The following is a 64,688-nucleotide window of genomic DNA, read 5'->3' on the forward strand; positions in this document are numbered from 1 at the left end:
CTCAGGTGGAAGAGGTACAAAATTCCCCTGGTTGCCCTGTTTTATTTTGGGTTGTGGGGGAATTAGGGGTGTGGGCTCATTTATGGAAATTCCTTGAGCTATACACATATGATTCATCAACTTTTCTGTACACATATTAAGCTTTTAAAGTTTTTAAAATAAAAAAACAAGTCAACGAATGACTGAAAGAACCAGTAAGTTTTCCAGCAGAGACAATCGATAAAGTGGAATTTAATGTCTTGTTCGCAGACAAGGAGCCTGGGATCCAGGGTGGGTAAGGGCAGGGGGCCAGCAGGATCCAGGAGGGAACCCATTCCCTGACTTCTCCTCCCACTTCCTTCCCCCACACTCTCACGCGTTCTTGCTCCCAAACACTAGACAAGTCCCTGTAGAGGCTGATCCCACGCAGGAGCTCAGTTGGACCTTTAGCCTCGAACCCCATGGAGGAAACAGTTAGGATTGGTGGACGCTGCACCCAGCATCCTGCAAACAGAATTCTGAAAACCGGTATTTCATGCAAACAGGATATCAACTTTTGTCAGAAAGATCAAAAAGGGCTTGAGGTTTTTCTTCACAGCCTCAGCCTTGCCTCTCCCCCTCTTGCTTTATCTCCTCATTTCTCTGTGCAGGCAAGCTTCTTGGCCTACAGGCAGGAAGAGATGGCAGCCGGGGAGACGCAGCTCTACGCCAAGGTCTCCAACAAGCTCAAGGGCCGCAGCACCCCCTTACTCCTGGAGCCCCTCCTGGCCATGGGCTTCCCGGTGCATACCACGTGAGTACTGCCCAGAGACCCCGGGGCCCAGCCAGCAGGGCTGGAACCAGACCCTGCTGCGGCCCCTGGCATGGAGCTGCAGGGGTGGAGGGCATGGCTTCCTGCCAAAGCAGTGCACCTTGCAGGGTGAGACACTGCGTCTTCACAGGGCCCTCTTCTGCTTTTCGTAAATGAGATGATCTTGACCAAGCTTGTCCAAGCTTGGAATGCTGTCCAACACAAATTGGTAAACTTTCTTAAAACATTATGAGTTTTTTTTTTTTTTTTTTTCAGCTCATCAGCTATTATTAGTGTTAGTGTGTGTGCATTATCAGTGTTAGTTTATGTGTGGCTGAGGGAGGCAAAAGAATACCTCTGATGTTCTTGACCTTTTAAAGACCTGCTCTGCTGGCTGAATGGGAGACCCTGAAATTTGTGAAAATCAGAAGCCATGTATTACTCCGGGTGCTCCATTTTGGGGGTTTGGAGGAGCTTGGGGCCTGGTTGTAACCTCTTTGTGTGCAGCTCAGTGACTCTGAAGGTGGCATTTCAAGACGTTCAAACTCTAACGTGAAAGGCCCCAAAGCCCGCTGCGTCTCTACCACCAGGACCACCTGTCAGCAGGGCTGTGCTTCCACGCTGCCCAGGGAAAGTCACTTGTCCTCAGGGAGAATCCCCTGAGTGTCTGATAACGAAATAAATGGGTAGGAAATTAGACACAGTGTGAGCGTGACCCTGCTGACCCAAGGGAAAGGTCTGCATGTGGAAGAGCTTAGCCCTCGGAGTTACCACTCTCGGAGAGGGAGGACATGATACCAACATTGGCTTAACAGCTTTCACGGCAAACCAGTGCCCTAGATCTGACCCATTCATTTTTTCACATGGAAAAATGTATCAGAATCACACTGTAGGTAACTTTGGGTTGGGGAAGGAGCTAAACTTTCCTTCTACACTATAACAAAAGCTTGGCCAAATTGGGTGAAGTAAATTTGAAGCTAGAAAACCCCTTTCTTCTCCCCAAGTCAGTGCTTTGTCGTCACTGTTATGTTCGAGCTAAGCCGGGGGCTTTGAATGGGGAGTGGGGTCAGGCACGTGCAGGGCGACCACCAGGCACCGTCCAGGCAGCGCAGACAAGGCAGCGTTCGTCCACTGCTTGCCACCCAGTGCAGGCAGGACACTGGGCCCAGAGAGTGCATTAGGGGCTGGGACTCGAACCAGGTCTCCATGCCTTTGAAGGAGTTCACGCTGGATTTTACTACTAAACCTGTAGCATGGACTCCTACTCAAAATTCCTTCCAGTTTAAACATTAAACACATGTTGGAGGAAGAGAAATGTGTATTAATTTTCCCACACCAGAGCACCTCAAAGTAAGGGCCCTGCACCAAGGCTGCCCTGTTCAAGCCTCTCCAGGTGGCCACAGCCCCATCGGTACCCACCCAAATAGCAGCACTGGGCATCAAGTAGTGGGCTCCTCATGGATGCCTGCCATTTCCAGTACACATTCCTGATAAATTACCTTAGCTTTATTCCATTCTGTTTCATTTGGTCCAGTTCTGCCCAATTCAACGGAATGTACCTACGTCCCAGGTTACCATGATGAATAAGACTCAGCCCTGCGTTCAGGGAGCTTTGGTCTAGCAGGGGAGAGCCGTGGATGCAAGGGGACTGTGCGAGCCGTGACAAGTGCCTGCCTGGGTGCTTTGGGAAGGACTGTTTCCCAGCGGGGGAGAGGTGTGGGAGGCGAGCCTAGGGATCGGGCTGTTTCACTAAGTGATGCTGGAGTGAAGGAAGCATTTGTCAGGGAAGCATGTGTCCCAGCTGGGGGCACTTTCCACAAGGTGGGTCCATTTGCTCTAGGCAGTGGGGAGGGGCAGGCCAGGGAGAGGGATTGCAGGAGCAGGTGGAGGTCAGGTCCTCAGCACTGAGACCCCGTTCTGAAGCAGGTAGCCAGGGAAGGAAAGTGATGGGCAGGTGTGAGCTGGTCAGCATTGTCCAAAACCACAATGGCAGCACTCAGGGGACAGGCGCCTGGGCACGTGCCAGCTGGAAGTTTAGCATCAGGCCCTCTTCAGAGCACATCCCAAAGATCCTGGGTGTGCAGGGCTACACCCTGCCTCTCTGACCCTTTTCCCAAGAATGGGCGACGTGACTCTGTGCCTGTGTCTGCTCTTCTGCAGGCTGAAAGCATTGGCAGCCACGGGGAGGAAGACGGCGGAGGAAGCCTTGGTCTGGTGAGTGCAGCTGCTCCTGTAGACCTGGGGGTGTTTGGACTGAATGCCCTGTGCTCGAGGACTCCCTCCCACCAGGGTGGACACCAGGAAAAGCCAGGAGCCTCTGGGTGGGATGGGACCACTGAGGAAGAAAAACAAAATAATCTCCCTGCCTATCCACAGTACACTGAGGGAGGGGCACAGGGCTCTGGTTAACCTTGGAAAGAAACAGACAGAACTTTTAACAACGCTTTTTTCACTTACAAATCTGATGCAATCCAATTTGATTGCCAAGAAGTACAGGTTCATGTGCTTTGTTGAGTAAATGGGGAAGACATAATTGTTGTGTTGTGATAAGCACATAAATTAGGGTAATTGTTAGAATAAAGTAAATAATTAGGGTAAAAATGGTAACATCTGGGTTATATATTAGTACTCCTAATATTCAACCTCTATGAGTAATTGAAGAGTAGGCTAGGATTTTGCATACTTGTGTTTGACTAAGTCCTCCTCAACCGCCTACTACGATGGACAAGATTGAGATAGATAGGAGGATGTTTGTGTTTATTGATAGAAAGATTTGAGACATAATTGACATCTTTGCTGATAGAAATAGCGGCAACCACACTCTTGGGCTGCCTCTGAGGAGAAGGGAGTTTACTGGTGGTCATGAAGCCCTCTAAGGGCACCAGGTGTGTGGGTCAGGTGAGGGCTCTGATTCGAGGTGGCCTCACTAGGTACCAGCTGCATGAGTGATTCTGCAAGCCACCTGCTGCCATGGGCCTGTTCTCCGCTCTGGGGATGGAGAGGAGGGCCCCCAGTTCTCTAAAACCCTCTCCCACTTGGATGTGCTGTGGGGAGTCCTTCATCCTCTGCCCTGAGATAGCCACGGGGAAAATCAAATAACAAAAGCCAGGTCCCTGGAGGCTGGAGCCCTCCCCAAAGCAGGAGGGCAGTTACTGATCCTGGGCCTCTGAGCGTGCAGCGTTCCCAACGGGATGCTCCTCCTCCTCCAGAAAGTGTAGGCCACCGGCAAAATGGGCAATGCCTTCACACACCCCACTAAAGCCAGTTGCCAATTTTGAATCAGAAACAAGCCCACTGCTGTGAGGGGGCATGGCCAGCACCCGTCCATTGCAACCCAGTCAATAAGACTGGGAAACCCACCAAAAAACAGGGAGGCACTGGGGTCCCCTAGACTCGTCAAGAGCACCCCAACCTCTCACTAGTAACCAGGGAGGTGGGGCAAATTAAGATATCCTTAGAGCAAGCAAGGTAACTCCAAGCATTGATGAGGATGAGGGAAGAGGGGGGCCTCACACGTCACTGGTGTCACTGAGGGAGGCAGTGCTGGGTGTCTGCCAACCCTGGCAATGTGCACAGCCCACCAGCCTCCGTTGAGGATCTAAGCAGATTCCCTGGAGAAACGCAAGGAGCCTAAAGAGACATGTACAAAGATCTTGATTACAGCGTTATTAAATGGTTTTAAAATAAAATAATTTAGATGTTCATCAATGCAGGAATGAACAAGTGCAACATTATATATGTACACGATGAACTATTACACAGCCTTTAACAAATTCACACTGACAAACTTCACTAGACATGTGTGTAGCAACGGGGATTAATTGCAAAGACATGGTGGAGGAAAAATGCCAGTTGCAGAATAATTTGAACAACAGCTTATGCTTTATGTAAAACAAGTGCTATCTATAAGTCCATTACTTAGATTTCTGAGAGAAGACAAAGCAGCTTCACCCCCGGGCTGAGCCCTGGAAAGGGGGAGGGTAGGAATCGCGATGGAGAGGAGAGGTAACTTCCTTTGTGATTTTTACTGAAGAGAATATGGTCTTGCATACGTTCTGTTTCCTTCAGTGATTGAATACTGCTTTCTAAATTGAAAATTATATCATAAGCACTTTGCTGAGTAATTAGAAATTCTTCAAAACCATGGTTTCTCATGAATGCATGATAAATAGATTTGCTATCAGTTATGGAGTTTTTCTTCTTTCCTATTCTAAATAACCCTAAATAAATGTTTCACGTGTAAAGTTTTGCCTATACAGTACTTCGTGCTCTTTCCTCAGGAGAAATTTCTGGAAGTAGAATTATTCGTTCAAAGGGTGTGGGCATTTTAAGACTCTCGATACCTATGGGCAAATTGCTTCACATAAAAGTTGAAAAGTCCGTCCTTAAGTCCTGCTTCACCTTTGGCACATTGAGCAGAACTTTTATACTTTTTATTTTAAAAAATCTTTGTTAACTTGACAGATGAGAAAAATGCTGTCTCAGAGCTACTTTATTTTCATTTTTATTGTTAGTGACGAAAAACTCCTATGTTGGGTCATCCGTCATTTTTCCTTTAATTTAAAATAACTGTCTGCCTGAAATCCCAGCTACTCAGGAGGCTGAGGCAGGAAAATCGCTTGAAGCCAGGAGGCGGAGGTTGCAGTGAGCTGAGATCGTGCCACTGCACTCCGGCCTGGGTGACAGATCAAGGCTCCATCTCAAAAATAAAATAAAGCAAAATAACAGTCTGAATCTAAAGAAACGTAGTAGCTACCTAAATTTTGTCTAGGTTTTTGGTTTTGGTTTTTATACGTAATTTGAAGTTTGAGGTAAAATACAAATATAAGGTTTTTCCACAAAATTTTCCCACACCATCAAAGAGATGCTGGGCCCACAGATCATTTGAAGACCAGGTTTTGGGTCTTGATGTCAACTTCCTTTCATTTTTTTCCACCTTTGACTTTGGAATCAGACTAAGGTGGGTCTGAGAGCAGCATGGGCACTGACCAGGTCTGTGCCACACACAGCCCTGCTGCAGGTGCCTCCCACCGGTAGGATGGCTGTGAGATTAATTTATGTCATGAGCATATATGATGTGTTCAATGTGCTCTATAATTCTGCATTGCTGTCATTGTCATTCTGTTGTGTGTCCTCGAAGGGGAAAAATCTTTTCGTTGTGACAGTGGGTGAAGCCGGCTTGCTCTCTGTTGCAGGCTGCATGATCATTGCAATGACCCTTCCCTAGATGACCCCATCCCCCAGGAGTATGCCCTTTTCCTCTGTCCAACGGGGCCCCTGCTGGAAAAACTTCAAGAGTTCTGGAGAGAGAGCAAGCGCCAGTGTGCAAAGAACAGAGCTCATGAGGTCTTCCCACATGTGACACTCTGTGACTTCTTCACGGTGAGTCAACCCAGTGTGCCTTCGATGCTCATCATCACCGCAGCTGGAGGCATTTTTCTATGCTAACTAGGCCATGATGGGACAAGGTTGACTTATTTAAACGGGATGGTCCAGAACTGCATCATTAGCTGGCACCTTCATCTGAGCAGCCCTTTATTTTCCTCTTTGCCTTCACCTGGTCAACTCCTATTCATCCTTCAGAACCCAACTCATTTATCCTCTCCCCTTTTTGAGTCTTCTCCAGCTCCCCAGGCAAAAGAAGTTGCCACCCATGTTCTTGTTCAGGTGTCTAATGGCAATTTTGTATCATATGGGCCATGTGTCTGGGGCAGCACTGCATCCCTCACCAGACTGAGTCCCTCAAGGGAAGGCAGATGCGTCACTCCTCTTTGCACCCCCAGAAACTAGCACAGCCCCTAAAACAGAGTTGGCCCTTCCAAAATGTGTGATAAGTCAACTCAAGGACGGGTGATTATTGGCTACCCCCAAATGCAAAACTTTTCCCTGTCTCAGGGACCAGCCTTCTGATTCAGAAAGAAATGGCCCAGTGGGCAGCTCCACGGTGGCACAAAATGGCCCAGCGGGCAGCTCCACAGGGGCACTGGAAAGCAAGAAGGATGTGGGGGCTGCTCAGGAGAAAATAAGGAGAAGGAAGGGACAGACAGCCACTGCCCTCCTCAGCTCCGCCGGAGGGGCCTGAGGAAGGGCACACCCACTTCCGCTACCACGGCCTGGCCCCAATTCTGCTGTTGGCAAACTGATTTGTTCCACCCATTTCAAGGGATTCCATCAGGGCCCAAGGAACCCTCCATTCCAACACCAGGCCCCTCGGTGCTAGATGGAAAGAAGGAATGCAAACCTCTGCAGGGAAAAGATTTCTGGAAGATGTCCCAGGAGAAGCAGCGCCTTCCAAAGCCTCCAACCACCACCCCAGATTGCCCGAGACTTGCAGGGATTCCCAGAACACAGGACTAAGCCTGGGAAATCCCCAGGCAAACCGAGAGAGTCTTCACCCTACATCGACATCAATGGCACTTGTGACAAGCAGACTCCCTTCTGGCTCACCTTCTGGAGCTAACGGGGAAAGGCAAGGCAGCCCAAGTTGTGTGACACAGCTCAGAAATTAGAGTAGGCCTTGGCCCCCAGCTCCTTCCCCAGTCAACTGTGGCGCAAGCACACACACACACACAGACACAGACACACACATAGCTCACACACATAGACACACACAGATTGACACAGAGACTTACACATGCACACAGATACACACAGATACATGCATACAGACAGATATAGGCACACAGACACACACAGATAGACACAGAGACATACACATGGCACACACAGATATACACACATACATGCATACAGACATACACAGATACACACAGACATACACATATATACATAGATACATAGATACAGACATACACAGACACACACAGACACACATACATGTACATAGGTACACATGCACACAGATACACACAGATATACACACACAGGAATACACAGATACATGCACACAGACACACACAGAGAGACACAGACACACACAGAGACACACATTAGATACACACACATACACATGCACAGACACACACATAAGCACCACACACACACGTATGCACACAGATACACACATGCATACACACAGACACACACATAGACATACGCAGACACACAGACACACATAGACATACGCATATGCAGACACACACAGACGCACACACATATAGACATAGGCAGACACACACACACTCACACACCTCCCTCTGTTGTTAGCTCCTCCCAGTCCCTCACCCCGGGTCCGGCCTGGCCGTGGTTAGTGGAGCTCCCCTCACAGCCAGAAGAGTGTAACGGAGACTCACTGTGTACCTTTGATGCTGTAAAATGAAAACACTAATCTTCTGAAGTGTGATATTGATCACAGCTACATTTATAACCTGACTATTCTTGAAAATTACATATCTGAGGCGAAGAAACACAATGTGAGACGGATTCAGGAATGGACATGCGTTCACTGGGTGGTTTTGTGTTGAGTGCCGTTGAGGGCTGCAGACAAAATAGACAGGGAGGAATGTCAGCCTGGCCTGTCCACAGGGAGATGGAAGCTGCATTAAACACTGTGCTCTGGCCTCATACTTGGGCTTGTGTAAGAAGCACTATGGAAAATTCCGAGGGCAGCCCGGTGCTGGGAAGAGAAGGGATCAGGCCATCTCCCGCCAGGAGGATGTGGTGTCTGGGTTTCCCCTGTGGTCTGATGTGGCCAATGGCACTGGGAAGGTCTTCAAGCCCAGGAAGCAGCGTGCCAGGGCAGTGGGCAACACCAAGCCCAGATGCCAGGAGAGGCTGTGTCTGGCTGGAGGATGGGGGTTGGAGCCCCATGGGCAAGGCTGTCGGGCCAGCACCTGTCGGGCTCTGTGGGCAGGCTGAACCCTCGAGAGGGATTCTCCAGGTGACAGAGAGCCTGCGGCCTCAGGGGTGGGAGTTGCATCAGAAAGAGGGTCCTACAGCCACACAGAGGGCATCAGGGAGGCCGGGCCAGGGGCTGTGCAGGCTCAGGTCCTCCAGGGAGCAGACCCCAAGGCAGAATTCCAAGTGCAGGAGATGCACAGGGGAGAGACTGCTGGTGAAGGCAAAAGAGGAGGAGAGGGTTGGAGGCAGGGCAGAGCCTCAGTCCTTAGAGGCCGCCCCTGTGGAACCTGACTCAGTGCTCGGCCGTGGACAAGACGGCGGCCCCGCAGCTGGAAGTGCAGCTGAGTCCCCCTCACTACAGGCTCTGAGCAGTGCTTGGGCAGACTTGGAGTCTTCTAGAAACCTCCAGAAGCCAAATCATGCAGACCTGAGCAAAGCAGTGGGTCATGGGACCGCAGAAACGGTCTGGCAGGTGACAAGCACATGCGGTGGAGGGAGGGGATGCAGTTCAAGGAGCAGGGGATTTCCAACCTGGGCACCTGAAGGAGACTCCATTCCGCAAAGAAACTTACCTGAAATATTTGAAAAACCGAGGTCCAGGTATAGAACAAATCCATTACCCCAGACACACAGGACGTGATAAACTATGTTGCAGTGCTTTGAACAGTAAAGAATCTCACTTGAATTGCTGCCTGATTGTTATTAATTAAATCAATAGATGACTTCTGATGAGAGGTGTGGAAACACAGGCTCTGTCTCTGTCCCCTTAGTGTGAAGACCAGAAGGTGGAGTGCCTGTACGAGGCGCTGAAGAGGGCTGGAGACAGGCTCCTGGGCTCCTTCCCCGTGGCCGTGCCCCTGGCTCTCCATTCCTCCATCAGCTACCTCGGCTTCTTCATCAACGGCAGCCCCGCAGACGTCATCCGGGAATTCGCGATGACCTTCGCCACGGAAGCATCTCTCTTAGCAGGTGGGCAGCCCTGACCAGTGGCAAACACAGGGCCGGGTTCACAGCGAGTGAGCTCTGTGCGGCAGGGACAAGCTCCTGGCACATGGATTTCTGTGGGTGGGTTCCAGGGGAGCAGAGCCCAGCAGCAACGATGGGATGGCTGGATGGGCTTTCTTCCAGGCTCAGTGGCTGCACCTGTCCTCACCCAGGCACTTCCATTTCCCACTTCTGGATTTTCAGCCAGGCGCCTGGACATGGCCTTAACCTGAGGCTGAACAATTTAATTAGCGCCTCCCTTCTTGAGCCACTACATCCTTCAAAAATGTAAGCCGTTAGAAAGCTTCCAGACCAGCTTTGGTCTTCTCTTTAGGCGGGAATAACCTTTGTTCCCATTATGTGGTTTTTCAAATGCTTAGCTATATGCCAACAGCCTGGGAAAGTGCCCCAGAAGGGTGTGCCAAGCATCAAGGCTGAGTGGGTGACCGTGATGGGGTTGGAGGCTAGGGCACATAGGGAGTCAGGGCCTCCCCCGCTCGGCCTCGAGTGGGAGACACACAAGTCCTACATGACTTATTTCTGTATTTTCAGTATGAGCTTAGTGCTCTCTCCTTGGCCTCTCCGGGGAAAGATTATGTAGACTCATATTGAGAATCATCAAAATTCCCTTCTCTCCGAACACCAGCCCTGGGCTGGAGACCAAGGCTACCACTCGGGTTTAGTGGAAAGGACTGTGGACTTGATGTCAGAAGATGTGATTTTTTTTCTGTGTCCCTGACGAGTGGCGTGACCTTAATGAAGTCATGTCCACTGTCTCTGTCTCTTTTTCTTTCTCTACAAAACAATGAGGGCTCTCACTCTTCAAGAACAACGTTGCCTGAGTCTGTGGCCCATCCCACCATAGTTCCCGGTACACAGAAGGCACTCAGTATTGCCGTGATTTGCCGACTCTAAAATCTGATGAGGCTGCAGTGCGTTGGTGGGAGGGCTCCCCACTTTCTCTCCCCGGGAGTGTGTCTGTCTCCGTTCTCAGACATGTATGAAACACAGATCCTGGCCTGTAAATCCATCCATGAATCCTGGGCTTCCACTTAGATGGCAGCTTGTGAGTCTGGAGATCGAATCTGCTGGATAATTAGAAAGTCGCCCCCGGTCTTTGTGGATTAGTCTCCTTTATCAAATGATGGCTCTTTCACACCCAGGCCCTCCCCCAGTGAACCTCACTGGCAGCATCTTAAAAACAGAAAGACTGAGGCTGAAAAGGGTAAAGTGCCTGCCCAAGGTCACTGTGTGTGGTGTGTGGAGTGGTGTCCCCTAAAAATGTATGTCCACCAGGAACTTCAGAATGTGACCTCAGTTGGGAATAGGGTCTATGCAGATGCAACTGGTTGGGAGGAGGTCACACAGGATTAGGGTGGGTCCCAGTAAGTGTAGAGGCCGCACAGAGACACGGATGAGTGGCGTGACCTTAATCAAGTCATGTCCACTGTCTGTCTCACCCATGTGCTGACCGAGGCAGAGACTGGAGTGATGTAGCCACAAGCCGAGGGATGCCTGGGGCCACCGGAAACTGGAAGAAGCCAGGAAGGACCCTTCCCGGGAGCTTTCAGGGAGAGCGCAGCCCTGCCAACACCTTGATTTTGAACCTCTAGTCTCCAGACACAGGAGAAAATAAATGTCTGTTGTTTGAAACCAATCTAGTCCCCTAACCAGGCTGGTGGAGCTGGGACCCAGCTCTGTCCTGCTCCACGCTGCCTGGGTTCATGCTAGGCAGCTCCACTTCCTGTGGGAGCCAGCATTGACCTCACATCCACGGCCTGACCCTGAGCAGGCTCTGTCCTGCCCTTCCATGGCCCATGCCCTCAGCCTGACACTGAGGGGGTAGAAGGCCTCTCTCAGTGATGAGTAACCAGTCACTGCTCTGAAGTGGCCAAGGTCCCTCTTGGGGCAAGTGCATGAGGCACCCTGCCTGCCTTGGCCCTCCCTAGTGAAACCCATAGGCACAGGTCCGCAGAGAGAAGGAAACACAGGGGCCCGTTCAGAAGTCGGTGTGACTCACTGTGACGTCAGCAACCGGCAGTGGGTCTTTACCAGGCTACACTCACTCACATGGCAAGGCCGTCTTCCCCGACTGCTAAAAACAAAAGTCAGAAAAGGAATTTCCCCACCACCTACACACTTACGCCGCTCTGGGCTGCGTAGCTTCAGTGCTCGGGCTTTCCTAGAGACCAGTGGGAACTTCCCATTTGCCTCTAAAGGCTCACCTCTCACGTGGGAGACAGCAGTGGGCCCCAACTTCGGGGCTCCAGGGAAAGACTTGCATCACCCTTGACCTATTTTAGCGGATGAGCAGATCCTGTTTGTCAGTGCCTTGCCGTGGAGTGGGGGCAGGGGACCTCTGTACACTGACACAGCGTCTCTAGCAGGAAACTTTAAGTTAGGAGGCTGATTTCCCACCGCAGCCTTGGCAAGCAGGCGCTGCCGTCCTCCAGCGAATGCTGCTGAAGCAGAAACTGGGCCAGGCCCAGAGGCTTGGTCAAGGTCGCCCTGCAAAAGGGGGCACAGCACGGCCTAAAACTAGGTCTATACGACACCAAAGTCTGTGCTGTTCCCGTCAAGACACCGACCGCCTCCCTAGGACATAAAATACTTTGTGGCTCAACTGAAATCAGATCCTGGCTGCTTGAGTGACGCCAGCTGCTCTGCTTACTGACCTGAGAGCCCCTTGCAGACCAGGGAGGCCTAGGGCCGTAGGGGCAGAAGACACCCAGAAAGACCTGAGGCTCAGCCACTCCCAGGACTTCCTGCTTCACCGCAACAAGGTGAACCTTAAAGATACTGTGTGGTTTGTAGTTTTGTTGCCTAAAGAGTTTTTTCTTGAAATTAAACAAAAAGCCATTGAACTGGAGCTCGGGCCTGCAAGTCCAGGCCACTGGGTAATGTGCACAGCCCAGGAATGGAGCAGTCGTTTACTCTGTGCATCTGAACCGTGCATTCGGGCAGCTAGCCTGAAAACTGATAGGCCCCCAAGACCTTGAACCCACATCTCCATATCCTCCTCTTTCCTACTTCCTGGAAAAATCTGCAGGGATCCAGCCATCTCCTTTATGATGTGAATTCTGAGCAGGCCGAATGAGCTCTGAGTTCTGAGAGCCCTTGCCTTGTTGAGGAAGCACGGAGGTCAGAGGAAGGAGGCATTTAGGTAACGGTGCACTGGCACCCTCTGTGTTCCCCTGATTTCACAGACTGCTCCGTGAAGCCTTGTACGAAGCAGCTGCATCTGACCTTGGCCCACAAGTTCTACCCCCACCACCAGAGGACGCTGGAGCAGCTGGCCAGAGCCATCCCCCTGGGCCACAGTTGCCAGTGGACTGCTGCGCTCTACTCCCGAGACATGCGCTTTGTGCACTACCAGGTAAGAGAGCTGAGCAGGGGCTCAAAAGAAGCAAATGAATGGGCCGGGCACCGTGGCTCACGCATGTAATCCCAGCACTTTGGGAGGCCAAGGCGGGTGGATCACGAGGTCAGGAGATCGAGACCATCCTGGCTAACATGGTGAAACTCCGTCTCTACTAAAAATACAAAAAATTGGCTGGGCGCAGTGGCTCACGCCTGTAATCCCAGCACTTTGGGAGGCTGAGGCGGGTGGATCACAAGGTCAGGAGATCGAGACCATCCCGGTTAACACAGTGAAGCCCAGTCTCTACTAAAAATACAAAAACAATTAGCCGGGTGTGGTAGTGGGTGCTGTAGTCCCAGCTACTTGGGAGGCTGAGGCAGGAGAATGGCGTGAACCCGGGAGGCGGAGCTTGCAATGAGCCGAGATCGCACCACTGCACCCCAGCCTGGACAACAGAGCGAGACTCCGTCTCAAAAAAAAAAAAAAAAAAAAATTAGCTGGGCGTGGTGACGGGCACCTGTAGTCCCAGCTACTCAGGAGTCTGAGGCAGGAGAATGGCATGAACCCAGGAGGCGGAGCTTGCAGTGAGCCGAGATGGCACCACTGCACTCCAGCCTGGGCTACAGAGCGAGACGTCTCAAAAAAAAAGAAACAGATGAATGAACGGCCACTCACCTGAAAGCATGTACTCCCTGGAGCCCTCCAAGGGAGATATGGCAGTAGCAAAGAAAATTTCTATTGCTTCTCTAAAGACATTCTCTTTCTTGTGCAATTTACAACCAGCATTCTTTTATATATGAGTTAGAGATGCACAGACATTTTTCAACAAAATAGAAGCATTTGCAATATTAGAAAAGGAAGCCGGATGTGGTGGCTCATGCCTATAATCCCAGCACTTTGGGAGGCCGAGGCCAGTGGATCACTTGAGGTCAGGTGTTCAAGACCAGCCTGGGCAACAGGGCAAAACCCTGTCTCTACTAAAAATACAAAAAATTAGCCGGGCATTGTGGCATGAACCTGTAATCCCAGCTATTGGGGAGGCTGAGGCAGGAGAATCACTCGAACCTGGGAGGTGGAGCTTGCAGTGAGCCGAGATCATGCCATTGTACTCCAGCCTGGGCAACAGAGCAAGACTGGCAAAAAAAAAAAAAAAAAAAAAAAAAAAAAGGCAGAAAGAAAAGGACTATTGTAAAGATCTATGAATACATGTTTTGCTTATTAGTTCTTTTTTATTTATTTATTTTTTACATTTAGAGGCCATGCTCATCTTCTCTGTATGGTTCCAAGTTTAGTTATACGTGCTGCCAAAGTGAGCACAATTCACTTTCAAGAATGATTTGAGCAAAACCTCACTCTGGGACTTCCTGCCCATGAATTGATGGGTTTAGAAATGAAGTGTGCGGCGCTCCTTTCAGACCCAGAGAGCGCATGTGGATGAATCCACCATGTTCTATATTGTACGAGAAGGTGTCAATAACCTCACACTGAGGAAGGCGGATGTGAAAGTCTGCTTATGCCTTCAGATCTTTTGTAGACAAAAAAGTACCTAGATGGATAGATCCCCCCCCAAAAAATATGTATATATATATATATATATATATTTTTTTTTTTTTTTTTTTGAGAGGAAGTCTAACCCTGTCGCCCAGGGTGAAGTGCAGTGGTGCTCACTGCCACCTCTGCCTCCTGGGTTCAAGTTGTTTTCCTGCCTCAGCTTCCCAAGTAGCTGGGACTACAGGTGCCTGCCACCATGCCTGGCTAATTTTTGTATTTTTAGTAGAGACAGGGTTTCACCATATTGGCCAGGCTGGTCTCAAACTCCTGACCTTGTGATCCACCCACCTCGGCCTTCCAACGTGTTGGGATTACAGGCGTGAGCCACCGCGCCTGGCCCCAAAACGTATTTCTAAATCTATCCAAAGAATTCTATGCTGCATTTCATTATATTCTATGCTATGTATTGCCAGACAAAGCTTTGGACAGCGTCTTGAAGACACAGAACACATTGGAGGGGAAGAAAGCAGGAGGTAGCTGGTGATAGGCCCCTACTGCTGCCGTTTTCCAATGTAAATCTTTGCTAGAGATGTGAAACCCCTTGCTTCTTTTCTAGACCCTGAGAGCCCTATTCCAGTACAAACCCCAGAACGTGGATGAGTTGACGCTAAGTCCTGGTGACTACATCTTTGTGGACCCCACGCAGCAGGACGAAGCCAGCGAGGGCTGGGTGATTGGGATCTCACAGCGGACAGGCTGCCGGGGCTTCCTGCCTGAAAACTACACAGATCGAGCCAGCGAGTCTGACACGTGGGTTAAGCACAGGTGAGTGCTGCCTCTGGCTGCAGCGCCATCATCTCTGTCTGAGTTACTGTGTGAGAGTGCCCACCTGCAAACAGTGTGCTTCTAGGCCATTCCATTACTGGTAAAATTGCATTCTCTATGCTGGCAAAATAATTCCTGCAGGTATATAGTAAGCATCTTGGTTCATCCGTGGTTTTCTGATGATAACATTCAAAAAAGAATTAATTACTCTGCATTAGAGTAGTTTGAGATGGTAATCCCCAAATTATTGCAAAACACTACTTCCTTATCACAAATATAATAAATTATACTCAGAGGTCCTGAGCTTGGGTTTATGTATTCTTCTGCTCCGTGTATGAACTGTAAAGTCCTAGGGCGTGTTATTAGTTTTCTACGACTGTGTAATAAATTACCACTAAAACAAAGTGCAATTATTATCTTATTGTATTTACGGGTTGAGAGTCAGAGTCCAGCTTCACTGGGTCCTCAGCTCGGGGTCTCAAGGCTGTAATCAAGGTGCCTGCCAGGGCTGGGCTCCCAGCTGAGGTTTCACGCCCTCACCTGAGCATACACAGTTGGTGGAAGTGATTTCCTTGAAGCTGTAGGGCTCCTGGTGAGTCGCTTCTTCATCAGTTGGAGAATCCCTTAATTGTAGCGCTTTAGCATCATCTGGTGAGGCTAAGGATTTTCAGAACGGTTCTTCTTTGTTCAGTGTTCTTCCCTCAATTTATCTCTTTCCTCTCCCGCTTCACTATAAATAACATGAAGAAACCAGGTGATACGCTTAACACTTTGCATGGAAATAGCCTTAGCTAGGTGACCAACATCATCGCTTACAAGTCCTGCTTTCCATGGACAATTTTGTTAGACTCTCTGGCGCCCATGGTAAGGATCCTCCTTGTTCCGATTTCCTGGAACATGTTTCATATTCCTTTCTGAGTTCTCCCCTGAGGATTCACCTTTAGCGTCCCTATTTGCACTAGCAATCTGTTAATGGTTATCTGGGCTTTCTCTGCCGTGCTCCTCACAAGTCTCTCCGCCTCTACTCACTGCCAAGTCCCAAAGTTGTTTCCACATTTTAAGTTCAGAAAGTCTCCAACTTACAGTGGTTCAACTTGGGATTTCATAATGGTGTGAAAGTGATATGGGTTCCATAGAAACTCTACTTCAGGTGCCCATACGGTCATTCCATGCTACACTTTCAGTCCAACATTTAACGAATTACATGAGATACTCAACACTTGATTGTACAATAGGCTTTGTGTTAGATGATTCTGCCCTGTCGTAGGCTACTGTAAGTGTGCTGAGCGTGTTCAAGGTAAGCCAGGCCACGCTGTGATGTTCAGTAGGTTAGGTGCATTAAACGCATTTTCAATTTATGATGGGTTTGTTGGAACATAACCCCATCTGAAGTTGAAGAGCATCCTCTGTTTGTTAGAACAGCACCCCATTCCTGACACCAAATTTAGTAAAAGTTTAACCAGAGATGCAGAACCAATCACTTTCATACAATATATAATACATACAAATATATGTACAGTTGTCCCTTGCAGGTAGCAAGGGATTGGCTCCAGGACCCCCACAGATACCCAAATCCTCATGTTCTCAAGTCCCTGATAGAAAACGCTGTAGTATTTACATGCAACTTATACACATCACCCTGGATCCTTTAAATCATCTCTAGATTACTTATGATACATAATACAGTGTAAATGCTATGCAAATAGATGTTATACAGTATTGTTTTTATTTGTATTTTTAAATTGTTGTATTGCTATTTTTTATTGATTAGTTTTTTGAATATTTTTGGCCTGCAGTTGGTTGAATCCACAAATGCAGAACCTCCAGATACAAAGGGCTGACTGTACATACAGAATATTTTATATTATATACACATGTATCACACACACATATATATATGGAAAGGCATATATATACACACACATCTATATGGATTTACTACAATGAATTGTCTTGTGGAATTACTACGGCTAGCTAAGCAAGGACAGACAGGCAGGAAGGGGGAATCCTACTCAGGCTGAAAACCCATGGGCAAGTTGAAGCTTGTTGTCCACATGTGGGCAGTTGGAAGGACCACCTGGGGGATGGGAGAGCAGTTGCAGATACAGCTGCTAGCGAAGTCTCTGAGTGTGGGGAAAGCCTAAGTTATTAAAAAATGCCCTCCAACTGCATAAGTCAGGCCTGCTCAGAATAACCTTGCTTTTGATTAATTTAAGTTCAAATGATTAGGGGTTCTAGTCACATTTGTAAAATCTCCTTGCAGCAGCACCTAGACTAGCATTTGATGGGATAGCTGGGAAGGCTGTGTGTGATGCTTAGGATGACTACTCCCTCCCTTCCATCCTCCAGCTCTCATGAAAATGCCTCTGGTGGCCCACCCTGATCAGACATGTGCTAAAAAGGAAGTCTAGGGACTGTCGTTCAGTCTGGCCAAGTTGCCACACACACCATAAAGCCATTGCAAAGTGCTAAGGTGGCTCTTGTGAGCTTTTTCACTCTCTTCTCCCAGGTTCCAGTTAGGAGAACGGAGAGAGCAGGCAGAGGTCAGAGAACACAGGGTGAAAAGAGAGAAAAACTGCTCAGCCTCATGGGCGTGCATGTTGGGGTAGAGCTCTTGCAGGTGTCAAGACTGATGGTTGGAACAACTGAATGATAAGAGTGGGAGGAGCAGGGCAGAAATACACAGAAAAACCCTATGTTGTGGTTCAGGGCTTCCTGGCACCTTCAGAGCTGTGTGGCTGGGGAAGAGAGCCTGGAAAAGCACCATCATGGCCATCCCTCTGTCTCCAAGCAGGAGGTCTTAAAACCATTTTATATTTCACTCATTGGTTTAATTCTCTCCTAAAATGTTCCACAGTTTCTCTAGGGTTCCCCCCACCACCCAGACAAATAAATAAATCATTAAGTTGAACACAGATGTATCAGTGTCTACTCAATCTACAGATTTTCAGATCTGTGCTGGACATTTGCTGTGGACATCTATTTCCAGAATCTATCCATCTAGGGAATTCTTTTCTGTACCCTTCCTATTGAGGTTCATACATAAGGCAAAACTATGAAAATTGTGACATTTTATTTGAATAGTCATTAAAAACTACTTAAAAATTGTCAGAGGTTATACGGATATCTAATAAGACTAACATTTTGAGTAAATTAAGAAAGAATATATTTTGAAGAGCTGAAATAGATGATTATTTATTGGTCATTTTTATCCAAACCCCCCAAAAAAGAAAAGATGGTTTCATAGCACCTGATAGAAGCTCTTGGTGAAATGATCAGAATGTACAAGAAATAGTAGTAAAAATAATGAAAGTATTGTCTGAAATATTTACAGAAGGAGATTTGGTGACTATGGCTGATTTCTTTAGGTATTATATTTCTTTTTGCTAATTATTCATACACTGAGATTTGTATAACGAGCCAGGGACAGCATCTATGTCCCTGGGCACCCCCCCCACTAAACATAGTAGCCACTTGACACTGAAGGAGAGCAGATTCCAGCCAAAGCCCCACAGCTGTTCATACATGACATTCCATATCATCTTCTCTTGAGGCCATTTAACTTCTTACCCTAATGAATAAGAACTTAGGACCACAAAATGCAAATATGGGATGAAAAATGCAGCCGTAGTTACATGTCTTTATTTATTGATGTGTTGACTTCTAATCCACTTAAATCTATTTTAAGGCAGCTTAAGAGAGCTTTGCACACTAACATCACCTCCTGTGCCTGACTCTGTGCCACGCATTTCCCTTCGTAACTGATTTACTTCTCCGGTACCCCCAGAGTAGGCACTGTTACTGCTCCATTTTATAGTTGATGAAACTGAGACACAAAGAGATCAACTCACTTGCCTATGTTCACACAGCAAGTGAGCAGAGGAAACAGGATTCCAGCCTTATACCTAATCCCACGCTTGGGCTTTCAAATCTGACCTCAACTGCCTATAGAAGAGATCATTAAAATTTAAAATTAAGTCCATAAATTAAATTATGACACATCCATACAATAAAATATTTGCTGCTTTAAAATAATTAAAAGGGAGAATTTTATATTATTTATTTGAAAAATATGCAAGATTTATTGATAAATGAAAAAAATAAGTTGCAGAATGATGTGTATGGCATGATATACTTGTGGGGGAAGGGGAGACACACATAACCGTCTGTAAATACACGTGCACAATATGTATTTCTACACATACGTATTCCTAAAGGTTCCCTGGAAGGGAGAATGTCTAGAAACTTCTAATCATGGTTACCTGTGGGTGTTGGGAGTGGGAGCCAGGAGAATGGAACAGAAATGGGAGGGAGTCTTTTCAAACACGACCATTTCATGATGTTTAAATGTATAAAGCATATAAATGCATTACGTACTCAAAACATAAATTAATCCATTTTAAATTTCAAGAAGAGAATATAAGAAAGCTGGGTCAAAGGGAGAATAAAGGTGGAAAAGCTAGACAAAGTCAGGGCTGAGGTTTGTCCACACCGCGACGTGTGCTGTGAGCTCCCAGCTCCGAGCTTTCCCACATCCAATAAGAAAACAGCCACACGTTCAACCAACAACCATGGCCATCCCAGACGTGTGCAGACCAGCAGTTCAGGAGAAATACACTTTGTGACATAGACATGTCCATGGGTCCAGGGGCCACATCAAAATCACAGGATGTGGGTGCCACAAGGGATTGTAGAGATAACCTAAGGCAACTCCCCTGCTGGAGAGCTGAGAAGACTCAGGCCCAGGAGGCCAAGTGATGTACAATCAAGGGAGTTCTTACTTTCTTGCAAGCTCAGTTCATCACCCGATCCAATCCACAGTTTAAGGAATAGAGAGGAGATGCTGGCTGTACCCTAACTAACCATCTAAATTTCAGGAAGGTTGGGGCTCCCCTGTGGCCCTGCATCATTCAGCATGTCCTTCGCTGTCTGCCCAGGATGGGAGAGTTTCACCATCACAGAGGAACCACAAAGACTCTGCAGAAGATGAGTCAGCTGCTATGATACTTTTCATCTCACAGTGAATATATTAGACACCTGCCTATCAACATAACCATTCTGGCTTTTATGCTGGAATGTATTAATGAAAACTGCAGTGAAAAGAAAGAGAAATAAGCACTGGGCTAGGTGCTGTGGGGTGTCCGATTGGTCCTGCTTTGGAAGCACCCTCATCGTGGCTGGAGGAGCAGCAAGACACCCTGACAAGCTGTGGCCTGTGCTTATGGGCCAGTGAGGCAGATGATGGGAGCTATTGGCTAAATCTTTTCAAACTGCTAAAAGTCCTTATTAAACATCTAAAGCTTTCAAAATCAGAAAATTATCCTTGAATGTCTCCACACATCACTCCTGTATTCATTAGTGGAAAATGTGGTCAAACGGTAACATCCAGAGGCCAACTGACCCATGGATGGACAGAGAGCTGTGCAGATGTTTAATAAATACTTCCTGATCAGGACTCACACTTGCGCGATCCAAGCAGCAGAACCGCTGGCGTTACAGTGCCTGGAAACAGACCTGCAGGTGCACCAGCAGGAATCCCCCTCCTCACCAAAGAGGGCACCTTTCCAGGTACGAGTCTGCAGCTCCAATGTGTAGTACCTGTCAATTAACACATCAGTCACCCATCACCACCATAATGACCCCAACCTCCTTGCCGGATGGTGCTGGGATTCTTTGGACTTACCTACTGCAAACTCACACTATGATGTTTGTCCGTTGCTTTGAAGATCAGAGGTGGCCTGGAGAGACTGGTGATGGAGGACCGTATTCCCAAACCACCGCAGCTTCCAATCCTCTGTACAGAAAAGCAGAGGGCGCGCCCCTGTAGGACAGAGAACAGGGAGGCTTGAGTGCGAGGGCTCAGGAGAATAAGTGCCATCCCCCAATCAAGATGAGGACATTCCCGAAACTGAAGACAGACACAGCAGGATTACTTCAAAAACCTCACAGCAAGTTTACAGCAAGTATCTCGGACATAAGAAAGGTACAATTAAGGGCTAAATTGCATCCTGCCAACATCCATATGTGGAGGTCCTGACCCCCAATACTTCAGAATGTTACCTTATTTGGAGACAGGGTCTTTAAAGAGGTGATTAAGTTCAAACGAGGGCATTAGAATGGGCCCTGATCCAATATGACCAGTGTCCTTATAAGAAGAAATGAGGACACAGACACACACAGAGAGACAGCCTGTGAAGACACGAGGAGAAGATGCCTGTCCACAAGCCAAGGAGAGAGGCCTCAAGAGGAACCAGCCTCAATGATAGCTTGACCTCAGACTCACAGCCTCCAGGACTATCAGAGCATCTGTGGCTGTCGTTGAAGCCACTGTGGGACTTTGTTATGGCCGCCCCAGGAAATGAACACAGGAACCTAGTGATGCAGCCCCCAGACGGCAACTGTGTCCTTTTAAGAACCGGACAGAGGCGGGTGAATCACCTGAGGTCAGGAGTTCAAGACCAGCCTGGCCAACATGGTGAAACCCCGTCTCTACTAAAAATATTTTTTTAAAAAACTAGCCGGGCTTGGTGGTGGACGCCTGTAATCCCAGCTACTCGGGAGGCTGAGGCAGGAGAACTGCTTGAACCCAGGAGACGGAGGTTGCCATGAGCCGACACAGTGCCACTACACTCCAGCCTCAGCAACAGAGTAAGACTCTGTCTCAAAAAAAAAAAAAAGAAAAAAGAAAAAAAAAAAAAAACAGGGAGAATTCAAACACGTCTGTTTCATGGTGTAAGTGATCATCAAGAGATCAAGAGACTCTTAAGTTAAAGAGAAAAATGGAAATGTGAAAATGCTAAGCTCTTTTCTTTCTCCTCCCGTCACCCATGTTCACAGCATAATCTTGATCATATTTCATTTGAAAGACCAGCAAAATACACTCTATTTCTCTCTGTAAACCTCACAGATGTCATCAGTTGATAGCAAAGCCCTACCGTCTGCAGAGCGAGCCGCAGGGAGGGTGTGGGTGCCCTCGCCTTGTCCTCAGGAAGGGGAAACCAACCAACATTTCCTGTGCTAATGTGGGGCTATGAATTGGGCCTGCTGCTCTGAGCATGTTAATTTGAAGAGGAAACGCTCCATTGTTCCAATGAGACTATCTATATTCTTGGTCTACTTAGGATCAACTCAAGTGTACATTTCCTAACTATTGGCATCTGACAGCTTGAGAAGATGCAAAGTAAATTGGCCTGGACCTGCCACAGTTTATAGATGGAGACAGGGCAGGCAATAGTGTGAGAAGATCAGGTGCAACGTGCAGATGATTCAAGAAACACATGAACTAAATCAAGATGCCATGCAGGGGATGGGTGGTCCAGGGTGCACGTTCAGAGGAGTGCAGGGCAGGTGCTGAGATGCAAAAGAAAAGATGCCCTTCCTGGCTCTGGACGGGTCTTGGTGGAGGCGCGGGAGCTACTGCTGGTTTTATGAGAATGTGGGGACTTAAGACCTCTATGGGAGAAATGCAAACATTTGCAAATGGGCTGGATCAATAGAAACACGCCCTGTGCATGGCTGAGAACAGTCAACTGCGGCCGTGTGTCAATTCCTCCCATAGTCATTTCCAGGTTTAATGAAATTCCAGGCTCAGTCTCAAAGGGACCGTTGGTTGGAACGTCACCAAATGCATGAAAAGTTTATCTGGAAGAATAAACAGGAGAGAAGAGCTGAGAGAAAACTTTGAAAAATAAAAATGAGTTATTTACCCAACCAGATGTTAAAAATAGTTTATGAATCTACAATATGGTCCTGGCTTAAAGGAGGTTAAAAAACAGATCAGAGGGACAAGATAGAGATCAGAGGAGCAAGTCTAGTGTCCTGGAGAGGTCGCATCTGACAAAGGGTGCATCAGAGATAGGGACAGAAATAGGTAAGAAATAGACAGTACTGGCCGTACGTGGTGGCTCATGCCCGTAATCCCAGCACTTTGGGAGGCTGAGGTGGGTGGATCACCTGAGGTGAGGAGTTTGAGGCCAGCCTGGCCAACATGGCGAGACTCCATCTCTACTAAAAATATAAAAAATTAGCCAGACGCGGTGGTGTGCACCTGTAGTTCCAGCTACTTGGAGGCTGAGGCTTAAGAATTACTTAAACCTGGGAGGCGGAGGTTGCAGTGAACTGAGATCAAGCCACTGCACTCCAGCCTGGGTGACAGAGTGAGACACCGTCTCAAAAAAAAAAAAAATTAATTAAATAGACAGTATTTCATATCCCCTCACATTGTACACTGAAATCAATTCCTGGCAGAGACAAGGAGTAAATAGAAACAGAAAAACATGTTAAAAATAGAACTGCTTAGACCGGGCGCAGTGGCTCACGCCTGTAATCCCAGCACTTTGAGAGGCCGAGACGGGCGGATGACGAGGTCAGGAGATCGAGACCATCCTGGCTAACACGGTGAAACCCCATCTCTACTAAAAATACAAAAAATTAGCCGGGCGTGGTGGCGGGTGCTGGTAATCCCAGCTACTCGGGAGGCTGAGGCAGGAGAATGACGTGAACCGGGGAGGCAGAGCTTGCAGTGAGCCAAGATCATGCCACTGCACTCCAGCCTGGGGGACAGAGCGAGACTCAATCTCAAAAAATAAAAAATAAAAATAACTGTTTAAATGAATGCATTTCTGATTTCTGGACTGGGGAGAGTTTTGAAGGCTCAGAAGCAGTGGAAGGGATCTTAAAGTGAGACTTAGCAGGCCTGTCTTTAATAGCGATTGTTAAATGCTTAAACTTAAAGACCTCTGCAGGTTAAACCCTACGCTGTAAAGAGCAAGCTGACAACAGTGCTTTTCAGAAGATATTTATAAAGTTGACGGTCCCCAGTGGGTCATCCACTTGAGCCGATTACCTGCCCCAGCCCCCGTCCCTCCAACAGTGACCTGGGGTCCCTGGATGCTGCTAGCCCTTGGACATTTTTGGCACCCAGGTGACTTATGCCTGCCTTTTTCACTTACGGACCAAGACACTGTCTCCTGGACTCTTCCTCTACAAAGACTACATTCAAACTTGCTGAGGAAAACACTGAGGCTTTGAGAGAAGAAATGGCCAAAGAACATGAACAGGAGAGAAATAAATGGGGGAAGGAGTTCCTGTTCATTAGTAATAAAAGACTGCACAAAAAAAGGAGGCCTGGCCAGGCACAGTGGCTCATGCCTGTAGTCCCAGTACTTTGAAAGGCCAAGCTAGAAAGAAGGATCCCTTAAGCCCAGGAGTTGGAGACCAGCCTAGGCAACATAGCGAGACCCTGTCTCTACAAAATAAAAACTAAAAGTAAATTAGTGGGGCGTGGTGGTGCATGCCTGTAGCAGTTACTTGGGAGGCAGAGGTGGGAGGATCACTTGAGCCTGGGAGGTCGAGTCTGCAGTGACCCAGGATCATGTCGCTGCACTCCAGCCTCAGCAACAGTGAGACCCTGTCTTTAAAAAAATAAAACAGAATTTTAAACCAATGAGGCACCATTTCCCCTCACCTTCTACTAGACTACAATTTGTCTTCCTGAAAAAGCGGTTCAAATTCAAAAGTCATAAGGGCAGCATTCCCAAATGTGGGCAGATGAGGGAAATGGGGTTAGATTTTATGGTTAACTGAGCTGAAGGATTGCAGATATTGTTTCATCTTTTTAAATGTGTTGTATTTTCCACATTCGAACAACCATAAGAAACAAAGTATCCTGAATTTTCCCAATGGAATTGGGAATTTAAAATGCTAGCATTCGCTGAAAGCAAGAGCACAATGTTAGTAGAAAATGTTGGGCCGGCAAAGGACGTTTTATGCCTAATTCAACCCAGAGAAATCCCGCAGAGCTCCTGCTGAGAAATGCCTGCGTAGCCACTGGACTGTGGTCGTGTATAATTTTTAAATAGAGTTTTCAAAGATCTTTCCTTTTGTGGAATGAATTCCCCCTGGGGGAAATCGATCATTTGCTGTTCCAAGGAGGATTTCCGTGGCCATTGGGTCTGTTTCTCATTCTCACCATCTTCCTCTGACTGCCCTGCCTGTTTCTTCCAGACACATTCATTTTGGGGACCCCACCATCACCCCCTTCCTATTCCAGAGCCTGGAGTTCTCACTGCTGCTACTTGCTGGCATCTTTCCCCTCAGTGGTCCCCAAGCACCCGAGTACCTGTCCACCCCATGCCACGTTTCTCGATTCGTTGGAACACAGCAATTTCCTCATTGCCTGCAACTCCTTCCACTAAATGCATCTTCTTCCCTCCAGATGTGAGCAGAGCTCTTCAATGTGGCTGTTCACTGCTCGTTCATTCCTGAATCCCAGCTACATCCATCTGTACACCTCTGACTGTGTTAGAAAGTGGATCAAAGGGGATGGTGTACTAGTCAGGGTTCCCCAGAGACAGAGACAAAGACAGAGAGACAGAGAGTGACTGAGAGAGAGAGATCTAGTTGAAGGTTCAAGACTGTGGGCCTGGCAAGTCCACAGTTTGCAGGGCAGGCTGGCAGATGGGAGACCCTGGGAAGCACTGAGGTTACAGCTCTAGTCCAAAGGTGGTCTGGAGGCAGGAGTTCCCCTTCCTCATGTTCCCCCAGTTTGTTTTCTCTTACGGCCTTCACCTGGTTGGATGAGACCCACCCACAGTGATGTGTCGAGTCATTCAAGGACCATTTTCTGATTTTAAAAGCTTTAAATGTTTTTAATAAGGACTTTTAGCAGTTTAACAAGATAGAGCCAGCACCATGGAGTCCAACAGCTCCATCATCTAGAGGGTGGTCTGCTTTACTCAGCATAGTGACTCAAATGTTAATCTCATTCTAAAAACCTTCACAGTGACATCCAAAATAACATTTGACCCAATACCTGGGTACTGTGGCCTAGCCACATTGACACGTAAAATTATCCATCATAGATGGTGATCGTTGTAATAAAACCACTACATCATCCACACTTCCTGGAGCCTGAGCACTTCGCACACGCTACTTCATTCTGTGCTCATGGGAACCTTTCTGCTGAGGTTGTCCCGGGCATTCTCAAGTACATACATGACCAGATGCTGGGTCTTCATGGCAACAACACGGTCTCACCTCTGTTCAAACTGTGCTTTCCTTCCCCCGCAGGATGTACACCTTCAGTCTAGCCACGGACCTGAACTCCAGAAAGGACAGTGAAGCCAGCAGCAGATGCAATGGGGAATTTCTTCCACAAACGGCAAGGAGTCTTAGCAGCTTACAGGCCTTGCAGGTAATAAAACATTCCCTTTTTTCTTTTAAGTAAACTAAGCAAAACCACACTTGTATTAACTTCATGGTGGATGCAGCTTCCTGGGTGTAGCTTCTGTTCCACAGACACATCCTCCCTGCTGCCCTAGAGCACAGACCCAGGTGTATGTCAGCAAGGGAGCCTCCCACCGGTGCTGAGGTGCCAGGGGCTCCTGCCTTGGTCTGTCTGCTCTGGGCAGACAGGGAGCCACCCCTCCATAGCAGAGTGCCCCACCTTCGAGCTCTCAAGGCAGCTTCAGTCATGGCACCAGGACACGGGGCACAGAAGAGGCAGGGACACAGCGCTGCCCAGAATCCCAAGTTCTCACCCCATTCCCTCATTCATGAGCCAAGCGGCCCCCAAGATGTCACCTGCCCCGATGCTTTGGCCCCTCATCTTTTGAGGCAAAACTCTGCATAACCTGGGGGTTCAGCAGACTCAGGCCAGGGTCCAGGACACAGCAGGGCACCCCGAGCCGGCCACCCTCACGGGGCACATGCAGGAGTACAGGCGCCAGGCAGGGACACCAAGGAGCAGGCAGCCCCTCCCTGAAGGCAAACAAGTGACATCGCATCCGTGATCCCTGAAGATCTGAAGCTTCACTTTCCAGGGGCTGCACCTGCTGCTGGCTTTTGTCCGGTTGCCACAGTGGTGGAAATGCCTCTCTGTCCTTGTTGTTCCCAAATTCGCCCACCTGTGCTCTGCCATGTGCTGCACACGTTACTCTAGGATCTCTCATCCCTGCTACCCAGTGCCTCTCTGTCCTTGTTCCCAAATTCGCCCACCTGTGCCCTGCCATGTGCCACACATGTTACTTTAGGATCTCTCATCCCTGCTACCCAGTGCCTCTCTGTCCTTGTTGCTCCCAAATTCGCCCGCCTGTGACCTGCCGTGTGCTGCACACATTACTTTAGGATCTCTCATCCCTGCTATGCCCAGTCGACACAGGAGGCGCTGTTCCTGCCCCCTACCCATTTTACAGATCTAAAAACTGGGGCTCATGAAGGCTAGGAAGCTTGTCAGAGAGCACACAGACTCCTTCTGTGTGGGAGACCCTCACATCAGATGGGTGGTTAGACCCTCCCATCAGATTGTTGGCAGGATTACATGAGATGGGCCATCCAGTGCCCACCACGGCCAAGCCCCTGGTACAGAGAGACTGTTGTGCCCAGAGGGTGGAGTCGCAGGAGCCTGGTTTATTCCCTAGTCCCCAGGGCCCAGCCTGGTGCCTGGTCCATAAATCTCCAGAACAACCACAGGAAGGCCCTGCCGGGACTTGTCACTGGCTCTCTTTAAGGTCAACGCTCACCCTCTGTTAAGGATTGAATTGTGTACCTCCGAAATTCCTATCTCGAAGTGCTTACCCCCAGTCCACTCAATGTGATTGTATTTGTAGACAAGGCCTTTAAAGAGGTATTTAAGGTTAAATGAGGCAACACAGATGATGCAATCTGATCCAGTCTGACCGCTGCTCTTATAAGAAGAAGGAATGAGGAAACAGACACACACAGAGGAATGAGCCTGTGAGGACACAGGGAGGGGACGCCACCTGCAAGCCCCAGAGAGAGTCCTCAAGAGGAACCAGCCCTGGCAACGCCGTCATCTCTGACTTCCAGCCTCCAGGACTGTGGGAGAGAAAATTCCTTCTGTGGAAGCTGAACAGTCAACCCACACGCAGCGTCCCTGTCGCCATTGGCGCCTCCTGGCAGCTGGTGCAAATCAGGCCAAAGCTAAGTGGCCTTGGCAGGTCTTTGCTGCCTTGGTGGCTAGGTGAGGAGGCCTTTTCTTGAGAAATGAAGAATGTGTCTCTGAAGCTGGGTGTGTGTGAAATGGCAATCAGTGTTCACCATGTGAGAAAGGCCCAGACTTGGGAGAGCCGAGACTGCCCGGGGCTGTGGCCTGCTTTCCGGATTGAAGGAGGGGAAGAGCCTGGAATGGATGTCTCCGCTTGTAGCTCAGTCTGTGTCTAAACTGTGCTTTCAATGGGTGAAAACAGAACATGTGTCTGCCTGTGAAATGGCCCCCCTCACGTGGCCTTCTCTATAGGGATTTCATCCCTTCTCTATAATAAGAAAAGACAACTGGCTGCAGGTCTGGTAGAATGCACCTGCAGGAGGCAGAATCATGGCCCCAGAGATGACGCCCTAAGCCCGGGAACCTGTGCGTGTGACCTTATTAGGAAAGAGACCTTCTGCAGATGGGATTGAGTGGAGGGTCTTGAAATGGGGAAATGATCCTGGGTTATCCAGGAGGGCCCTGAACCCCATCACGAGTGTGCTGATGAGAGAAAAGCAGAGGGAATCTGATACAGCAGCAGAGAAGGCCATGCAGCCACAGAGGCAGAGACTGGAGCAATGCGGCCACAAGCCAAGGAATGCCTGGGGCCACCAGGAGCTGGAAGAGGCAAAGAATAAATTCTCCCCCAGAACCTCAGAGAGAGCACAGCCCTGCCAACACCCTGACTTTGGACTTCCAGCCTCCAGAGCTATGAGAGAATAAATGTCTGTTGCTTTGCACCACCCAGCCTGTTACGGCAGCCCCAGGACACCAATGCAGTACCTTCCATCTAGAGAATGTATGCAGCCCTGCCTCATTCCACAGGTCCCAGGGGTCAGTCCATTCCACTCCCCACAGGCCTTTCTTTTGCTTTATCATCATATTCCTGTGACAAAGCGCCACAGAAGAGCATTTAAAATGCTCTGAGCTCTTCCAGGAAGAAAATACCCCAAATCCAAAACTTCGGGGACTTTGTTACTGGGCAGAATGAGGTTCCAAGCACATGCGTGCTTTGCAACCTACGTGCAGATCAACTCTCTACGGGATAATGGACTAGGATGTTTTAATATTCATCTGGGATGGGGGGAGTGGGTGCTGCCTCTTGGTGTCAGTGGAGGCAACCTCTGCATAGCCACACTTCACAATTGCAAGACAGCAAGACAAACCTTCCCCTGAAGCTCTTCCCCAGGAGATGAGTGTTTCTATCCCCAAACAAACATCTGAAGTTCTCCAATAAGGGAAAACAACACTATTCACTTGGCCTTACTATCTATCCGTTGTGAAGACTCAGCCCCGTGACCCTAAGAAAGTGTTTGCATGGCAACTGCAAACATTCTCACCGGCTCACCAGTCCCACAGTTTATGCACCTACCAAATGTAGTCAGGGCCATCAAGAACCGTCTGGTCCCGATAAATTTCAGCAGCTGGAAATTCTGCATCGTCCAGGCCAGTGTGGACTTCACGAGGCATCCACAAGATCTGGCAGGAGCTGCCCGTGGTGCTGACCCCAAGAACGCTTGCAAGGCAGGTGAAATTGGCCCCCACCTTGCTTCCGGTGTCCTTTCATTCCCAGTAGTTTTCAATCACTTCCCAAGGTGCAGGGACACCACTGGGGACCACTCTTGCCAGAGCCAGTGGCCAGTTAGTGCAGACCCTTGAGACTAGATCACTGTTCACAGAAGCAAGTCCAGACAGGATGATCAGCTGCACTGGCCAGGTGGAAAATGAGTCCCTTCCTCCCTGAGGGTGTTTGGATGTTAAAGGCATTTGCGTTTTCCTCTCTAGGATTTGGGGGGAATCAGGGCGATGCTGGGGCTCATGTATGAGGTTTACACGGACAAGGCTCACCTCTCCTCACCTCTCTTCCTTACCCTGCTCAGTAGGAAAACACACACAAGAGCCGCCCTGTCATTTTAGCCTAGAGAGAGCTGTGTGGCCAAGAGGGAGCAGGGCAGGGATAGTGCCTGTCTGAGCTGCCTCCTGCCCAGGGGTCCTCCCTACCCTGTCCCTCCCTGGTTGCCTCGGCTCCAGGTAGGACTTGGTCCCCAGAAGGCCTTGCAGCCCACCTCGCGTGGCAGGCCCTGTGCGCTCTGCCCCCACCGTCTCTGTCGATGACTCATCTTTCCATGTTCATCTCTTGGCCCAGGAGGACCTGCAGCTCCCTAAAGCAGGGGTGCTGTGCACTGCAGCTTCATGTTCCAGCATGTGACACGCTCCCTCCTGTGGTGCCGTGTCACAGGGAGGCTGAGGCACAAGGCCTGGGTGCCAGAGGGCAGCACCACTGGGCCTGTGTTGCTGCAGGGGTCCCCACCTCTTGCTCTGAAATGGACCCCCCTGGATAGCCTGGGCCTGGCTCTGGGGCTGGGAATGTAGGTGTGGGGCCAATGTCAGCTGGCACAATAGTGCCCTCCAGGGAAGCAGCCAAGACTGGTGTCTCCCTCCAGGGTCCTGGTATAAGGCTTACGCTCCACGCAGCTGTCCTGGTGGCCTCTAGCTGGCTTGGCCCCTACAAGTCTGCTCTCTGGTCCCAGGGGACCATCCTCAGCTCTCATTCACTCTCTCCATCTCATTTACAGTGGGTTCCTCTCAAGGCTAGCACCTCCACTTGATCAGCCCTGCACAGCATGGGGAGAAGGATGGCCCAGCCCCCTGAAGGCAGAGCCCCCCCAACACCATCCCACACAGAGGAGGCCCCTCCCAAAGGATAGCCGGCCTCACTGCCCCAAGCATGACCCTTGGGCTATTTCCCCAAAGCACAGGCTTCCCAGAAACAGGGCGGGCATAAGCTGTGTGACTGTGAGGCTCTAAGGCCATCCTGGGGCTGCCTGAGGCCAGGGAAGAAGGTGCCAGAGAGCTGCTGTCCCCGGCTCGAAGCTGCTGGCCACCACCAAAGCCAGTCTCATGCCAAGAAGAAATAAATTAACTATAAAATACTGTTTTCCTCTAGCATTCAGCCAAACAGAGAATGACCAGCTATGGGAAAACAGCAAGGGGATGGATGAGGGCTTCTCCACTCAGTGCTCAGAAGCAGAACTCATACCTGGAAGCCATAAAAGGACTGCCCCTCAACATGTCAACACCAGGGCAGTCCTGCAGGGCTTCTCAGAAGAAGTGTGCCAGCAGGAGAGGAGACTGGATATACAGATAGATAATCTATATTATAACAGTATGCATTATAATATAGATAGGGATAATGTCCTAAGACATCTCTGTGGGAATGATAAGGACTTAGAAAAGACAGAAAAGTAGAGAAACAGATGTGTGTCATGGTGGGGGCCAATCCTGTCTCTTTTCATTTCCTTGATGTTAGACTGCCCAGAAAATAGAACATCAGAAGAAATTGAAGAGATTGCCAATTTCACATCCTCTTTCATTCTAATAATTTGGGCAAAATGGGCTGAGCTATTGACTAACGAAGGAAGAGATTCCCTCCCAGTTGCTGGATGACTGGGAGAGCTGCTGTAGGTGCAAGTCCAGTGAGTTGAATGTTAAACTGTGTGTGCCTTGCTTCCTGCCCAGGCCACCGTTGAAAGGAAGAGCGTGCTGGTGGTTCGCCATGGGGAGAGAGTGGATCAGATCTTCGGGAAGTCGTGGCTGCAGCAATGCTCCACTCCTGACGGTAGGTCACGCTTAGGCGGGTCTACGGACAGAAACACTATAGATCTGACCAATGAGATCTCCTTCTCAATGACCTTACATGGCACCAGATCCGCTGAGGCACCAGTCTGTAGAATGACCATGGGTAGACTGTATATGTGGAAATATGCATCTTCCTGCTACATCTGCTACATCTTCCTCCAGGGGAGTTCCATGTATGCATCTGAGTGTGTGTGTTGTCTGTAAGAATCTTCCGTCAACTTCTCTGTGGATGATGGAGGAATGGTTCTCAATAGGAAGCAGGTCCACTAGTGTGAATGCTTGGACAGGTCTTTTCATCCCTGCAGCACATATGTAGCATTTCGTTAGTGAATGCACCCTGACCTGTGATCTCTGACCCTGCCACTTCTGGCACACGCTGTACCTCTCAGTCTCATCTCTGAACCTCTCCAACCTAATCTTGACTGTTGTAATTCTTGGCTATGCTGCTTAACAGATGGATGTATTCTTGAACATGCCTCCAGGGCACCCCAACTTTGCTCCTTTGAATGCCAGGAAGTAAGAACAGTGCTTATAAATACACATACCCACAAGCCAACCTCTGTACTTATGATCAATGTCCACATCAGTGCTCATCTCCTAATAGGAAGCCTATAGTGTCACAATTTCTAAGCCATGACCCATTACATAAATTAAGGCATTGAACATAGTGACAAAATCAATTCACAGTTGCTAGGTTAGCTGAACCCTTTCGGGATCCCTCTCCAGAAGCCCAGCAGACCCAAGAAAGTGGGAAATGAGTAGGGAAAACCATTGGCAGATGACAACCACACACTAGAAAAGATTCTGAGCAGATAGCATCATGATCAAACATATTTCCAAGAACTCACAGAGCTAATAATATGGTCGCCTCTATAAAACAAGGTCAAGTAAAGATACAAGAGCTTAAAGAAGCAACGATAAGACAATAGGCAGCTATCAGGATGCATTAACAAACATATAAGAAACTTTCTTGGAATAAAACAATTTTTTAGCTATTGAATTACTGAAACTATAGATTGAACTGACACACCATGTCCATGGTGGGGAGAATCAATACAAAACAATCAACACCAAAAATACTTATTGGACTTCATAGAAAAAGAAAAAATATTTGGTCATCTGGACAAAAGATCAAGTCACTTATAAGGGAAAATATTTTAAAGGCACTGGAAATTCCCAAATGAAAGGAAACTCCTGGTGGATCTTTTCCCAAGGTAGAGCGGCCCTTGATAAAGTGAAGAATGACATCTAGTTTGTCTGCATTTTATATATTTCAAGGTTTAATAAATCACAATGAGGTATAGCCACATCCTCCTCCAAGGTAACCAACCTCAGGGGGCCCCTCACCTCACCCCCTATTCCACACAGACTCTGCTCCCATCGGGACCTGACCTTGGCCCACATCCTTGTCATCTCCTGAGCTCTGCCCTCTGCCTCCAGAATGATCACAACTAAAGTGTCAATGACAGCAAAATACCTAAATGGAGTGTCTTGACATTTTGGTGGGGATCGCAGATGCCTTTGAGAATACAATAAAATCGATGGACTTTCTCTCTGATTTTAAAACTACCTTTCCCAACAGCTAATGCTGGCGTTGAATAAACACCTCTAATTTTAAACAAGAGTCTCTGCCCGTGGAAATCCCAGGGAGGGAGTCTTCAGAAAACTCCTACATGGAACCTAAAACATAGGCATGAAAAATAGCCATTGCCCCCCACTGACCCCTGCTGCCTCCCACTGCTCCCCCACTCTGGGTTTGTGCAAGGCAGCGGGCCAGGATGAAAGGGCCTGGCATATTCCAGGGTGCAAAGGGCAGGGCCTGCTATGTATGGCAGAGCAGGTCTCAGGAAGGTCAGTGTGGCTGCTGGAACCTACTAGTAGCCAGGAGGCTTGGGGTCCCTTTGGAGAATGTGAAGGCAAAGCAGAGTGCACTGGAGGGTGCAGTGTGTCGTGGTGCCCTGTGTGAGGATAATCAGTCACCCTGACATGACACCAGCCCCCCGACTTGTTGGCCACTCCCTCTTGCACCAGACGTTGGGGTATGGGTGTTACCTCACTGACTCCTCACAATTGCTACTCTTTCCCTGTTTTTTACTAATAAGAGAGATGAAATTATTTGCTTCTAGTTGCACAGTGAGGAGATGGTGATGCCAGGATTTGCCACCAGACTGTCAGATCTTAGAACTCAAGGTCAAACTCCATGTGAACCCTGACACCAGGCAGCCTCTGGTGGGAGAGAGTCCCAGTGAGCCCACCTGGCTTCCGGCCTGGCTTCAAGCAGTTGACTAAAGAATGCACAACACAGGCATCTCCAGTTCAAGCACTCTGTCCCCTGAGCAAGAAGGATACGTTTAAAGCTAGGGAGATGGATCATTGATGGCAACTTCAGATACTTACCGAGTTATGCTAAACCAGTCATGGAGATACTTTATCAGGTTCTTTATCATGAAAATGTAGGAGTGAATCTTCGTGGGGCATTTGGGGAGGACAAAGAGGTTTGCATAGTTCCTGGGGCTGAAACTTAAGTTTTCTGCGTTTGAGAAAATGTTGTGTGCACAGCCGAGTAGCACTTTCTTCTCAAATGGAAGCCACGTTGCAGAGCGTATTCAGAAACAACACAGTTGACAATAGTTTCTATAATAACCTTGCTGTTAGAGTGGGTCTTGGTCTTGGGGGTTTTGTGGAACAAATCTGTACTAACTTGATGAAACTGAACATCTGATGCTTATTTATACTTCAGGGAAATACTACAGGCCAGACCTGAACTTCCCTTGCAGTCTGCCCAGACGAAGTCGTGGGATCAAAGACTTTGAAAACGATCCCCCATTATCATCGTGTGGCATTTTCCAGTCCAGAATTGCAGGTATGTTTGAGGGCTGTATGGTAGGAAAAGTAACAATAACAGCAACAGTGATTACGGTTAACAGGTATCCAGCCTGAGTCCTAGCTACACACCCTTTGATACAGTGTTAGCTTTGTCTCCAGTCTGTTGAGGAGGCTGGGGCACAGAGAGGTTAAGCAACTTGCCCAAAGTCACACAGCAAGAAAGTGGCAATGCAGAGGTTTGATCTAGGAATGGATGATTCAGGAAGTTGGGAGGAATGACAGACAGGCATAGAGAAAATGAGAGAGGGGAGGAAAAATCAACAACCACTATATGCACCAAGGAGCTTACTTTACAATGGAAAACCACATCCTCTCATTGGTTTTATTTCAAAATCTGTCACTTTGGGCTTCTGTTTCATGTCCGGCGGTTCTGCTTCTACGTGACTGAGGTTTTTTAAACAGAAGAGACCACTGAGTTCATCAAGTCTTCATTTCCTAAATTCAGAAAATGGGATCCAGAGAAGCAAGTTACACCAATGGTTAATTGCAGAGACCCCCATGGCACACTCTCTCAGGCCCCCACCCAGTGGTGTGCTCAGAAATGTTTAGCCACCTGCTCTGGGCAGGGTGGGAAGCCCGAGTAATAGAGTTACAGAGTCATAGAATTATAGTTATAGGACTTGCCGAGTGCAGTGGTGAGAATACTGCACTCCCTGACAGCTGATTCCAGGCTCCCACTGTGAGGTCCCAGGACGATGAGTCGGGAGGAGACGGTGGTCCCAGGCCTCTGTCCCTGGCTCGTAGGTGACATATTTTGTCTTCCTCTCCTCTTCTCCGCATGTCTTTGTGCACAGATTTCCCCTTTTAGAAGGATACTGTCATACTGGATTAGAACCCACCCTAATTTAATTGATTGAGGTGCACACCCTTATTTTAACTTACCACTCTATAAAAATCCTGTGTCTAAATGAGTCACATTCTAAGGCACCAAGGGTGAGGACTCTCACATGTTTTGCAGGGGAGGGGACACAGTTGAACCCAGAAGAGCCTCCACTGGAACGTCGCTCACCAGCTTTGGGGCTGTGCAATTTTTGTGCCGTAGGGACTCCCATATTTCCCTGAGAGCAGGGCTTCCAATATCACAGGGGGAAAGGCGGTGTACAGGCTTGTCCTTCCACGAGCCGCAGTGGGTCTTGAGTTTTCTCAAATGACCACAAATGTGAAGCCCGGCCCCTTTCTGAACTCACGGTGGTGCAAATCCAAAGCCTAGGCCCACAGGGCTGCTTCTCCACTGGGGGTCTTAAAGCCTGAAGTCAAGGTCTCTGTTGGACTGAATTTCCACTGGGAGCTCAAGTCTCCTTCCAGACTCATTCTACTGTTGGCCAAATTCAGATCCTTGCAGTGGGAGGACTGAAGTCTGTTCCTTGCTGGCTATTAGCTGGGGGCTGCTCCCAGCTCTAGGGGCTGCCCACATTCCTTGCCATGCGGTCCCCTCCATCTTTGCAGCCAGCAATGGAGAATGTTTTGCTGAATCCTTCTCACTTTGCAGTTCTCTTTTTTCCATGACTGGCTGGAGATAATCACTGCTTTTAATGGGCTCACCAACTTGATCAGCCCCACCCACCTTGGATCCCCTCCCTTCTGCCATAGGATATAACCGTCCCAGGAACAACAGATCATCCTGGTCACAGGTTCCGCCCATACTTGGGGGCTATGCAGGGTGTGTCACACTAGGGGGTGGAAACCAGGAGCCCTTTGAGGACCCTGCCTACCACAGGGAGCACATGGCTCTTCTACCATAGGAGGCTAGGATTATAAAGGGGCATTTTCTGCCTTTTTCACTATTTTCCAGGGGACGCACTACTGGACAGTGGTATCAGAATCAGCTCTGTGTTCGCCTCCCCAGCCCTCCGCTGTGTGCAGACAGCCAAACTCATCCTGGAAGGTCAGTGAGAACCTCGGTGAGCTTCTCCTACTGCCTTGATCTTGTGGCTGTTCTCCAAGGGGAGTGGGAAGGGAGTGGAGGTGGAATTGGATGACTGGCAATGAATGCCCACACCAAAGTTATCAGGCAGGTATGAGCCAGCCCTCCAAGGATGCTGGCAGGCACGCTGAGTCCATGAGCGTGTCTGGAATACTAGGACCGTCAGACCAGTAGGGGCTGGGATAGCTGAATGCCAGGGCCTGTCCTCACACAGTTTCTCTTTGGCCTCCGTCAGCTAGACATTTTAAAAATATACCTGGAAAGGAGGATTCGAAAACCTTGAGAGCTGGGAACAGCTGCTATGGTTCCTTCTAAGTCTGAAATGCATGACCTTTCCCAGGCCAATGCACTGGGCCAGTGGAGCTGTCCAGCATCCTCAAGGGCTGATATGTGTCAGGAAGTCCTGGGCAGACGCTTCTGCAGCTCCCATCGACGGGAAGAAGAAAGTTTCTGCCCAGAGGAGAGCAGCCTGTCCCAGAGGCCTGAGCTCTGCCTTCAGCCTGAACCCTGTCCTGCTCCTCTTTGTCTGGGAAGAGGGATGAGATCTCCGTCCCCAGGCAGGGACTGGCTGTGGCCAGGAGCACGGGTGACATGGGAGAGGGCATGTGACCTCCATGGTGACAAGGGAGAGGGCAGAGCACACAGACGCGGATGCAGCAGGAGGGCAAATGTCGGGGACAGGGCTTGCCTCGACTTTCTCAGAGACCTAGGAAGTCAGGCCACCAGCAGAAAGTGGGGGCAGGAACTGTGGGAAGTTTGGAGTGCGCTAAAGGTATGAATGACTGTCAGGGAGAAGGGGCCCAGGTCATGGGCTGGGAGATGCAGGGTGACCGCTGGGCAGCACTCAGAGCCCATCCACAGTTTGTGAGCATGATAAACTCATGCTCCATTTAAACAATGGAGATGCATTAGCCGGACTAGGGGGTCTCTTCCAGCTTAGACCGGGAGTGGGTGGAGAGTGGGATGCAGCCAAGGGTGGGGTTGAGCTGTGAGTACAGGGGAGCCAGAGGGAATGGGAAGACTTGAGGGCATAGTGAGGGGGTGACCGTGCCCATGGACTTCCAGCTAGGTCAGCTAGGAGGCCGAGCACGGGGGAGGTGAGTGCAGGAGAAAGGAGGTGATCTGAGTGAGGGTCAAGATCCACGAAGGGGGCTGTTTGGAGACAGCAGAGTTTGGCACTGCACCATGGCAGGGCTGCCGTGGCTGGAATGACAAGTTCCAGGTGGAAGGAATGGGTGCTCAAGGCAGGGAGGAAGCCGTGTCCTGCAGGACAGGGGCAGGAATGGAGGGGCCATGGAGGAGCCATCCCGCAGATGGTGGTCTTGCTGGGACTTGCACATGGGGCCACATCAGAGCTGGGGCCATGACCGGTAGGAGCTGTTGGGACAGTAGTGGATCCATCGCACACGTGTGCATTGCCGGTTCCCATGTCCTCAGATCCCCTCTACCCCGTCAGAGAGGCTCCCTCAGAGCACCTTCAAATCCAGGTGCCCAGGAAGCCCTGGCCAGGAGCAGACCTGACTCTACCCACAGAGCCTCTCAGGCTCATCATTCCTGTCCTGTGCTCTCCTGAACCTTCCATCCCATAATCCAGTCCTAGTTTCATGAGGCACAGAAATCCATTTTATCAGCATGGAGCATCCATGATCCACCTTCCATGCACTTAAAAATGTCGAGACACTTTCTGCCCACCTCAGTCTTGCAACTTCATCCTTTCATTTCCCTCCCAATTGTGGCGCAGGACCCCAGCCCCCTGCACAGCATCTCAGGTCACGAGACAGAAATGCAGATTTATTTCACTTTGCCTTGGAGGTTCCCATGTTCATTGCATCGCCACCCCTCTGGGCTCTCAATGAGCCCAATTAAGATCAAAGAACAATATCAGCTTATTTGACCAAACCACGAAAGGACTCAGGAATCCCCAAAGGCCTGACGGCAGTGTAGCCAGAGGCCAGAGGCAGCTCCACCAGGAGGGCAAGCAAGGCTTCCACAGTCCTTGTCCCTCCTCACAATGCTTGCATGCACATACACATACCACACACCACACACACCACATACACACCACATGACACACACACACACCACACATACCACATACCATACACATACACCACACACACCACACACACCACACGCCACACATACCACATGCCATACACACACACCACACACACCACACGCCACACACACCACACACCACACGCCACACACATACCACACGCCATACACACACACCACCCACATGCCACACGTCTCACACACACACACCACACACACCACATGCCACACACACACACCACACGCCATACACAGGCACCACACACCACACAACACACACACACACACCACATACACCACACACCACACACATACCACATGCCACACACACACACCACATGCCACACACAACCACACACGCCACACACACACCACATGCCACACACACACCACACACCACACACCATACACACACACCACACACACACACCACATGCTACACACACACACCACATGCCACACACACACCACACACACCCACACACACCACACACACCACACACACCCACACACCGTGCACCCACACACACCACACACACACAGCACACACCGCAGGGAGGAGTCAGGGAGGACTTGGGGGCCTGGTTGATGGGGAAGGACTCGGGGGCCTGGTTGATGTGGGAGGACTAGGGGATCTGGTTGATAGGGGAGGACTCAGGGGCCTGATTAACTTGCTTTAACTCTCTTTTCTAAGCATGCTTGATGAAAGAGCTCCTTCCATGGACCTAAATCACATTTGAGGAATTAATTTTATGCCCAGCATTTGAGTTCCCAGTGAAAACATTCAGGTCCTTTTTTCCACTCAAAAAGAGGTGGCCTTACTTTATGGCTCTTCCTTTAATTAAAATATAAAATGCTTGGGAAGTGTGAGTTGCAGGGAGTCAGAATGTTCCAGAAGATGGCTCCTTCCATTGTTCACCTCTTGCCCAATCTGTGTAAGTGTTTATCAGGAAAGGGCCTCATGAGGCCAACATTCCTCAAGATGGGTCACATCTTGTCCACTGATCCCTGGATCCGCCATGTTGAAGGATGCAGCCGGTGGGCTGGTTTCGTGGGTGCTCAGGTGAGCCCCAGCATGAGCCTGCTGCCTGGGACATTCACCAGCTCTTGGGAGACTCTGGTCCTTCCTGGCACACAGGGGGCCATCTCTCCTCTGATACCTTCCCACTGCTCATCAGTTTTGACCTCAGAAATAGCATGGCTATTCCTAATCACAGAACGGTATTTGCCAAGAAGAAAATCACACTGTTTAAAAGGTATGATTTAGACTTGTGTGTGACGGTCTAAGATCTAAACGGAGACTTATTTATGCAAAGTCAGGGTGGATGTTGAGGATGATAAACACTTGTATTCTGTTGAGTCCAGAACTCAAACTGGAGAAAAAAATCAAGATACGAGTGGAACCTGGAATCTTTGAATGGACAAAATGGGAAGCTGGAAAAACCACCCCAACCCTCATGAGCCTGGAAGAGCTGAAAGAGGCAAATTTCAACATCGACACTGGTTACAGGTATGCTGTTCTAAAGTTCTCTGCCACTGGGGCTTTTCCAGTTCTTATTAAGGGAAAATGTCATGACACTGTTAAAGTGGTAAGAAAGACTTTATTCAAGAGGGACTGCTGCAGTGGGGTTTTGCAGCAGGGGAGAGAGGTGAGGCTCAACTCCGAATACAAGGAAAAGTGGGGAGTTATAGTCACAGAGCAGGGTGGGAGTTGGTGGATGGGAAATTCCTGAGAAGGTGGGTCATTCTTGTGAAACTAACCTAAACGGGGACTCTTGCTAAAAGCAGGCCAAGGTGATCAGACATCACCTGGGGGGGTGGTAGAGGACAAAGAACTTGATCAGATTTCGAGGGTAAGAGGTTCTTGCTAAATTCACTCTGCAAGAACAGACACAGAAGTCCAAGGGTCAAGACCTCATCAAGAAGAAGGTTCAGAAGAGCTGGACTGGAGTTTGATCAAGGAGAGAGCCTTTGTCATTCTCCACCCATGTCTGACTCTACCATCACAGAGCCCTCCTGGTGTTGAGTAAGAATGTGTGCTGGAGATTGACTGTCAGTGCTTTGCCAGTTTCCAGCACAAAACTGGAGCCTCCCTGTTGACCACGAGCCTGCCTGGAGGGAGAGCCATCCTGGAAGAACATTCTCCTTCCCCAGCTAACTGCAGCCGTGCCCTCCTAATCCCTACCAAAGGGCCAGGGCAGCAGCCTCTCCATCTCCTCCTTCCAGGCCCGCATTTCCCCTGTCTGCCCTCTTGCCAGCCGAGAGCTACCAGGAGTACGTGGACAGGTGCACGGCGAGCGTGGTGCAAATCGTCAACACCTGTCCGCAGGACAGTAAGTGCCTCACCATCCTCTGTATGAACAGCCCCTGGGGCTTGGGGAATTATCTCTGAGATGGAAATTGGCCAATTTTCTGAACCGATGAATGCCCCCACTTCCCCTGCCCCCCACCCCCCATTCTCCAGCAACCAAGTGTTCATCACCACTGCTACTGCTGCAGTAACCAGGTGCATAGACACGCACTCCCCTGCCGCCCAGGCCCCGAGACCCCCCAATCCTGGTACTGAGTGCTGATGGGACCCAGGCCAGCAGGGTCAGCACAAACCACCCGTGTCTAAGGGATTCGAGTCAGCTTCCTGGGAAACAAAAGAGACAGAGAGAAAGAACAACCAACTTCCAGCTGGAGCCCCCTTCCCTGACCATCACACGGGTCTCCTAATCCTCCCATGTTGCTTTGTCCTGGATGAAGCACATGCAGAAGCGCTGGCTTCCCACACCTTTCCCCGAGCTGGCAGGGACACACGCGTCACCTGAGCGAGGCCCACTCGGCCTGTGGTCCCAGGTGTTCTTATCTAAAGCAGGAGTCATAGCAGGCTCGTGTGATAAAACCACCGGCTGACCTTTCTCAAGTGAATCAGGTCTGGCCTGGGTGGCAGCCACCGCTACATCCCAGTCTGTGGCTGACGGGACCCAGGCAGCCGGCCACCACAGGGGTGGCTCAGCTCACTTCCTAGGCCTCCCTGAGGCTGGTGGGCAGCTGCTGAGTACAGGGGAATCCACGAGCGAGGGTGGGATGCAGGCATCACTAAGCGGTTACCAGCCACACTACTTCTAGCCCAGGGGTCTCGCCAGGCTTCGGGGCACTCTGAGGTAGCTCTGCCCCCACCAATTTGGGGACCCTGGTCTAATAAAAGGTGCTCTCTGGGGCTGCTTTGACCCGGAGGTGTTCTTATTTCACACAGCGGGCGCCATCCTCATTGTGAGTCACGGCTCCGCGCTGGACTCCTGCACGCGGCCACTGCTCGGGCTGCCGCCCCGGGAATGTGGGGATTTTGCCCAGCTCGTGAGAAAGGTACGTGCCCACTCTTGGCTCTTTGGGCCACAAAGTCAAGCACCCCGAAGACACAGGTTTACCACATCCACTTCTCGGAATGAAAACAAGTGTCTGGCTGGCCCAGGGCCACCAGGATCCACGTGCCCCTGGAGACTGTTCCCACCTGCTCTTGTGCAAAGGGCGACTTCGGGCCGGGGCTGGTGGATAGGTCAGTCATCCTCATCATCATTGGTCACTTGCTGATTTTTTACCCATCAGCTCACGCCATAACCCCTTGCAGTGCTCATAGAAAAACAGACAGTCGGCCGGGCGCGGTGGCTCACACCTGTAATCCCAGCACTTTGGGAGGCCGAAACGGGCGGATCATGAAGTCAGGAGATCAAGACCATCCTGGCTAACATGGTGAAACCCTGTCTCTACCAAAAATACAAAAATTATCCAGTCGTGGTGGTGGGTGCCTATAGTCCCAGCTACTTGGGAGGCTGAGACAGGAGAATGGCGTGAACCTGGGAGGCGGAGCTTGCAGTGAGCCAAAATCATGCCCCTGCACTCTAGCCTGGGCTACAGAGCGAGACTCCATCCCCCCAAAAAAAAGAAAGAAAGAAAAACAGACAGTTCAGAAAGGAGTAAGCAGTTTGGATGAGGAGGGAAGAAACAACTGTAGTACTCACTTCTGGCCTCTTCTGGGGACCTGGGGCAGGGTGGCCGATGGATGAAAAGGAGCCCTTTGATCCTCTTGCCCTTGGAGTCACCCAGCACGGAACAAGCTTGAGCTGGTTGTAGCTGTCAGAGTGCTCAGATGCTGGCAAGGGCCTTGTGAATGACAAACAGAGGATAACTCACAAGTGGCATTTTGAACAACCTTGATTATCACCCAGCAAAGCGAGAGGGTGACATCCAGTCCATGGGTGAATTGAGGCAGGCAAACTCAGGAGTGTAGATCCCACCCCAGTCCCAACCCTTCCCTGCAGATCTACTCAAGGCTGGACTCCCCATGGTCCTGATCTTTTTGTGACATTCATGAGTCCATTGGTCGGTGCCCAGGCAGCACGTGCAGCATGGACAATGCCTGGCATTGGAGGTGCTTGAGCTCCTGACCTGGTTTCTTCACACAGCACTGCCACAGGACCACACTGGCCACAGCTTGTTTGCCATAATTTGTGGGCAAGAGAGGGTGTTGCTGAGTCCTCCCAAGCGTTCGGGGGCTTCAGAGGAGCCCAACTCCCAGGCCCAGTCCAGTGACACCAGCCAGGCGCCTGCAGGAGGGGTTAGGTCTCTAGCTGCACCTGCCTCAGCAGCTGGATGAGAGCTTACGCACACGAGGAGCATGCCTGCCACGGGTCATTGTCACTCAGCAAGTTGGCATCAGACACCCGAATCTCCCTTTCTTGCTCCATTTTCCTCTGCACCTGAGTAGAAACAGGCTTCCCCGGCAGTGTCTCCAGGGTGGTGTGTCCCAATTATGATCCAGATGTTTCCAAGCGCTCTGGGTTCCTGAGCCACCAGGTGAGCATTGTCCAAACAGGGCCGCTCAACCTCCCCAGGCTGCACTGGTAGAGGTCTGCGTGGATTTTCCTGGGGACTGTCCAGGCAGCCCAAGCACCACCTGCTCCCAAAGCGCTGCTTTTGCTTCTGCAAATGGTTCTTCCACACACGTGCTCTGATACATCCCTCCTGTCCCTACCCGCCTTCCCACAGCCCCATATACACACACCAAGCCCCCAGCCCCAGGCGCTCCTGGGGGTCCCTGTAACCAAGGGTGGCAGCACGGCACACGGCAGCTGCTGACAATTCCCCAAACCCATGAGCCTTTGTGGCCAAAGCTCCACCGGCTCCTTGGACCCTTCACCCCCTTCCATAGATGCCAATTGGGAACTTCCAGGCTCCTGGACTTGCTTATGCTGATCACGTGGTGTCCACCCTGCCCCCACCCCAAAATAAGCAGGACTTGCTCATGCGTATCAGAAAACGCAAAGGGGGCTCTGCCAAAAGATAGGCCCCCAAATCAGGGCAGCTGGAAACGGAGCACTCAGGACCCTCCCCAGCCAGCCCATCACCACCCCCCGCCCACAGCCTCTACAAGCACGAGGAGAGAATCGCCCCAGAGTCAACACCAGCCTCGCTCGAATCCCCCTGCCCGTTGGCATTTTTGTAAATTTCATCTGCCTGAGGAATTTCTAGACGTTAGAAAGAGGACGGAAAGAAAGAAAAGCAAAAGACAAAAAAAAGGCTTCACCACAAAGCTTTGTTCCCACACATCCATTTCACAGATGAAGGGATGGAGGTCTAAAGGTTCACTTTGTGCTTTTCTTTTGGGTCTGAAAACTCAATGTCTGTGTCTTTTTGTGATGCTGAATGTGAGAACATGAGCCACTCCTTAAGTGGTGGACAGCAATCTCCACCTCAGCCTGCAGACCTTTGTGGTGGGGGTCGTTCTACGCATTGTAGGATGCACCACCTTGTAGGACCTCTGCCTGCTAGGTGTCGGCAGCACCTCCATCCTCAGTTGTGACAATCAGAAATGTCTCCAGAATTACCCAGTGTCCCCTGGCTAGGGGACATCCCCCATGGGGCACCGCCTGGGCAGATGTTGGTGCCGTTTGATGGTGGCAGTGCCAGTCTGGGCAGTCACAGACCCTCCAAAATAGAGGAGTGCCTGACCATTGGCTTTGGAGATAGTCTGAAGTTGATGGACTTGTAAGATATTAACAAGTGATTTAAAACTCCGTTCTAGATCCCTTCCCTGGGCATGTGCTTCTGTGAAGAAAATAAAGAGGAAGGAAAATGGGAGTTGGTGAACCCACCGGTGAAGACCCTGACCCACGGGGCGAACGCAGCATTTAACTGGAGGAACTGGATCTCAGGCAACTGAGAGCCATGGTGATGTTCTCATAACCTCAGAGTGGAGAGGCAGAGACCACGTGCAGAGGCTAGAAGATGCTCTTTCCAGAGGCGTCTTAGTCTCACCCAATGTGATTTGTAAAAGCACAAGACGCACTTTTATATTCCGGAATATTTCCCTCCGGCTTTCGCCTTTGTAACTCCCATCTGTGGACCCATCCTCCACCAGCTCAGCTGTGGGGAGCACAGGGCAGATGGCTGGGTGAGGACACCCCCCTGCAGCATGTACACTGAGTGTCTGCAGCGGGGGACACAACTGCTCGGGACTCTAAATTCCAGGAATTAAAGACTCACCACAAACGAAGGATCTAACCACTTCATTTTCCATGGTCTGATCATTAAATTCCCAATCGTTTCTTCTTTTTCTGCATCCGTCACTCTTTAGCCATATCCACATGGGCTAAAACAGGTGTAATAGTCAATACAATGGGCCCAGAATACCGTCTACGAGCTCAAAACTGGGTTGCTGTTCAGTGCTGTCAACACTCACGTTACTATGTCTCTGTGGTTGCTGTAACCAATGACCACAAACCTGGTGGTCATGGAAAGAACACAAAATTCATACACACACACACGCACATACACACACGCACATATGCATACACACACAGGCACACACGTGCACGCACACACACAAATACATCCACATACACATGTGCACACAGATGCACACGCACGCATGCACACATGTAGGTACACAAGCATGCACACACACATACACATACAAACATATGCATACATGCACGCATGCAGACACATACATGCACATGAGCACACACACACAAATGCACACACTCGCACACACACACCAAGGCATACACATACAATGCACACACAAAAACACACAGGCACACACGTGTTCACATGCACACACACACGCGCGTGCGCTTACTCTCCTACAGTTCTGGAGGTCGGAATTTTGTCGGCAGGCTACATTCCTTTTGGAGGCTCCAGGAGAGGATCCTTTCCTTGTCTTTTCTCGCTTTTAGAGGCCACCTGCACCCTCCCTCCTCAAGGATGGCGGCGTAGCAGCCTCCAAGCTCTCACCATCTCTGCCTTCACAGCCACATCGCCTTCTGCCTCTGACCCTCCTGCCTCCCTCCTACAAAGGCCCTTGTGTTGACATCAGGCCCATCCAATAACCCAGGATCAATTCTCATCTCACAAGCCTTAACCACAGGTGCAAAGTCCCTTTTGCCACATAAAGTTGCATATTCCCAGGTCCCCGGGATTAGGACGTGAACATCTTTGAGGGTTATCCTGTAGCCTGCCATAACATACCCCAACCCTTCCAAGCACAGCAGAGCTGCTCCTACAAGGCCTCACACATAGGGATTTGAGACACTCCCCTTGCAGGCCTTTTTTGCCTTCTCCTATTCTTGTTTCTAATCACGTAGAGGAGAGAAGAGGACTTTGCCAGTGGGAGAAGTAGGCTCCCCCGATTTAACGGGGCCCCAAAAGAAGGACCACCAGCAAAGTGGAGTCTGTCCATGATGGTGATGCTGAGGAAGCAGGGATGGCGTCCAGCAGGGGATGGGGTCTCCCCAGTGGGGAGTCTCATGCCCCAGCCCACAGGTCACGCCTGCTCCCACAGCCCACACGTGTGGTGCCTCGTGCTGCAGGCAGAGATCCTAGCACGGAGCAGTGACAGTCCATCGGTCTTTCATCTTTTCTAGCCCCCGATCCAATGCAGGTGTTATTTCATGATTGCAGTTCGGGGCTGCGGTAGTGGCTCTGTAAGTGCCTTTTATACTGTGAATGCAGAGACAGCGCAGGAAGGACCTGTGCTACACCCTTAGCCTCCCGCTGTGAGCACCCAGGCAAGCAGAGGGCAGAACGCAAAGGCAGCTCTTACAGAAGTAAAGACGGTGAACACCCTGGGCTGTGCTGGAACCGGCCCACATGGCGTAGGATGCACAGGAGGCCAGACCCAATAAAAGGTTCCTCGCTGTTTTAGTCAATCGAACACAACCTCCTGAGAAAATGACACATCTGTCTGCCCCTTGTCTTATTTCGCTAGTGATGTAGTTTTTCTATGTCCAAATGTAAAGAAGTTTGAAGTTGGCACAGCCACAGAGAGCAGAGCGTGCACCCCACTCACAGGCCTGCTTCGAGTCCAGGCCACACTGTGATAACGTCTTCAGGGAGATCATCCTAGACGCATCCCAGCAGATACCGGGTAGAAAAGAGATGGATTCACTGGGATGCAGGCGGATGGGCAGTACGTCCTGCAACAAATACGCCCCACCACTGGGCACCTGGGCAGTTGTTCTTTCTCCTCGGCAAGTGTGTGTTTGGGTACAAGTCCCTCCTGGATATCACAGTGGGACCCATGACTCGCCTGCAAAACTTCTCTGCTCCTATAGCCCAGTGTTTCCCAGCTTTGGCACTATTAACATTTGGGGCCAGATACATCTTTGTCAGAGCACGCCCATGCATTGTGGGATGTCCAGCAACATCCCTGGCCCTCCCCCACTGAAGCGGCAGTACATCCCCCACCCCAGCCCACCAGTTGTGATAACCAAAAATGTCTCCACATGTTACCAAATGTCCCTGGGGGAGCAGGATCGTCCCCAGCTGAGAAGTACCGATGTATTCCCTTCACAGGGCTGCATGGAACCCTGGCCTCAGGCCTCCTGCCGGGGCACTTGGGCGTAGCGCGAATGGGCACAGGTGTGTTAGAAGTCTGGAGTTGCACCTGTGCACTCCTGCTGAGCAGACAGACCTTTATGGAGACGAAGGTTGGAAAGGAATCGGCGCACATCTCGAGCTGAACACTTGTGTGATGCTGTCAAGGGCAGCGTTCTAAGAAGAAAGGATAGAGGAAATCCGACTAGCACTGGAACTTTGAGAACACTGCCCCAGACATAGGTGCGGGCCTGGGCTGGGGAGCCATGCGGAGGTGGGACCAAGTCCTACACGGGCCCCACTGCCTCCGTGTGATGTGGGTGGCTGTGCTGTGATAGCAACTGAGCCCTGTGTCCAGCCTCATAGTCCTCTTGGCTGGCCCCACACTCAAATTCTAGGATACTTAAGTGCACCATGGACACCATGAGGCTCCACGTTGTTGGACTCCAGTCCTTTGGCCCGGTCAGAAGCAGCCCTGACACAATAATTCTTCAACAGAGGCTTCTCCTCAACCCTGTATCATGCTTCTCCTCTCCCCACATCCCCAAGGCCAGCAGACAGCGGCTGCACACACATTCAGGAGATTGCAGGAAATCATTTCCAACAGCAAATGAGACATTGATTATTCAATACAGATAAACATCAACAACAATGCTTCATCCGAAGGAATTCCACTGAGATCCAGGGGCTCTGAATTGGAACCCAGTTCAGTCCTCTACTCATAGTGACTGGCTTACCGCTGTAAAATCATGCGGCCTGTCGATGGGTCCATGTTACTTGCAGCATCTTAGTCCTCATTCTGGAGGACATGTGCCCTCTTAGCCATGAGCCCTGGAGGGGCTGACTTGCAGTGTCTGCTGTGTTTTCCAGTTTCCATGATGTAAATGCACCAGGGCTGATTCTGGGCTGCCAATGTTTTGGCAGTTGATTTGCAGGCTGCGTGAAAATTTAAAACTCAGCTCTCCTGAGCTGATATGAGCCACCCCCAGCCCATCCCTGCAGCAGGCATGAATGTTACTTTGCAGGGAGAGGCCAGCTGCTGCACAGACCTGTTGGGATCATCATAGCCGTGTGCTTCAGACCAGTTCTTCCTGCAAAAGGAAACAACATTCTCTCTACAGAGGATGGAAGGACAGAAGGGCTGAGGCCCATGTGCAGGCAGGGTCAAGAGAGAGAGAGGAGACCAAGTCCCTGGGTCTAGGAAAGAGGGGTGGGTGGAGCCAGGCGGGGGCACTGAGCGGAACACTGTCTGCCCCCTGCGGGGCACTGGGCAGACTCTTGGTTCCAGGGATTCATCCCAGGCTGTGTCTCTTCTGGGATCCTTGGCCAGCAGCGACTCTGGTGCCTGGACCATACCTGAAGAGAGCCCCCAAGCTCTCGCCTCTCTCCAGCCTTGCTAATCAACCGGATGATCCCACTCCTGCCCCTCCCTGCCCCATCGCCTCAGCCACCCAGCGTGAGCCACCGGCTCCCTCAAGACAAGACACAGCCGGCACGCTTCACACGCTCACCTTGAAGTTCAAGGTGGGAAGGTCAGTCCATCCAGCTGAAGTTCACTGCTAGAGATGTAATTGAATCAGCCCTGGCAGGAGCATTTACACCATGGGAACTGGCAAACACTGCTGCAAGTCAGCCCCTCCAGGGCTCGCTGCTAAGAGGGCATATCATGTCCTCAGAATGAGGACTAAGAAGCTGCAAGTGACGTGGACCCATTGACAGGCCGCATGATTTTACAGCGGTGAGCCTGAGGCACAGAGACTGTGTCTGAGGTCACCATGAGCAGAGGACCGAATTGAGCTTTAACGCAGAGCCCCTGGATCCCAGTGGAATCCTTCGGATGATGCGCTGTTGTTGATGTTTATCTGCATTGAATAATTAATGTCTCATTTGCTGTTGGAAATGACTTCCTGCAATCTCCTAAATGTGTGTGCAGCCGCTGTCTGCCAGCGCATGGGGGTTCTTCATGAAAAGTGACAGAGGTCCAACTGTGTGAAAGGCCTTTGCAAGTTGCCACAGCAAACTCCTAGAATTATGATGTACTTACTCCTGTGTGGTTTCAAGTAAATGCTACTTCCAGTTGTCCAGTACCATTTTTTCCTAGGACTTAAGGCCACAAAAATAAATTAAGAAACACGCATGCACGTATGCCATCTTCCTGATGAAATCTTCAAACAAGGAAGTTCCCTAAGAAGTCATTAAAAAATTAATGATCTGGAAATGTCATATTTCTCCTTCTCTCTCCAAAATGTATTTCTTTCAACCATTAACTCATTCTCTTTCATTGTGTCCCATAATGAGACAAAACTGTGTGAGGACAGTAAACCAAGCAATTTTCCAAAGAAGCTACGCACAAAAGCAATGTAAATCCCGAAGGAGAAATGCCTGCGAATGAGCTCACCGAAGCTCACTCTCTTCCCAGGTGCCTTGCCGGAGAGGCAGCCCGTTTATTTGAGTTAGTGATTTTAGAAGACACGCTGCATTTTCTTTGCCTCCAGCTATCCTTAAACCATTTTGTTCTCCTTTCCAGGTACTAATAGCACTTATTACCTAGAAAATATAACCAGACTTTGAGGAAAGGCAAGGGGCCCTATAAGTTATTTATTTTTTTGTTTCTCAAACTCTGGCCTGAGGACCAGGATTACGGGCATTGCCTGGGAGCATGTTAGAAATGCAGGGCCTCAGGCGCCCCCATCTCCCATGTCAGCAGCTGTGTCTTAGCAGGATCCCCAGGGGGTTGCCTCACAGTCAGGGTGGAACAAATGTCCTGCCTGGTGTCCTGGTGAGTGGACCAGTAGGTGGCAGGTGAGGGCAAAGTTACTGGTCCTTCGACTCCAAACAAGAACTTGCAGCTTAGCCTGTGGAGAGAAAATAGCCCATTTGATGAAACACATCTGATGATGTAAAGGATTTTTGTACTTATTCCCACATATTTAGATGCGGCAGCCCGCATACTCTTAAACCCGAACTTTAACATACTGTGACTTAGAGCCACAAACAGCAAAAGAGAGTGCAGGAACCAGAGCTCTCCAGAGAAACAGCCAGTAGGAAACAGGACCCACATCCATATAGATACAAACATACAGATACAGGCTGGGAGAGGAATGGAGAGAGGGGGATTGGCTCACACAGTTACAGAGGCTGAGAAGCCTCACCATCTGCAGGAGCCGTTGGCCTCCCGTCTGGAGGCCAGTAGGCTTGAGACCCAGAGAGAATCGGTGTTTTCATTCAAGTCCAATGGCAGGAAAAAGTCAATGCCTCAGTTCAAAGGTTGTCAGGCATGAGGAGTTTCCTCTTAGCCTTTTGTTCCATTCAGACCTTCAACTGATTGGATGAGGCCCACCCACCCTGGGGAGAGCCGTTTTCTTGACAATCTCCTGATTCGAATGTTCATCTCATCCAGAAACCTCCTCACACACCCCCAGAGTGAGTCGGATCAAACATCTTCGCACCCTGCGGCCCAGTCAATTTCACACACGCAATTCACCACCACATAGAAATTCACCACATAGAGTTTCACATTGGGTGTTTCTGCCCTGGTAATGTCCTCCCATTACCAAGAGGCAGGCATTTGTCCTTCTCTTCAGGGGGTGTCACAGCCCAGCAGCAGGCCCTCTCATAGAGCAGCAGTCGCCAGCCTTTTGGCACCAGGGACAAGTGTCGTGGAAGACAATTTTTCCACGGACCGGGGTGGGGGTGGAGAATGATTTTGAGATGATTCAAGTGCAATGACTTTTATTGTGCACTTTATTTCTATTATTACATTGTAATATGTAATAAAATAATTATACAACTCACCATAATGTGGAGTCAGTGGGAGCCCTGAGCTTATTTCCCACAACTAGACAGTCCCATCTGGGGGTGATGGGCGACTGTAACAGGTCATCAGGTGTTAGATTCTCATAAGGAGCGTGCAACCCAGATCCCTCCCATGCACGGGTCACACTCCTGTGAGACTAATCCCACCACTGATCTCACAGGAAGCGGAGCTCAGGCAGTAAGGACAGCAATGGGGAGTGGCTGTAGATACAGATGAAGCTTCGCTCCCTCACCCACCCACTGCTCCCCTCCTGCTGTGCGACCTGGTTCCCAACAAGGGTGGGGTGCTGTGTTACAGAGGACCCCTCCTGACCGCCCATGAGCCCACCGTCTCGTCTGCCCAACCACATCCCACGCTCCATCCACAGCCCACGCTCCCGCCTGGGCCCACGCTCCATCCACAGCCCACGCTCCCGCCTGGGCCCACGCTCCATCCTCAGGCTCAGCACTGGGCAGAGTTCGTCCTTCCTGCCCTCAGCCCTCGTGTGTGGAGTCCGGCCTCAGTCATCCACTCAGCAGATGTTTCGGAGGGAATGCCTGGGTGCCATTAGCACTGCTGGGAAGGCAGCCGCGGGTCAGATACAAGCTCACTCTGAATGAGCTTCTATTTCCGTGGAAGGTGTGGGCAGTGGACTCATAAGCCAGCGAGCACTAACACCTCCTCTGCCAATACGTGGGGCGAAGAGAAGACAGCAGGGAGGGCGACACAGGGGGACGCCGCTGGAGGGCGCCATTGTGCTGCGGAAAGCTGACGTCACCCCTCGCTGACCCTCTGAGGTCCTGGCGGATTATTCTCACGTCTTCTGTGCTAGGCCTCTTGCTTTGCTCACTCCGTAAGAATAGTGAACTCCTGTTTTTACCACTAGAGGTCAGAGTTTCCTCAGTCTCGAGACCTCATAGGAAGCCCCAGGGTTGAAGTGAGATGAACAGGGAGCATCTTCTACCTGAGCATCCCTGGAGGTGACCTCGTGATCCACCTGCCTCGGCCTCCCAAAGTGCTGGGATTATAGGTGTGAGCCACCGCACCTGGACACTGTATTCTCATTTACTCACATACATACCTTGCCATGATGTTGCAGGGATGCAGCATGAGTTTACTGCTCCATGCTCCTTCCACCTAGCCACCCCCGCTCCTGCCCAAGCCTGACTCCAAGCGCAGTGTTTGATCATAGTCCCCATTCCATAAGTTGTTCATATTAAAAGTGAATAAAATAATCTCCAGCGTTTAGTTGTGTATAATTCTATTTCAATAGTTGTTTTTATTGGGGTGGCAAAACTAATATAGCCTAGTTATAACACTCTTTATGATATTCATATAGCCTCTAATTTGTCAAAGTTTCTAATTCTGTGGGCACTCATTTTTATTGTATTTGCAAAAAGCAGTAAAATCCAGGAATGCAGTGTACTCTTGTTCCAGACCAAGCTGAGTGTTGGGCAGCTGTTTCTTGCGGCCCAATAACAAGATGCAGATGAACTGGGAAGGAGGAGAGTTTATTTATTTCTGGAACCAGTTACAGGGAGAAGGCCTGGAAATTATTGCCAGACTAACTCAAAATTACACCGTTTTCCAGAGCTTATATACCTTGTAAGCTCTATGTCTACATGTAAGTGTGCATTCATCTAAAGACATAAGTGATTAACTTATTTTAATCTATAACTAAGGTCTGAGTCCTGAAGACCTTCCTCCGGAGCCTCAGTAAATTTACTTAATCTGAATGGGTCCAGGTGCTGAGGTGATTAACCTTATCTTGCCTTCTGCTAAATCACGGAGGTCTGGGGAGTTCCTTCAGACCTCCAATAAACTTGTTTGTGGAAGCCAGGGGGGTTTTTTTAACCCCAATAAAACTTGTTTAATCCTAAATGGGTCCTGTTAAGAATTCTTTCATTATTTTGTCATGCTTTAAGGTCCAGGAAAGGCCTAGGCAAAACCCTTGGTGGCTTTTGTTACATTTCAGCCTTTGTATAAGGGCACTGGCTTTTTTTAGCTTTTAATATTTAACTTAACCACTCGAGCAGTACTAAAACAGTTGTTACGGAGGCCTGCATGAGTGAAACCTGGCCTGCCACACTCTGTTTCATATACTCTTAAAAATCCAAATTCTAGAAAATTGTTTTCAAATAAATCTATTTTATGCAGCAGGTGTGTTCAGGATTGCAAGTGGATAAAACGAAACTGAATGGATTTAACCATGCAGCACCAATAACTACCAGGTAGGGGTTTCCCACCTGGAGGTGTCAAATGAAGCATGTTCCCAGCACTCCCTCATGCAGTCCTCAAGATCACAAAGCTAGCTAGCTGTGACACTTATGCCTGAATCTGGCACCTGGAAGTTACCTGTCTTTGGACTGGACAACTGTTACACTGAGCCATGAAAGCTGGTGGTTCTCAAAGTGTGGCCCCTGATCTAGCAGCACCTGTCCTCACTGGGAACTTCCTTCGAATTCATATGCTCAGGGGTGGATCAGAAATTTGGGATGAGGCCCGGCCATCTGTGATTGGACAAGCCCTCCAGGTAATTCTGATGCGGCTCAGGCTGAGAACCATCGCTCTTGGGGAAGTGGCTTTGTAGGGGAATGTCACTACAGATCCAATACAAAGAATGGTCCTGGGAGGTTGGCGGTCAGGTGTTCATGTCAGGTTTGCTCAAAGGCAAGACTCCTGTGTGACAGGAAGATGATCCTGTGACTTTATAACTACAGATGCGTGTGTGTGTATGTATCTAGGTGTGTGTGTCTATGCCATTTGTATACACGTGTTTTTTTCTTCCTACAGTGTTTTTTTCCTCCTTCATCACAGTGTGATGAAGAATCACATTGCAGGATCTTCACAGAAATTCCCCCTTGTGATCTGAGGCTCTGCAGAGCAATGGCCCCTCCCGAAAGCAGCCCCAGTTCTCCATTTCCCTCCTGGCCCCACCCTTGATCACGGCTCCTGAGCATTTTGGGTTTTGCCCAGGGACTCACTAAGAGCTCTGAGCAGGAAGTTCTCACTACAAAGATTCAGCTGTGGGAGAAAACCCTGTCATTTCCACAGGTGAGGTGGGGTGTGAGGGCAGGGCTGAAGTGCCACTGGGCTCACTGGGGAGCTGCGGAGACTATCGCTTGCCTTCCAGGAGCCCTTATGCTGTGCCAGCTTCCACAGGACTGTGGTGGAAATGTGGTCAAGGTCGTAGGAGCAGGCCACACGGGGACAGTTCATGCACTGAGGGAGAGGTGTGGAGCCTCTGCTTCCGATGGGACTTCCAGGGATGCTCACAATGGCAGATGGGCTGCTGTTACCTCCTAGCACTGGACTCTGGGTCACCCGCACGTGTAGGTCACTTCCTTGCTGGTCGGCAATGGGGCACAAGTCACCACGGCGTGCGTTGCTCTTCAAACTCTCTTCAGTGATAGCACAGGAGGAAGTGCAGGCAGTGGGAAGGGCATGGGGGTTCATGTGGTACTCCGTCACTATGGCAACTAGAGATCATAGAGCCACAGTCACCAGCCCCCTAGGGCACCTGCCCAGGGAAAAGGAGAAACGTAAAACCATGAGCATATAATTAAGAATAGGTGTAGAGACCTAGCGGCTTCCAGGGCAGCTTTGAAGGGATCCCTCATCTCTCTGGTCCTGGGACACCTGTGCTGAGGGCCAAGCATGGGCCTGATTGTAAGGGGGCAGCACTGAGGTGCCAATTAAATGCTCAACCCTGCCTGATCTCTTACAAGGAAAGGGTGTGATATGTCCCCACCCGAATCTCATGTTCAATTGTAATCCCAAGTACTGGAGGTGGGGCCTGGTGGGAGGCGACTGGCTCTTGGGGGCGGATTTCCACCTTGCTCTTCTCGTGATAGAGTTCTCACGAGATCTGGTTTAAAAGGATGTGGCACCTCCTCCTTCTGGCTCTTCCTCCTGCCCTGGTCATGTGGGACGTGCCTGCTTCCCTTTTGCTTTCTGCCTCGATTGTAAGTTTCCTGAGGCCTCCATGCCTTGCTTCCTGTGCAGCCTGCAGACCCCTGAGCCAATTAAACCTCTTTCTTTATAAATTACCCAGTCTCAGGTAGTTCTTTATAGCAGTACAAGAACAGACTAATACAAGGTGTCCGTGGGGAAAGACCCAGTGGAGAGATTTGGGCAGAGATGAAAGAGAGGCTGGAAATTTGGAGCTGCCAATTCCCCTGAACCCCTGTTGTCTACAGAGGCGGTGCCCGTTTGCTCTCCCTCCTCTTTCTCCCCTCCCTCTCCTTTTTTCCCTTCCCCTCCATTTTGTCCCCATTTCCTCCTTTCACCTCCCGTCCCACATGGAACCCAACATTCCTCTGTTAAAAAGTCTTGTAATGACTGCACCTGGGGAAGCTGCCTCCTGAGCTGATGCCAGTTCCCCAGGACCCACCCCACACCTCTCATTGCCTCCAGTCCCAGAAAACAGTTGAGACCAGCAGAGGCAGAGTGAGGAGGCCCAAGACCTCCCTGGGAGGAGATTGCCTCAACATGGAGCTGCAGGTCCACTCTAGCAGGTAGCAGCTAGAGCCTGGGAGCAAGCGTGGGGTGGAGTCTGACAGTGCCTGCTCCACGTGGAAGAGAGTGAGCCTAGATTAGGCTGGGTTTCAGCGTTTAATATGTTGGCTCAAACCCTGAGAAAGTGGTTAATAATCCTCCATGTTAGCTAATCGGACAAAGTTAATGGGATCGAAAAGCTTGAAATCCTGGCACACTATAGAGAACAGAGCTCAAAGTCTCAAGGAAATAGAAACGTAGAAAGGCACCTACTATTTGCAACTGTCTCAGACCTTCCCTAATATGCCTCTTCCCCAAGGGGCCCGGAAGAAGAGAGGAAATGCGTTGGTGAGTCCTTCACCAGCTCTGTGGACTGTCCTCTGTGGGCTGGAGGCAGCGCCACTCTAAGCACCAGAGTAGGGGTGGCTCTTAACCATCAGAGACAAGGCAGGTCTCAATGCCCCAAGGAGCAAGGGATTGCAGGTAACAGTTGTTTTGACCCATACTTGTCTATGGCAACGGGTCCTTGGTCACAGGCACCCCAGACATGAGACAGAGGCCTACTAAGTGCTACTTGACATATTTAGGTGGGAAAAGCCCAGGTCTGCTAAGAAGAATTCTGCCTTATAGCTAAGTCCCAGGCACCAGACTTAAGGCAGTTATGCCACCTTTACCACAGGTTTCCAGCATGAGGGCCCTTGAACTCTGCTGTGGTGAGAGGCCATCTGTTTCCTGCCGGGATCCTGACTGAGAAGATGGTGCCTTCACAGACCTCACATTTCAGTGAGGGGGAGGGTCAGCACAAAGGTAATTATGCAAATTAACACAGCAGGAAATTCTTCTTATCAGGAGATAAACAGTACAAAGTCATGCACAGCACATCCTGTTAAACCAAAATACAAAGTAAATAGTGAGAAGTAGGATTTGATTTAGAGTCTATGTTGATCAATTAAATTAAAAATTATGAACATTGGTCCATTTTACTTTGTATTTTAAAAAGGCAAATTAGGCAAAATTGCAACTATGCCCAAATTCTTAAAATCATAGTAAGTCAACATTAATGGTGGCAGTGGAGTTCTTATACTTTTTCTGACTATGTTTTATGAGAGCAGAACGCCACATTTTTAACTTCATGTTTGACGTAATACATCATGTGTTCGGCAAGAGAGTAATTGTTACAAAATATGTATGGCCTTTGATTTTCCCCAGCGCTCTTCATCATCCTTTGAATTAAATTCCTTGTTTTGTCAGGGCTGGTTTGTTTCTGTTGGTTTGTTTGTTTTTTTAATGCCCTAAATAAGGAAACAAAGGACTAGTTGTTGACAGTCTCATACCCTATTGTTACTTAGTCTCATTTTTCGAGAATCTCCTTTGTCAGTAGCTTTGTGTATAATTTGAGCAATCTCCCAACATAACCTCAATCAATTCCATGAAACCTTACAGCGTTTGCAAGATTGAAAATTTCCTTTTGCCATCCATTGGTGTTACATTTGTAATGAGTTGTGGAAAATTTGACAATCAGAAAAATTGATTGCCAAGCGCGTGGACACAATGGTCAGAGGCAGAGAGATGCTCACGCTAAACAGGGCAGGTGTTCAGTGAGGGTACAGCGTTTAAATGGTGCGTTTGTGGCAAATATTTTCAAGGCAGTCTGACCACTTTTGCTTCTCTACCAACTTTCTAATATAGGGTCCGATTAACGAATCCTTGGAGGGCATCCCTGGCCTACCCCAGCCCGGGGCACAGTGCCTGGCACACCTTTAGCTTTCCAGAAATAGTTATTGACTGGATGAATTGCAAATTATGGTAAATGGCATTGGGGGGAAAAAAAAACAGCCAAATTAAAAGAGTTTCATTGAGCAATGAATGATTTGCGAATCAGGCAGCCAGGGTAGGTTTAGAGATTCCAGCCACGTGGTAGAAGCTTATTTATGGACAGAGAAAGGAGAGTGATGTGCAGAAAACAGAAGTGAGGTAGGGATGCAGCTGGATTAGTTAGAGCTCGGCGTTTGCCTTATTTGAATGCAATGCGAATAGTTGGCTACATTTGATTGGCCGAAACTCAGCGATTGGCACAGGTATAGGCTATGCTCTTCTTACACCTCCACTTGTTAGTGTTCACGACTTACAAAGAAACCTTTAGGCTGAACTTAAATATGTAGGGAGGCTAAACCTGGTTTAACAGCATAAAGAAAAACAAAAGAGCTAGGAAAGAGGACACCAGAGAGGCCTTGAAGAGTCTAGAGGCAGGGAAGGCCTCTGTGTGGGGTGAAATGGGAGGAAGAGGCTGAGGAAAAGAGGAGTATGGGGCAGGAGGTAGGGGTCAGGTCGGGCGAGGGCACCACGTGCGAATGTGAGGCAGGAGGGCAGCAAGGTGGAGATGGGGAAGGCGCGATGACGTGAGCCCTGCAATGACGCTTATCTCTGTAAACCACAGAGCAGCAGCAGTGGACAAGGACAGAGGCAGCAAACACAGGGCAAACACGGCCCTCACGTGTCACTAAGGAAGAATGACTTAGGAGTGCAGTGCCTGACCAGCTCCAGCAGGGCCTGGGGTCTGTAATCCCGCTTGAGGGCTTCCAGAATCCCAGTGCTGCATGCTACTTTAGGTTTAGAAATAAAAGTATTCAGCTAGGTTTGGTGGCTCATGGCTGTAATCCAGCACTTTAGGAGGCCAAGGCGGGAGGATCGCTTGAGCCCAGGAGTTTAAGATCACTCTGGGTAACATAGCAAGACCCTGTCTCTATAAACATAATGAGTCTGGCTTGGTGGTATTCAACTATAGTCCCAACTACTAGGGAGACTAAGGTAATAAGATCTCTTGAATTAAGAGGTTGAGGCTATAGTGGGCTGTGATTGCACCACTGCACTCCAGCCTGGGCAACAGAGTGAGACCCTATCTCTAAAAAAAAAGAAAGAAAGAAAAGCATTCTCATAGTGTGATTCCCTTGTACCTGTAACGGGTCCATTGCCTGATGCACTCTGCAAATCAATATTTGCCAAGACCCCGGGCTACAGCAGAGAAAGCGGCTTAATCCTGGGGCTACCAGAAGAGGAGATGGCAGGAAACCTCAACCCCATCTCCCCAGGGAGTGTGGGGCTAGGGTTTTTCAGGGTTCTGGCATAGGCTGCAGTGTGGAGATTGTTGATAGGTTGGAGAGTGTGGAATTAAGCTGTGGACAGGGAGATGGAAAAAATGGTGTTCTCATGCTGACTTGGTTCCTGTTGTGGGGATCTTCAAACCGGTTGGCATCAGCTGTTCTGCTGGAATTCAGGATCTGCTTAAGCAACTCTTAAACAGAAGGCTTGCGATTCTAACAGCAGAGAAGTTCCTATCTATAGGAAGAGTGGGGTGTAGATTGTTGGTATCGCATGCTGTGGGACTTGCCCTTACAAGGAAGTGGGTCAAAGTGCAGCCTGATTAATGTTTAATTATAACAAGATTTCTGTCCAGAACTATTCTTAACCCTGAACCATGGCTCCACCATGATTTCAGATAGTAGCAGCAGCTCCCTTCACCCTCCACCTTTCTTTCTCCACCCCTTTCAACCGTCTGTCTCTTCCCTGCCTCCCTCTATTAATGGTGCCCTGACCACAGTTCCTCCCCTTTCTCCACTATCCGCTTACCCATTCAAAACCACCACCACAACCACGAAATGCTGTGTGCAGACCCAACTAGAGTGTCTTCTGAGGCTGGGATCTCAGGACAGGAGAACAGAGAAGTTATCCAGGGTCAGGGCCAGTCCTCACACCTGCTGCGGGAAGAGTAGGTGGAGTTGAAGGGTGTCTCCAAGGTGGAGATCCCAAAACCCCCTCTCAGGAAGGCGTTGATGCAGGGTGGTGCTAGACATCCCCTAGGCTGGCTCCAGTGAAACTGCCTTTGCAGTATATTATGACAGTAAGAGAAGTCTGACATGGTGGACTCTATCTTACTTCTGACTACCATGCCATCCTTGGTCATTCCTGGGCATAGGCCAAGCTAACTTTGGGGAGAATTTATAGTTTAACCTGAAAGCAAGGATGATAACAGTCCCTTCCTAAAATTAACCTCGTCCGTGCTCAGGAACTGAGAACCACCTTATAAGACTAATGAAAGACCACAAGAATAGGATTATAGGAGGGACCTGAATTCTGCTAAAATGTAGGCATAGTTTCTATAATCCCTTCTTTCCAGGGGCCATGTGGGGATTTTCACAATTACTTCTATAAATAACATCACTATTGTAGAACCTACATTTTTGTTTTTGGGGGGGTTTAAAAAGTTTTTCCAGGCCGGGCGCGGTGGCTCAAGCCTGTAATCCCAGCACTTTGGGAGGCCGAGACGGGCGGATCATGAGGTCAGGAGATCGAGACCATCCTGGCTAATACGGTGAAACCCTGTCTCTACTAAAAAATACAAAAAACTAGCCGGGCGACGAGGCGGGCGCCTGTAGTCCCAGCTACTTGGGAGGCTGAGACAGGAGAATGGCGTGAACCCGGGAGGCGGAGCTTGCAGTGAGCTGAGAGCCGGCCACTACACTCCAGCCTGGGCGGCAGAGCAAGACTCCGTCTCAAAAAAAAAAAAAAAAAAAAAAAAAAGTTTTTCCAGACTGACCCCATGGGGATCCAGGACTTATGACTCAACCGGTCTTGTGGCCCCACCCAGATGTGGACTCAACACATGAGGATGCTTTTCTGCACCCCTGTGATTTTATCCCTAACCAATAAGCAGCACCCATTCCCTAGCCCCCGGCCCACCAAACTGTCCATAAAAACCCTAGTGTCTAAGCCTTCGGGGAGAATGATTTGAGTAGTAACTCCAGTTCTTCTGCATGGGCCAGCCTCGTGTCAGTGACACCCTTTCTCTACTGCAATGCCATGGCTCGGTAAATTGATTTTGTCTGTGCAATGGACAGGAAGAGCCCATCGGATGATTACACTGGCAGAGGGGCTGCTCTGAGGATGCCGATGCCAAGGAGACTCAAGAGAGCTGGCAAAGGCCAGGAACAGCCCAAGGTGGTAAGGATATCTGAAATAGGAATCACGTACATCTTGAGATCAAGATGAATATCTTAATATTTCAGTTTATGATAAAGGTATTTGGTGATCGAAACTTTTCTCTACTCAGAGTCACATGCTGCAGGCTCCATACCTGGTCAGCTCCTGCCAGAGCCAACTTTCTGCAGATAGCAGCTGTCCACGCTGGAGAAATTACAAAAAGCAATTGCCTGATGCCAACGGAGAGTGAACAAGATGCAACCAATTCTGGAAAGGAGTTGACGCTTGGAAGAAAGAAGGGCAGCGGAGAACTTCTGTCATGAAGGCTGTGGCGGTGGCGATCGTAGCTATGAAGAGTGCCCAAAGGAAAACAGAGAACTGCACGCAGCCTTTCTGGTCTGCAGAGCCAGCGGACTGAGCTCATGGCAGCCGCAGCTGATAAACCGCAAGTGAGCACCCAGAACAGAAAAGGCCACAAGGGGGAGCCTGTGGCTAAACTCTGCCCAAATTAGATCATCAGAACTTCAGCCTTTGGTGACATAAGCTCTCATCTGCACGTCTTCCAGCCAAATGGAAAGTGAGCACTCCCAGTACAAAAACCAAGTGCACTAGACTTCCAGCCACTGGCCTGAGCTCTTCCCCCAACAATGACTCTCCGCCGCTCCCAGCTGTCCTAATTGAAACTCAGAGTGGAATACCAAGATCTTCTTGAAACAAACAAAATTCAAACTTCTCATCAAGGACGAAGTTGAGAAAACAGCAACAGTTTGTTCTTGAGCCACAGATTAAGCATAACCTTGCTTCTGACAAAGGACAGAAAATGTAGAGGATTTCTGTAATTCGAAGAATAAGACAGCTCAATACAAACTTGAAACATATTTGAACAGGCATTTCCCAAAGGATAATATACAAATATCCAATTAGTATGTGAATGAATGCCCAATGCCATTAATATTAGCTAAAAAGGACACAATGGGGGCAACTGATACAATGTGAATATGCAATATGGATTACAAAAATTATATCAATGTGAAATTTCTTAATTTGACAATTATACTGTAGTTATATGAGAATATCCTTGTTTTCACAAAACAGATACTGAAATAAGCATATCATACTCAGAAGGCTGTGAAGAAATGGTGTATGTCTACTGTGTATTTATATGTTCTCTACATGCTATTCTGTCTGTCTCTCTGTCTCTCAGCAAGATGATAAAGCAAATGGGGCAAGATGCAAATAATTGCTGAGTCTGGTTAAGAAGTATAGAGGAGTTTCACTCTCTATTCTTGCAAGTTTTCTTTAAGTTTAAAATTATAGAAAAATAAATTACAAAACATCAAACACACTAAAAAGTACTGAAGTTTTCAAGAACGAATGGAGTCTTGTCAACAGGACAAAACAGTGGCGCGAAGAAGCTACAACTGGCCAAAGTTGTTTCTGTCTGTGCGTCATAAAGGAAAGTGATTGGAGTGGATTGAAATGCATTGACTCAGTGAACATTCATGGGTCCATGGTGACTATGCAAAAAAGATCCAGAACAAAGGGACTTGTCAGCTTTGAAGCATCTGCTAAACTAACACCTTGCTTATAAAATTGGTCATTCAAGGGAAAGAATGAAAGGTTTTATTCTGTTTTTCTAGGAGGAGCTGCATTTCATGGGAACCAAATAAATCCATGATTTACAGCCTAATAAATTCAGAAGGAACAGTGGAGTTGGAAAAACACCATCTTGCAAACCACACTTGTAGTGGGCTGAATCATGACCCCAAAGATATCAGGCCCTGATCATTATCTGGGGTTAACTGCTAACAGTGGTTCAAACAGATGGGCTATGCCTTAGGCTGTAATGAAGGAGGAAGTCTGTAGCACCACAAATGTGAATTCCAGCTAAGAACATTACCGTGAATCCACCAAACCTTTAGCTCTAGCTTCTTTGGCAGTAAGAAGTGCCCGGAGCTTGAAGAACAAGAGAGCCCAGACAAGCCCAGAAGGTGAGATATTCTGCCAGGCAGCCTGCCCAGTCCCTTCAAAGCCAGCAACATGAAAGGGACTGCACCGAATGAAAAGAATGGGGTGCAGGGATTTCCACGAAGCGCCAGCCTCCAGCTTCAGACAGAGTGTCCACCTGGACCTGTGTTTCGTCTATTTTGCAGAAGTGAAGCATTTTAACCGTAATCGTGCCTCTGCCACTTTCCCCTTTAATTTCAATCAGACATGTGTCCCCTCAGGTGGAAGGGCATTGAAGGGGCCACAGGCACTTTTAGAATCTGTTTCAGGGGGCACTGATTAAATTGAATCAAGGGTAGATATGGGGATCTGGGTTCCGGAGAGTATTTGTATATGCCACTGGTTTGCAGTAATTTTCTTTTCTTTTTTTTTTTTTTTTTTTTTTTTTTGAGATGGAGTCTCACTCTGTCGCCCAGGCTGGAGTGCAGTGGCCGGATCTCAGCTCACTGCAAGCTCTGCCTCCCGGGTTTACGCCATTCTCCTGCCTCAGCCTCCCGAGTAGCTGGGACTACAGGCGCCCGTCACCACGTCCGGCTAGTTTTTTTTTTTTTTGTATTTTTTTTTTTTTTTAGTAGAGACGGGGTTTCACCGTGTTAGCCAGGATGGTCTCGATCTCCTGACCTCGTGATCCGCCCGTCTCGGCCTCCCAAAGTGCTGGGATTACAGGCTTGAGTAATTTTCATATGTAGTACAGTTGCTGCCACCTGTCATGGAGTAGTATCACTTCCAGAAATACTTCTAACACCCATTTTGCTATGGTCACGTAATGGAGACATGTAAGTGCAGGGTCAAAGGTCAAATCCCAGGATGAACCTGTCCTCTAGCTCCAGCAACATTGCGTGTGGGAGTGTAGAAGAAACTAGGTTCGAAGTGCACTGAGTCAGAAGCCGGCCTATGGAGATTATTTCAATCATCTGACGTGGAAAACTGTAACAGTACACTGATGGCTGCTTCTAACCAGAATATCGCCTGTCAGGGATATGATGATACATCATATACTTTTTTTTTTCTTTTTTGAGACTGGGTCTCAACTCTATTGCCCAGGCTGGGGTGCAGTAGTGTGATCACGGCTCACCGCAGCCTCAACCCCCTGGGCTCAAGTGATCATCCTGCCTCGGCCTCCTGAGTAGCCAGGAAGCCAGGCTAATCTTTGTACTTCTTATAGCGATGGGGTCTTGTTATGTTGCCCAGCTGGTCTTGAACTCCTGGTGCTCAAGTAATCCTCCACTCAGCCTTCCAAAGTGCTAGGATTACAGAAGTAAACCACCGTGACCAGCCCATCATATCATATCATCATATATATGTGTGTATGTATATATGTGTGTGTGTATATATATGTATATATATGTATGTATGTATATATGTGTGTATGTATGTGTGTGTATATATATGTATATATATATTTTTTGAGATTGAGTTTTGCCCTGTCACCCAGGCTAGAGTGCAGTGGCGTGATCTCAGATCACTGCAACCTCTACCTCCAGGATTCAAGTGAGTCTCCTTCCTCAGCCTCCCAAGTACTTGGGATTACAGGCGCCCGCCACCACTCCTGGCTAATTTTTGTACTTTTAGTAGAGATGAGGTTTCACCATGTTGACCAGGCTGGTCTCGAACTCCTAAACTCAAGTGATCCACCCACCTCGGCCTCCCAAAGTGGTGGGATTACAGATGTGAGCCACAGTGCCCTGCCCCTATCATATCTAATTTTGGATGAGAATCACCTGCAATTGGATTTATCAGCATGCCTGTTTGTCATTCGCAATCCTGTAGCAGTTTTGTGCATGGTGTTATGTTTGTATGTGAAGATGAATGTTTTATGCCCCT

At 49.3% G+C, this 64,688-nt stretch overlaps 1 protein-coding gene across 8 annotated transcripts; it reads left to right on the forward strand.

Annotated features, from left to right (window-relative positions):
* Positions 1 to 422: 422 nt before the first annotated feature.
* UBASH3A (ubiquitin associated and SH3 domain containing A) lies at positions 423 to 45,314 on the forward strand. Of its 8 annotated transcripts, XM_030914662.1 has the most exons (15): positions 423 to 507; positions 630 to 772; positions 2,930 to 2,983; positions 5,965 to 6,151; positions 9,340 to 9,538; positions 12,760 to 12,929; positions 15,022 to 15,230; positions 26,301 to 26,424; positions 31,738 to 31,837; positions 34,598 to 34,720; positions 36,536 to 36,628; positions 40,091 to 40,235; positions 40,794 to 41,058; positions 41,948 to 42,076; positions 44,793 to 45,314. In XM_030914662.1, exons 2-15 carry the CDS (start codon positions 660 to 662, stop codon positions 44,928 to 44,930), a joined length of 2,049 nt encoding a protein of 682 aa, XP_030770522.1. In that variant the 5' UTR covers positions 423 to 507; positions 630 to 659; the 3' UTR covers positions 44,931 to 45,314. The 8 variants fall into 8 exon arrangements, 7 of the variants coding, with proteins under 7 accessions (XP_030770522.1, XP_030770525.1, XP_030770524.1 ...); XR_004052652.1 differs by lacking the exon at positions 423 to 507 and having other exon boundaries at positions 534 to 772; positions 41,967 to 42,076; XM_030914665.1 differs by lacking the exon at positions 423 to 507 and having other exon boundaries at positions 534 to 772; positions 40,952 to 41,058.
* Positions 45,315 to 64,688: the final 19,374 nt, after the last annotated feature.

The sequence above is a fragment of the Rhinopithecus roxellana genome, chromosome 13 (assembly GCF_007565055.1).
Source record: "Rhinopithecus roxellana isolate Shanxi Qingling chromosome 13, ASM756505v1, whole genome shotgun sequence".
In the NCBI taxonomy this organism is placed as follows: Eukaryota; Metazoa; Chordata; class Mammalia; order Primates; family Cercopithecidae; genus Rhinopithecus; species Rhinopithecus roxellana.

Coding starts and splice junctions, on each gene's coding strand:
- UBASH3A (XM_030914662.1), top strand. CDS start 660: ATGGCAGCCGGGGAGACGCAGCTCTACGCCAAGGTCTCCAACAAGCTC. Junction 15,231..26,300: donor GACACGTGGGTTAAGCACAG/GTGAGTGCTGCC, acceptor CTTCCCCCGCAG/GATGTACACCTTCAGTCTAG. Junction 36,629..40,090: donor AGCCAAACTCATCCTGGAAG/GTCAGTGAGAAC, acceptor TGTTGAGTCCAG/AACTCAAACTGGAGAAAAAA.